This window comes from Protopterus annectens, chromosome 2.part2 (genome assembly GCF_019279795.1).
Source record: "Protopterus annectens isolate FY-2018-M chromosome 2.part2, PAN1.0, whole genome shotgun sequence".
NCBI classification, from domain to species: domain Eukaryota; kingdom Metazoa; phylum Chordata; order Ceratodontiformes; family Protopteridae; genus Protopterus; species Protopterus annectens.
The window spans coordinates 36,621,373-36,693,461 of NC_056730.1; positions in this window are offsets into that span (position 1 = coordinate 36,621,373).

Consider the following 72,089-nt stretch of genomic DNA (forward strand, 5'->3'; position numbering starts at 1 on the left):
TATTTGCAAGAAATTGGCATATTGTCACAACAGACAAATGGATCCTGGACGTTATAAACAGAGGCTACAAATTTCAATTCCACACTCTTCCAAAAATGAGAGGCATGCCAAACCTGCCACACAATCAAAGGGCAGAGGCACAACTACAAATTTCAAAGCTCATAGGCATGAGAGCTATTCAAGAGGTACCTACTCACGAACAAGGTCAAGGTTTTTTTCCAGACTTTTTCTGGTACCAAGGAAAGGAACCGACTGGAGACCCATTTTGGACTTATCCATCCTAAACACATTTTTACTGCACAAAATTCAAGATGCTCACATTACACCAGCTTCTTCCCATGCTGGGCAAGGAGTTTTGGCTGGTAACATTGGACCTCAAGGAGGCATACCTGCATGTCCCAATCAGACAAAGCTGCAGAAGATACCTCAGATTTCTTGCAGGTTCATTCCACTATCAATTCTCTGCATTGCCCTTTGGCTTATCTACTGCGCCCAGAGTATTCACAAAATGCCTGGCATCAGTGATTGCCTACTGCAGACTTCAAGGGATACAAATTTACCCTTATTTGGACGACTGCCTGATCCAAGCGGACAGCAAGCACATACTTCTGGAGCATCTGGCCTATGTAACACGGTTACTGCATTCTCTGGGATACACAATCAACAAAGAGAAATCCAGGCTAACACCATCTCAGAAAATAACTTTCCTGGGTGCCAACTTGGACACAAACACCCAGATGGCCTATCTTACGCCAGAAAAACAGGGGCAACTAACTCAGTACTTCAAAATACTAGCAAAATGTACCAGGCTTACTGCAAGGAAAATCCTGCAGGCTCTGGGCTTCATGGCATCTTGCATTCTTTTAATCCCATGTGCAAAGTTGCATATGAGGAAACTTCAATGGTACCTAAAAAACCTATGGTCTCAACACAGTCACAGTTTGGAAACAATAATACCAATAATTCCATGCTTGCAAAAGGAATTTCTATGGTGGGCCCAAGCATGTCAAGCAAACACAGGTCTCCCATTCTGCAAGCCTCAAGCAAATCAAGTCATCACAAAAGACGCCTCAGATTACGCCTGGGGGGCGCACATGACAGACAAGTGCATTCAGGGCAAATGGTCTCAAAAGGAAAAAGCACCTTCACATCAATCAAAAAGAAATGCTAGCAGTAATAAATGCAATTACAGCTTTCAAGGACCTCCTGCATCCAGGACAATTACTGATAAGAACAGACAACACCACAGTAATGTGGTACATAAACAAACAAGGAGGAACACATTCATACCACTTGTGCAGACTAGCCATGACTCTTTGGAACTTGGCTCTGGAATGGCAAATCGAACTTCAAGCACAGTACTTGCCAGGATTGGAAAACACGCTGGCAGACAATCTAAGCAGAAATATGACAGATCCACACGAATGGAAGTTGCATCCTCAAGTGTTTACAGAGATAATACAAGCGTGGGGGAGGCCAGACATAGATCTTTTTGCCTCCCACAGGAATCATCAATTGGAAAAGTTTTGTTCGAGGACCTTTCATCCAAAGGCCTGGAGAGTGGACGCCCTTTCATTCAGTTGGACAGCATGGGCAGTTTACGCTTTCCCACCTCTGCCTCTTCTGCCCAAGGTGCTCTTGAAAGCAAGAGCGGACAGACCGAAGATGATACTGATTGCTCCAGATTGGCCAAGGCAACACTGGTACCCGCTCCTGAGGAGTCTAAAACATACTCCTCCCTGGTCCATACCTCTAATGCCTCTTCTGCTGACTCAGCACAGCTACAAAACTCTTCACAGTCAGCTGAAAACGCTCAGTCTCGCTGCATGGAAAATTCCTTAACACCACAACAGACCCTACTCTCCAAGGAGGTGCAGGATGTCATTTTGGAGGCCAGAAGGCCATCTACTAGAAAGGCTTACACCGCAAAATGGAAACGGTTTTGCTCTTGGAATGAGAAAAAAGGCCAGGACCCTAGAAAACTGAATTTGCCTCAGGTATTACAGTATCTAGCTGAGCTGCTGAACAGTGGACTTTCATTTTCTTCCATAAAAATCCATGCCTCAGCCATTTCTGCAGAATTCAATACGGATCCACCTTTATTTTCTCACCCACTCTTACGACAGTTCCTCAGAGGGGCTAAGAATATAAGACCACCAAGGAAACAACCAATACCAGCCTGGGATCTTAATTACATTTTAGAAAAATTAACATTGCCAACTTTTGAACCAGCTGCCTCAACAGATTTGCAATATTTGTCCTGGAAAACAGCCTTCCTTCTGGCCATCACTTCAGCCCGTAGGGTTTCGGAACTACAGGCCCTCATGGCGGTGCAGCCCTTCCTCATCTTCCATCAGGACAGGGTTTCCCTTCGTACCAACCTGTCTTTTATGCCTAAAGTGGTATCCAGGGTAGCTTTAAACCAAGCCATACACTTACCTACCTTTTACCCCAATCCTCAAAACAAAGGGGAAAGGCTGCTACACTCTTTAGACATCCATAGGCAGCTACGTTATTATTTGGACAGAACAAAGTCCTTCAGGAAATCAGAACAACTTTTTGTGTCCTATGCTGTAGGGGCTCAAGGGAAGCCAGTGACCAAGCAGACAATTTCAAAGTGGATAGGCCACTGCATACGGTTTTGTTATTCATATCATGGAAAATCTGTTCCCACAGGCATCAGATCCCACTCCACCAGGGCCACAGCTACCTCCACAGCCTTCCTCAGAGGAGTTCCTACCAAAGATATTTTGGAGGCAGCCACTTGGAGTTCTGTACATACCTTCACAAAACACTACCACCTGCCTTTATATTCCAAAACTAGAGCAGGCTTTGCCACTGCTGTGTTGCAGGGCATTCTGGCTCATCCTAGTTCCACCTAGTACCTACCACCCTGTGTGTAGCTTTGGGACTCTACCCATCTGTGATTACTGCAGCTGTATGCACGATGAACATAGTACAGTTTTGTACCTACCATAAATGTAGATGTTCAAGTGCTTATACAGCTGCAGTACAGGTTACCCTCCCGCCTTCCCCACTTGGTAAAGGCATGGGGCCTAACCCCCTCTTCATTCAACCTGACTGGGTTATCCTTCTATGGTTTATTTGCTTGCAACTACTGATTTTGGATTATATTGCATTGCATGTATATATATATATATATATATATATATATATATATATATATATATATAATTTATGTATTGCCTTCCTTCTGGGGGCACCTGACATCTGGGGCAAGAAAGACTGAAGAACATGGCGTCGGCTGTGTCTTATATACTCCGGCCTCACTGACGTCAGGAGAGAGAGCGACACCAACCGACGCCGGACCTAGACTTTGGAATTCGGCCGACCGAGGACCCGCCTGACGGCAGAGAACCCAACTGTGATTACTGCAGCTGTATAAGCACTCGAACATCTACATTTATGGTAGGTACAAAACTGTACTTTCCTTCATTCCCCATCACATGGTTGGTTGCTTGCTTGCTTCCATAAGTTGAGAGCATACCCACAGGCTCTCCAGTGCTCGTCTTTTGGCCTTCCTGTCTGCACTTATTAGTTGCTCATTTTTTTAATGCATAGAGAAATAAGGCTACATAAGTGCAAAAGAACATGATTTCGAAGTTGGATGCCATGCTAGCATGACGACTTGTGCTGTTTCACTTCCACATGCTACTCTTGGCATTCATCTTCCAACTGTTTTTTGAGATGGTCTTTTAACCAGTTTAGTCTAGCAGGTGGTCTTTAGTCACTTTACCACAGGAGTGCATAGTTTGCCCAAAGGCACTGGAAAATATTTACTTTACAAAATCTACATAAATGGATGGGATGCCCCTATGCTGGAGACTGACAAAGACTTTGAGTCCTTCTGTTGCTGTAGCTCTCCTGAAGACCTGTTTTTGAGAAACCCTCTGGTTTAATGGAATCCACTTGCACGGGTGGCCTGTCCCATGCCTTCCTCAAGACTCGTCTTAATCCTTCTCTTGGGGAAGGAATGAAGATGTCTGGCTTACTGTTCTTTTGGAGCCTTTAATTAGGGATGCCACATTTGCTATTTGGAAACAAGATAATTTATCATCAGGCATCCCATAGCTGATTTCTCTGAAATTCTCTTCTGCCCAGTTTAGGCAAATCACCACTTGCGGAGTCTGTTCGTAGCCCGATATGGACATGTCCAGCAAATGTTACTGCACTTCTGCCACATTTACCTTTTGGGACTTAATTACTTGTCTTGTATAAGTAATTTTTGGATTTTGTTTGACAAAGTCATGGAAAACTGACCACCATTCATGAATTAGAGCATCAGGAATCTGTTGAAAGAGCTGTTGATATGACATCCTTGTTAGGGTTTCTCATGATTTACAATGCATTTGATGGTACAGATACAGTGACCAGGACTGTAACAGGTGCTTGTATCTGTAGGCTAACATGGTATTGGTTCTTCTGTTTTCATAAACATCTGCACCAGCTTATCCCAAATCCTCCTTTTATCAGCAGGGTACATTTTGGCAAGCTGTCACAGCTTAAGGATGTGTAAAGATGAATAATGAGCTCCCCTCTTTAGAGGCTATGTACAATTTTCTCCTTTGTCCTCTTCTAAACCTACTGTGTCACTGAAGAAAAAGTAAACAGAGAGATAGTAGTGATCTGGCAATCATTAGCACTTTGCTCCAATTCAGTATCCTCAGTTAAAGTATCCATGCTATAACGTTGTCACTGTAAAGAGATTGTTGTCTAGGATAACTGTAGTGCGAAGAACCATCCAAGCAGGGCATTTGTATTGTGGTCATCTTGGAGGCCATGTTTTTACACTGCTGTGGCTGCTATTGAATTTATCTAAGCTGCTGGCATCCCTGCTTTACTAGAGGAGCTATGGAGACTGTTCAGGAAGTTGCTTCCATTTGTTCTCAATGCCATTGAAATCAGGTAGAAGATTCTTTCTGATTGAGGATTCAGAGACATCAGCCTTTGCATGAATTATGCGGATTCAGAGACATCAGCCTTTACATGAATTATGCAAAGTTTTTGCATGATCACTGTTGAGTGGCATTAGTAGATGTGATGCATTCCATCTGGCACAATTATCTTTGAGCTGTACAGGAAGTTGCTTTGCTTTGGTCTTGATTTACTACATTTTCAATATAAGGTACTTCCTCCTTGCTCTTCTGTAGCTCCTAGTGCTTTTACCAAATTAACTTTGGTAGCAAATGTCTTCCAGCAGTACATCCTTTGTGTTTCCCTGCTTAAGATTCTTTTGTCATGGCCTGAGTCTTTCTTTGGCTGCAGTTTTTTTTATCAATACCCAGGAAAGTCCTCTCTGCTTCTGATGCAGTGAATTCCTGTTATAGAGGTGTTCTGGCTAATAGTCCACTGTTGAGTTTTCCATTCTTCAGAAAGTAGTCCAGAAGCTTTGGGATCTGATGTCTTGAGGTGTGTCACCTGTGTATTTTTGTGACTTTTGCCAATTACATTGTTAACATTACCCCCATCCCAGTAGGGTGAATGTTTTGCTGTTATTGCTTTCCATATCATCTTTCTTTTCCAGCTGTCTTGATTGTAACTTATTCTTGCCACTACTTTTTGGATTGGTAGGCTTCGACTCCAAAGCCTGGAGATGGATTTCACCTTTGTGGAGCTTTTCTCCTCGGGCCTCCGCTGAAAATGGACCTACGTCCAGTCGGACACTCCCAGTCAACAAATATAAATAAATAAATAATAAGTTCCTCCCACACTGATTTACTTTCTGACTTGTGTTGCAGAAAGGGTGGGGAGTCAACTTAAGAGCTAGACCCTTGTTAAGGGTCTTTGAGTCCATTGAAAACTTTGTCAGTTTTTGAGCTGTGTTCATAGCACTGGAGGCACTTCTGATGTTTGAGCCTCTGTTCTTGAGACCCAGAATTAGACAGAAGTATTGTACGTAAAGTAGAAGACCCACTCAGACATACCACTGCTTGGATAAATAGTCGAAATGTGAGACTGTGATATCATTTGGGGTATTGTCTTGTTGCAAGTCCATGTTCTGAAGTATTCCTTGTATTGCAACTTAAGCCAACTATTTCAGCTTCATTGTGACATGAAGGCCACATTGCAGAAACTGGGAAATGTAGAATTCAGCTTTTGTCATCTCGGCCTCTCAGGTTCTCTAATCTTCAGCAGGGCAGGGAGGAATAATAAGTTGTAAATGTTTGTGGAATAAAACACAGTATTCTCTGCATTCCCATGAGGTCCTTGTCCTCGTTTGTTGGTGTCTCAGCAAAATCTAGTTGCAGTTCCATTAAATCTTAGCTTACTAGAGGTTATTCTGGTATGAGTGCCAGTGTAACAAGATGGCTGCCTCCACCAGAAAACATGTTTGTTGCCCTAGTTAATGTTCAGCTGCCAGGTATCAATAGAGAGATCTAGGAGTTTTGTATGCTGCCAGGAAGCCTTCCACTCAGGCAAGTCATTTGAAAAGGGGTTCCATCTGGGCTGAAAGATAACATCTTGCTACTCAAGCCATGAATTTCCAAATATTTGCCTATATTTAGACCTGTCTCATCATTGGAGGTTGATGTTTTGACTGTATTCGCATATCCTGATTTGGTGGGAGGCAAGAGAGTGGACCAGCACAGATTACTAAAATGATTTCTGATGAGAACATTTCACTACCTGCAAGTAGTGAAAAATTTGTCTCAACCTCTCCTTTGGGACCTGAATTTCACTGTCAACATGCTGTTATGTATATCCGCTAAAATGCCCCCCCCCCCTAAACATTTTTAAAGGGATCACAGCTAGAGTAGATTTTCTTATTGGTGAGATTTGTAAAAAGTGAGCATCTCACCTTCGATCTGAATTCCAGTGGTTTTGTGGACATCCCTTGTTAGTGTAGCTCCTGTTATCTGATGTCAGACCAATGTACAGAGGGTAAGAGGAAAACATTCACACCAACATTTAATTATTTTTTGCTGCAGAGGACTGTATCATTAAGCTGTTCTTCATTGGTCCATTTCAGGTGACTTTCTTAGAATGGTAAGTACTGTTCTTCATTGGTCCATTTCAGGTGACTTTCCTAGAATGGTAAGTACCCAGTTTGGTGACTTCTAATTGGCTTTATAATGGCTGTTGCTGTTGTAATTGCCTAGTGTGACTATAATTACTGGTACCGCGGTGGTGGTGCTGTGGTAGCATTGTCGCCTCACAGTAAGACGCTGTCCGGTTCAATTCTCAGCTAGAGCGTCTTCTACATGGAGACATGCGTAAATGGGCATACCTTCGTTGAAGGTTGTGCATCAGGCCTGGCAAGCCGGTATGTAAAAATCAACTGCCAATCATTAGCGGACCGGAGTTCCGCTGTGGCTACCCCTAACCGGGAAAAGCCGAAAGACACAAACAATCTGTTATTGATTCTATGACTTGACTTTTCAAAATTTTCTGAGATCCATGACATCCCCAGGAAAATATTCTCATAAGGGTGCATGTGTGAGGCAACTTTTGCAAAAAGACTTCATACAGCCCTTTTTGTTTAAGGGATCAGACAAAGCTCAGTGCCTTGATTCAGGACAGCTGTTCCCGAGGTGAGCCTTTAACTCCTGGTCTCCTGCCAAGACAAGCAAGGAGACTAGAACAGCCTCAAAATTTGCAGCATTTGGTAGAGTGAGAGTGAAATTTTAGAGAGCCATCAGTCTCACGAAGATCTGCTTGACTGTTCTGAAGTGTACTTGCCTTATGCTTCCCCAGTCCAGCAGCTCTCTACTGTGGGTTTCCTGCTTCTCTTGTCCCCACTGGCAGCAAACGGTGGAATTCAAACCTTGGCTGCTGCTGTTGTATAAACCTCAAAGGTGGTTCGAAGATGCCCAGACCAGACATCAGATTTTAGGTGCTTGTGAAGGATGCCCACCCCTTTAATGCTATAGCAACTCTTTCTGAGACTGTGTTGGTTTTTATTCTGATGAGAAATGGAAGATTTACCCCAGTGCTGTCCCCATACTACTAATGGACAAAGACAGCTCCTAAATGCTTTATCCCTTGCATGGGTCCTCTCAAATTATCTACGGTATGAACCCAATTATTTTCTTTAGGGGGTAGTGTATAATTATTGACCATTGGATGGGTAAGGCCATTCTCTAACCGTACAGGAAAGGGAAATTGGCTAGGCTTAAAACTGCTCACAAGGGCAGCTAGCTTAGTTCTTGCCTATGAAACTTGTCATACTGATAATAGCCTGGAATGCCCGTTTGAAAAAGTTTTCTAGGCACCATTTTGAGACTTTGTCCCCTGTTAGTAGGGTAAGTTCAACATCAGAGGCTTAGACATCTGTATCTCTGCTGGTGCCCTTCACAACTTTGGAACAGTAGAAATCTGACAGAGGAGTTTTGTCTGTTTAAGTTTGTTTACCAGGGTACTACACTGATCTGGACCATTTGCATGCATAGTCCAGATGAAGAAATTCACAAAAATAAAAAAAACAACTGATTCACAAACATGGAGATGGCTTGGCATAGGATTAATGCCTAGACAGCACAATCGTTTGTACCGCACCTCCAAACAAATAAGAGAAATAAAGAAAATGGGGCATTTGAAAAAAAATAGGCATAGTGTAAGGGTTAGAGGAAGAGGTAACAAGGCAAGGAAAGCATTAAAAGATCCCCTCGGATCCAAGAACCCTCCCTGGCAAGCACTGACTAAGCCCCCAACCCCACCCACGTCTCCCCTTCTTCCTTCCCTCGCTGCTACCTCTTGGATGGCAGGCTGGACAACTACAAAGAACCAGTTCTGCTTGATGTCTCACAGGTGGGTGAGTAGTGTCCAGGGTTACATACTAGATTTCTGGGCCATCCATCCTTTTGTTTGCATGCACCTGGTCCATGCAGACCAAGCCTTCTTAGTTCTGTTAGCCTTCTAGCAGTTGATTGTATGTGGAGCAGTGGAACGCCCTCTTCTCAAAAGAAGAGGGGCAGTTTTTTTTCCAGATGCTTTCTTATCCCAAAGATAGGCAATTCCTTCAAGACCCATCCATGACCTGCCCAAACTGAAACATTCGTGTTGATCACCAAGGTGTTAATGGTAAGATCGCTGTTACAGTAGAATTCATAATGTATGAGAATCGGGCACAGGTTGCTGCCACCCAAATGGTCTGACTCCCAGAGCTCTGTATACATTAGGGCTCTGACATGTGTCCACTACATGCAGAGATGTACTCCTGCATCCTAGATAAAATAAGATACCGGCCTTTTCAAGTTTCTTTTCTTTGCTGTAGGTATGTGCATATCTCTTTATTTTAAGTCTCTGGTCTGTTGAAAATGTGTGAAAAAAATTACCTCTTTAGGATACGTTTCTCTTGCCTTTGTTGTTAATGACGTTTCCTAAAATCGTGTAGTACTTCATCAGTAATGATGGTCTGGATGGCTGTTACCATTCCCAGGGTTGCCTTATACTGGCCTAAAAAGCCATCAAGCCCTGTGTAAGATTATCATTCTGTTTGTCTTTTTTTGTTTGGGGGAGGTCCCAGCTGTTAGTGAATTTGCCACATTTATTTTGTTTACTTTAAAAGCCCATAGAAGTAGAAAAGCCACACTCCATGCCATGACTGATGAGAAGAAATTAGATGTTGCAGGCATTCAAACACTCTTCTACGTCTTCAGAAGAAGCTCTTCTCTTCAACAAGTAACGTAAGAAGCACCATTATAAAGAAACTGAAGGACAGAGGACCCAAACAAAGCTAGTGAGAAGGAAAGTATCCCATCTAGTCACACACCTCAATCAATAAGTTTTTTTCCAGTATTTGATAAGACTTTTGGCTCCTGTCTGACCCTTTGGAGGTGGACACAGAGATGGTTGCTAGCATATTCTTCTAGGCCAAGTACCAAGAAGAAGAGGGTACATCACATGTAATTTTTGTTAAAATAACGAACCTTTCACTATGGACTAAACATTTTTTCAAGGGGAAGAACTCTTCCTTCTGTCACTGACTCAACAGGAGCATGAAAGGAGCAGGCAGAAGGATCTCAAGGTGGTAGATTTCTCTGGGCTGTAGGAGGATTTTCTCAGCTCTATAGAAATCGTCCTCCCTTGGCAAACTGGGCCAAGAAGGTGGACCTTCCGTACCCCAGCAGGAGGACATGCCTGCACTACATTTGTCAGGCTTTAAAGTGGTTACCTGAGAAGCTGTTCCAGCATTGGCAAATGGTGGCTAAGTTCCCCATACCAACTCCCTGAAGCATGTTAGGAAGTGGAACAATCCATAGAAGAGGACAAAGAGGGCAACGTAGCTTTTATGACCCATTTTTGATGCCACTGCTTGGGTATGAATGAGACTGCATTTCTTCTGGTCCTGCATAAGATGTGTCCTTTGGACACACCCTTATGAGAATGAAGAATTTTAAACTGGAGATGAGGGGAATGATGTATTGTAAGGAAAGTTACTTTAATCTCCTGGGCTTGGAAGAACCTAACACCAAAGTGGTTTTTCCAGTATTTAAAGTCTTTAAGAATGCTGTCCTTGCACCCTCCATCTAGCAATATTCACATCCTACTCTAGCGCCCAGGAGACACAACTGGTTCTGTAGAGTACAACAAGATGTAACAATAACTTAGCAAAAAACATTGCTCATATCCAGCAATCATTTCCCTGAAGGCATGTAAGGGTAATAAGCTTGTACTAGATACATATATATTACCAAATGAAAGAGGAAGAAGGATCTTTAATAGATTCAGTACTAATCAGGAATGCCCAGCAATCAGATGTACTAAGTCACCAAAACAACCAGGATGACCAAAAATACACATATAAAGTTTTATTCATTGAGCATGTTCATCTCCACTGATAATCCCTCTTAAATAAAAGTAAAACCAACCCTATTGGTAGTAAAAAAAAAAAAAAAATTGTCATAACTCACCAATCCAGTTGTAAAGGGACAACAAGATAAATACACAGTAAGACAAGGTAGGTTACACAGGGTAACAGCAAAATAAACCGAGTTAAAATAATGTAAAATATAACATATAAAAATTTGGGTTAAATATATTACCTACAAATAAATACATTTGAAAAACTGTATGTGTAACTCTGCTGAAAAGTAAAACTTGTAAAACAAATGTTTAATACTCTAATGCTTTCAACTTGAGAGCTGGGATAATGGACAAATAATCATTTAAACCTGATGGTGCTCCTGCATGTAAATGCGGTTGCCACCTCAACTCACAGTATTCCAATTTTAACCTCCCTCTTTCATGGGGTGTGACCTGTTCCAACACAGAAAATCTAAAATCAGCCACCTTTACATGCCTGGCTTTGTTTGTATAAAGCATTGGATTCTTTTCTACAGTTAATTTCTTGTAGAGGTTCATAAATTCTCTGCTTTAAACTACATTCTGTCTTATCCACATAATATGAGGGGCAAGAAACACAGTATGCTAAATAAACCACTCTCCTGGAAAAAAACAGATGTAGTATCCAGCTGGAGTCAGTTTAATATTAAACCCAAGAATGGACAATAAAATGACATTGTGGTATCTCCCACATTTAAATGTACCATATTTTGATCTAGTAATAGCCCTTCCAGAGAGGTTTGTGCCTTTTCAAATATGTTCTTTAAATTGGGACCTCACCTATAACTAAATTTTAATGATTTCTCAAACACTTTTAAACTGTTAGGCATGGATGTAAACATGTCTCAGTACTTAAAAAAATATTTCTAATTTCCTGCGTGTCCTAATTGTGCCTTAGTACTATGTAGGGTCCCAGTTTGCAAGGTTCCTTCTGGGTCGCAATCCCCCCCCACCACCACCATCCTGAGAAATGGGATTGTTTATGTGGGGTACTGGTTTGGGTGAACTAATCAGGGGTACAAATTTGCTCCCCATCCATCAATAATTTCATCTTTTAATGACTTGAGGAGAGTTTTGGGGTAAACTCCTTGCCAGAAATAAGGATTCAGTAAAATTTACCTATTCCATTAAATCTTCCTTGACAGAAGTCATTGTTGCAGCCCTCACAATCTGCCCCTGCACTATACTTTTCTTCTGATGAAAAGGGTGATTGCTTTTAAAATGTAAATAAGAATTAGAAAAATGATCCTTTCTATATAATTTGGATACAAACCTACCATTTTGCACACCCTTAAAAATTCTAACATCCAAAAAATGTGTGTGCAGGCTCTCCACTTTGCACGTGAAAGTAAAGAACTCAGTGGTGCTGTTAATAAATGTCATAAAGGCCTTGATTTCCTCCACACACCCTCTCCAAACGATAAATGTATCATCCAAAAACCACCACCAGGTTTAAATATCAGAGTATTGTTTCTTTTATCATTCCTTATTTGCCTTTTTGCTTTATTTCTTAGTTCAAGAAATAATTGTCTATTTGAGTTAGTTTTATTATTACACCAGATGTCCCAGGCCTTCTGTTTAGAAGTAGACTAGTTGTTTTGATGAGCCAGGGGGCGTGGTTGGAATTGGTTCTAATTGTTATGTTTGAGAGGTTAGGGGAGTTATTTAAGGATGATTTGCGTAGGCTATACAATGTTATACAGAGCAGAAACAACTCAACATAGATGAGTAACGCACTTGTTTTGAGTCTGACAAGGAGGGTAATGTATGGCGACTGTTATGTAACGGCAGCGTGCTACAGAGAGGAGCTGTTTCAGTACGCATCATTGGAGGAGTAAATGCCTGTTAGAGTAAAGCAATACAGCTAGATACAGTGTTTTTAATGCTAAAACTAAAGGAGGGAAAAAGCAAGAGGAGATGAGGCGTTAAACAGCGACCGGAAAGATAGACAACATCTCGGAAGTGTGCAGCTGAGGAAGGGGTCACGAAATGTACTTAATTATCAAGGTTTTGATAAGCAGAACATGCATTTAGGTCAGAGTGGCAGAAAAGCATAAGCTGCTTTAAATATATTCAAGGGAGACAGTCATTTAGGACCACACCACAGGTGTTCAGGCAAGGAACTTTATAATTGCTGTTAGCTGTGTGGGAGTTACAGGGTATATTTCTCCTTCTCTCAACTCTGAATTGGACCTAGGCGTGAGTGTGTGTGCCTTCTGTGGAAAGTTGGGTGCCCGGCTGGCAACTTGGCACCATAAAACTCCACTGCCAATCATGAGCGGACAGGTGATCTGCTGTGGCAACCCCTAACTGGGAAAAGCCGGAAGAAGAAGATGCCTCCTTGTTTGGTTGTTCCTGGTGATAAGAAGTCACTTCTGTAAAGCTTACTACGTTTTCAGCAATAGCTCCTTCAGCTACAGGGAATATGTGTCCTCCTTTGAACTATCGATGGCTTTCCACACTGGATTTTTCCTGTTGTAGATGTGTCCACATTTGGTTGTTGCCGGGGATAAGAAGTCACTTCTACAAAAGTCATCCCCGGTTTCAGCACGAGCACCTTCTCTAGAAGATGGGGAAAACCATCCTCTACTCTTCTGGAAGTTTTGATAACCTTCCATTTCTTGTTTGGCTTTCTTTCCTTTCACGTATTTTGTATTGTGCATTTTTTATATATAATTTTCCTTTCACCAGTTTTGTTGGCTGCTTTCTCCATGGGTTTTCTTTTTCTGACTTTCTGTATCCATACGATGATGGCACGAACCTCAGTAGTTGTGTTGTCGCCAATGCCAGCTCCACTCGAGTACTGTGTGTGTGGCCAAAAAAACAGTAATACTGCTGACAAATGCCAAAGAACTAAATTTTGATGCTATATTATGGTATGTACATTTTATTATTTATCTCTGCAATTTTCTCAACAACCCCCTTTGATAATGCCTTTGTATTATTTTTCCATGTCTAGCCCCTTTGTGAGGTGTGTCAGCCTAAAATACAATAGATAAAAGCAAAATGATTAGGTAAAAAGCATACACGATTGGGTAATTATGCAAGAGGATGTTCATGCATATATGTTATGAAGGTTGAGTATGTCTTAAGTTATTAGTTTTGATGAAGTCAAACAAGTTGTTGATGAAAGCACTTAACTAGTAAAATAGACAGGTGTTTAGGCAAGGAACTTTATAATTGCTGTTGGCTTGTGTGGGAGTTACAGGGTGTATTTGCCCTTCTGTCAAGTACCAATGGCTTTCCACACTGGATTTCTCCTGTTGTAGATGTCTCCTCCTTTGTTTATTGCTGGTGATAAGAAGTCAGTTCTGTAAAACTGTCCATGTGTTTGGCAAGAGCTCCTTCTGTAGAAGATTCACATCTGTTATCTACAGCATTCCTTCCTGGCGAAAACCCTCCACCACTCTCCTGGAGGTTTTGATAACCTTCTACGTAATGTTTTGATTTCTTTCCTTTCAGGTATTCTGTTTAAGAATTGTGCATTTTTATCTAGAATTTTCCTTTCAGCAGTTTTGTTAGCTGATGCTATCTCTGTCGATTTCCTTTTTCTGACTTTCAATATCCACACGATGGTTGTACCAGCCTCTGTAGCTGTGCTGTCTCCCACGCCAACTCCACTCAGTGTACTGTGTGTGTGTGGCCAAAAAGGAAAGGCAAGGAACTTTATAGTTGCTGTTGGCTTGTGTGGGGGTTACAGGGGGTATTTGTCCTTCTCTAAACTGCTGATGGCTTTCCACACTGGATTTCTGCTGTTGTAGATGTCTCCACCGTTGGTTGTTGCTGGTGATAAGTCACTTCTGTAAAATTCGCTATGTTTTCGGCAAGAGCTTCTTGAATTACATGGAGTATTTGCCCTTCTCTCAACTCTCGATGGCTTTCCATACTGGATTTCTGTTGTTGTAAGTGTCTCTTCATTGGGTTGTTGCTGGTGATAAGTCAGTTCTGTAAAACTCTCTACATTTTCGGCAAGAGCTGCTTGAGTTGCAGGTGTATTTGTCCCTATCTCAACGGCTTTCCACATTAGATTTCTCCTGTTGTAGATCTCTCCTCGTTTGTTTGTTGCTGGTTATAAGAAGTCACTTCTGCAAAACTCTACGTTTTCGGCAAGAGCTGCTTTGGTTACAGGTGTATTTGTCCTTCTCTCAACTCTCGATGGCTTTCCATGCTAGATTTCTCCTGTTGTAAATCTCTCCTCGTTTGTTTGTTGCTAGTGATAAGAAGTCACTTCTGCAAAACTCTCCACGTTTTCGGCAAGAGCTCCTCCTCTAGAAGATTTGCATCTATTACCTACAGCATTCCTTCCTGGAGAAACCCGCCACCACTCTCCTGGAAGTTTTGATAACATCCCACTTCTTGTTTTGTTTTCTTTCCTTTCAGGTATTCTGTATACGACTTGTGTGGTTTTATCTATAATTTTCCTTTCATCAGTTTTGTTGGCTGTTTTCTCTGTGGATTTCCTTTTTCTGACTTTCAATATGCACACGATGGTGCCACGAGCCTCAATAGCTGTGCTGTCTCCCACGCTGGCTCCACTCAGAGTACTGCATGTATGCCCAAAAAAACAGTAGTACTGCTGGTGAATGCCAAAGCATTAAGTTTTGATGCCATATTATGCTGTGTTCATTTTATTATTTAAATCCGCATTGCTCACAACTATGCCCTTTGTTAGCACCTTCATCTTATTCTTCCATGACTTGCCCCTTTGATAGGTGCCAGCCTAAAGAACAGTACATAAAAACAAAGTGATTAGGTAAAAAGCTTACACGAGTGGGTAATTATGCAAGAGGATGTTCACGCATTTGTTATGAATGTTCAGTATGTCTTAAGTTATTGGACTTGATGAAGTCAAACAACTTGTTTACGAAAGCACTTGACTAGTAAAATAGACATGGTGATTCTGCTATCTGAGTTTTGGAAGTGGTTTAGCCACTCCTTCTACACAGTTCAGATGTTGTTTTTTTTTTCTCTTGTCTCTTCCCTACAAGTGGCCTACTTGGAATTGTGTTGAACCACTGCACAGAGGCAGGGCCTATTTCACCATCAGATAGCTGGGTGCAGAGCATAGTAACGAAGGGCTACAGGATATATTCCACCTTTCATGGGGCTGCTCCCAGTGCCAGAACAGCCGTTCTATCTAGCCTTGCTGCTCTTTCAGCACTTTTTAAAACGGGTACCAAGGAGAAAAGAAGGGTAGGTATTTTCCATTTCACAAATAGAACAGTAATGACCCTGTGGAAGTGGATGTACACTTTTTTTTAATTTGCCTTATCAGTGTAGAGCAGAACTGTTTTATTCATCAAAAACTGCATGTTTCAGCCATATGTGCTTGCCTCGCATTACCTTCAACCTTGATGGGGCAGACTAGTGCTTAATGATTCACTGATGGTCAGGTAAAACAGCTGTGTCTTCCCCTTGAGGCCTAAACTGCATCCTTGAGTAGCTGAGCTTTAAGGGGCCTAAACTGCATCCTTGAGTAGCTGAGCTTTAAGGGGCCTAAACTGCATTCTTGAGTAGCTGTGCTTTTACCCATTCAAGTTGGCAGCGTTGGTACCACTTAAGTTGTCCTGGAAGACCATCTCAGTGACAGTTACATTCCAAGAAGAATCTCAGAGGTGGATGTCCTAATTGCAAAGCATCTGTTCTGTCTTCCACAGTGACTGAATCAGCCTCAGGATGAGTTGTTCCTTTATGCTTGAAATAGATTCAAAGATGTCCCTTAACAAGTAGTCAGTCCAACTGCTGGCATTCTTCCTGAAACTCCAGAACAGAAGTGAAAGGATTTCCATATGTTGGATAGCTAAACCTAGTTGCTGTTTTAGTTGGACAGCATCAATTTTTTTTTTGGCAAACTGACCTATTATTTTAATATTTTTGTATGGAAAAGGATGTCAGACTAGTTACAAACCAGATGCTGTCCAGTTGGTGCTAAACTGCATTGTGTTTTGCTATGAACAAGAATGCAGGCCTGTTCAGGAACACACAAACCCACATTTTTCCAGGCAGCCTCCACCTTTGTGACCTTTATTTAGACAGGTTTCAGCCTTGGGCATGTGCAAGGTAGTCAACTAATTACCCTTTCGTACTGCCTGCAGATGCTGTGAGCTGGATATCCTGTACAATGGTAGAGTGGGATTCAGAGAAGTGGTCCTTAAGAGTATATTTTAAGAGCATACCCCAGTAACAGGAAAGAATCTGCTGCATGTTTGATTAGCTGTGGGAGTCTTTCCAATATGTTATGAAGTGGTATTCTGCAGCAGTGTCCTTATAATGAACATAGCACCATTATGAGAGCACTCACCTTAACTTTATGTGAATGTGGGAGTACATAGTTCCACCCACCTTCCACCTCAGGATATCCCTCCTTTTTTATGCTGCACAAAAGCTTAAGACTGCAGGGCAGGATGCCAGAAGTTGGATATTCATCCTAGAATTTCACATGAGATCTGCTCTTCTGTACATGGAACATAACTTCAGTGAAATTTTCTTGCAAAAAAAGAAAAAACAGATTATGAAGGCCAGAACTAATTTTATCTGGCTTGCTTGAGTGCATCTGTACTTGAGGGGGCTTTCATCCTCCATCCTGACATATGGTGAGCTCTGAGTCAGGACAGTCAAGCTGATGTCATCCTACAGCTTCTTTCTGTATGCTTCAAGTACTACTACAACCATGACCTTACTTGTGCATCTGCTGTTCTTATCATGAGCTGCCCCTTCACTCATCCTGCAGGCCGTACTGTCATTAATTTGTCCAAAGGCCCTCCTGGTGGTAAAGAATGTCTGTCCTCATGTCCATATTCAGAAGTACCACAGGCAGTTCTTGAAATCTGAATGGGCAACAGGCACTTCAGTTCACCTTCCTCTCGCTCAGGTTTTCGTATGCCTAATATTTTTTGAGAACTCTGGGTGTCCATGTGTACACCTTTTTAGATGACTAGCGTATTCATGCCCCTTTAGTGAAAGAACTAGACTGATCATTGATCTTGACCAGCCTACCACTAGAGTTATCCAGCATTTTTTTGGGAGTGAACTTATAAGCAGAAAGGGACCACTTATTGTTGATGGAAAGAGCTTAACAGTTGGAACTTCCATGCTTAGCTCTGACTCAGTAGGTGCAGATTGTGGCCAGTGAGGCTGCCTGAGCCATGCCCTACATTTCAGCATAATTGTTTCTGTTGCCTCTGGTGATGCTATCCGTGATGAAATCCTGTGATGATTAAGCTTGTGCACCAGCTTTATCATGGTCTCCACCAAGTACCTTTTATTGCAGCCTTCAAGAGAATTTTTCTGGTGGGCCAGTCAGGTGGAACTGTGCCCAAGCAGACCAGTGAGCCAATCTCAGGAGTAGCAGACTGTGGTCACCGATGCATCAAGGAGCATATGTTGTGCACCTAAAGGTGTGCAGAACCTGCAACAAGATTATTTTTTTATTTTATTTGTCATTTGTTGACTGGGAAAGTCTGACTAGGAAAGAGCCTGTTTTCAGCGGAGGCCTGGGGAGAAATGCTGTAGACGCATGTCTTTGGAATGTGGGAGGAAACTGGATTACCCGGAGGAAATTTATACGAGTACAGGGAGGACATGCAGACTCTGCACAGAAGGCACCCCAGCAGAGAATCAAACCGGAGAACCTCTTCCTGCTCGGTGACTACGTTAACCGCTGCATCACTGTGCCACCCAGTATATGCTTAGGAAATGTATCCCCATGATAATGTATGCTGGCACAGCTTCTAGTACTGAGCTGAAACTAGGAGCTCTGAATACGAGTACAAAAAACACCATAGTGTTATGGTACACAAGCAAAGGGTGCACATTCTTATCAACTATGTCAGCTCCTCTAATTGTCTTAGACTTTGTAGTACAGTTGGGGTTGCATCTGTAGGAAATATGCATGCCATTAGCAGTGTTTCAAATGATTTCTTACAGGTGGTGTCTTAACCCAGTTGAACCTTTTTACTTTGGGTGAGAATCACCAGTGATGAATGTTTTGTTTGACTCCCAAGTCCCAACCCCCTGGGTGATGGACACATTCATAATACCATGTCAGGGGTGCCTCATGTAAGTAAGATGTGTTGATATGGCAGATTCATATCCCAATGTAGCCCCCAGCTCTGGAACAAACTTCCACTACATGCCAGGCAGAGTAGCATCCTTGCCACGTTCATTGCAGTCCTGGATAATTGCATGAGCAGCATCATATTCTCTCCTGGTCTGTCTTATGGTTCATTCCTTGAGGCTGAAGGGAACTTCTGAATATGATTTATTGGCTAGGCTTGTAGTGGTCTATAAACTGATTACCTACTACTTACGTATAGAACTGTCCTTGCTTTTTCACCTTTACTTCTTCTAAAGGTGTAGTAAAAATAAAACAGGTAGGGTCAGGTTCAGATGTTGACTACCCTCTGTCTCAGGCAGACATGTTTTTCTCTGTAGACTCGGGTGGCAGAAGAGTCTCTCTCTTTCCGACATGATTGCACATTACTGATTTAGGATAGGCACAAACTGCTGTACTGAAACCTGAAGGTTGACCAAGTGGATTCTCGTGGCTTTATACCTTCCCAGGATAGACTGCCTAATATAATAAATGTTATACAGTAAAATTATCTTTGGCCAAATAGAGTTTTTTTTCCGTGTGATGCATATCAAAAAGTGTGAACTTAAAGGAGATCTTAGAACCGCAAGGTTTGTAATGCATGTCAGAGCACCTGTCAAATGGTCTTTTTTTTCTTGTCCAACAAAATATCTGCCACAGCAGTGTTCCTCCCCATGTGCCCATTTTTGTCAACTCAGTATTCAGTAAAACAATTTCTGCTAAGGATGCTATGCCTGAAAGCATGTAGGAAACCAGTAGCACCTCTGTAGGACCTGAATATTGTTATTCAAAGAAACACTTCATCTCTTAACCCAGTGAGTCTGTGCCCTTGAGTTTTGCTTTTCTGGAGTACTGTTTTCATGGTGGGTTATACTTCAGCCACCAGGATGTTGGAGTTACAAGCCTTCTTGTGCAAAGAACATTGCACAGTCTTCCATAAAGATTGAGTGAGCATTCTCATTAGTCCCTTGTTTATAATGAATAGCAGATGGACCAGTAGTATCTCCTTTGTCAGGCATAGTGGTTATACCAGTCTCCAAGAAGACCTTTTTCAAATGGTTGGCTAATTGTATTTTAAAGTCTAGAACAAGTCATTAGGGACGTCACTTAGATACACTCTTTGAGGCTGGCAGCCACGACCTCTGCATTTTTGAAAAATGTATGGTCTCATGGCATTTGTGAGGCAGTTACTTGGATCCCTGTCCAAACTTTTTCTAAGCACTGTATGCAGAACAAGAGTGGAAGTTCAGTGGTGCCAAGGCCAAATTTCCCCTAGTCAGTATGAATACCAGCTTGGGTCTCCCCTAAAAACAGGATGTTGGCTTTGTGGGATTAACATGATCAGGAAAGTGTAAGTAAATATATGCATATATATCCAGTTTAAGAACAGGGCAAGGTTCACCTTTGTCATTCTGTAGGATGTGTTGTAGCCTCAACCTGAGCAGCAGCTTTTACTATTTTAGTGCCCTACCCTGGGTAGAGAATACTGCAGACATATAATACAGCTGCTTGAGCAGTTCACAGTCATAACAGTAGAATTATTGCACAATTGATCAGTAAGGATCAGTGCGGAAGTGTAAGCTCTGTCCCTCTTACCCTTAGGTCTTCTCACATTCTTAGCCTGAAGGACAGGGGGTCTAAAATTAAAAGCCAGCAGTTTGTCTGCCTTTGTAAGCTTAGTTAATACCATAGAAGAACAATTGAAAGTGAGCTAGTATTTCAAATGATGATGGTAGGAGTTAAAATTGATTTGGAGTAATAAGAGTATTTTTTTTCTTGAGTTATGTTAGAGGGAAGGGAAATAGGAAGATATTAGAGGAAAAGAATCAGGTAATGAATGGGGAGTGTTTGGAAGTGTAATAATGTGCAGTTTGGTATAGTTAAAAATGTATTAAATGCAACTCCTGGAATGAATTTACATCCATCTAATTGAAGTTTGAATGTTACTAGAGTTTTACAGTATCTAACATGTAGGAGAAGTTTGTTCCATAGGCAAGGGTGGTTCCTGTTGATGAATTTATCATTGAATCTAAGCTTGTTGATATTTTGGTATTAAATGGTATTAACTAAGTTTTTCTCTTCAAGGAAAGAAGTTGTATAGTGCAGGGTTTGACATAGATCAGAAGATAAGGCACAAATCACCTTGCGGGCAACAGAAAATAAGTAAAGATTTTTAGATTATCCAAATAACATTAGTACTTGGATTTCTTTGATTAAAAAATATTTTTTTTTTTTTTTTTCTAATTTGAGAGAGTTGTTCAGCACTGTATATGGCAAATGGTAGTCTTTGATGGGAAAAAAAGAGTAAACTGGAATTGGGGCAGATTGGGATCTGAGCAAGAACCCATGATAGATGAAATGAGAGAGGTAAAAGGACTCTCTGACAATATTGGAGAAATGCTAATTTAAGCACAGTTTATCTATATATGTTCCTAAAATTAAAATTTTGGTTTCATTTTTAAGATGAGTTCCATTTGTGTGATACCTGGTTTTACCAAAGGTGACTATATTACATTTCTTTGCATTTAGTTTCATGCCATATTTAAAGCACCAGTTATTAGTGTGATCATGACCTTATGAGAGTATTTGTGAATCTGAGGGGGAGCTTAGGATGAAGTCTTAACTTGCAGGCATCTGTATATTTACTTAGACATATGTTACCATTCACCATTGATTTCTGAAAAAGCTGTTCTCTCCATGGTGGTTTGTAGAGCAAAGGGTCCTTATTTTTCTTTAATTTACTTACACAATCCAGAATGTGTGTTAAATTTGTGTGAGGGTCACTCTGCATATGCTGAGACTTAATGTTTCATTTATGGAATACAGGTCTTTGCTGGTTGCATGTAGCAGTAGGTAACTTAGTTTAGTTTCCTGCATGGGTCATTACATAGTGTGCTGGCGTTTTCCTTTTCGTAAATAGTTGGGTCCAGTAAATCCACTTTTTTTTTAGACTGTGGTGGGTCGTGCAATTAAGGAGGTCCATAGAGCCGCTGATTTATGAAACAAAAAAATTCAGGTTTTGAAAAGACTCTTCACATGAGAAATAAATGTAGTCTGTAAACCTAGCATAGCATTTCAAAAAACTCAGAACTGTAAACAGTCTCTTATTTGACCATATGAGTATTAACAAGTTTGGGTGCCATTGTAATGCCCCTGGTTCATTTGTACTACTTTCCATTAAAAATGAAAAAGTTGTTGGAGAGTAACATATTGAGCAGTACTGTAGTTTCAACCTGGTTGATGCAAGACTATATTCAAGTAATGGACAGGCTTTGCTTTGAAGGAGAACTGCCATAATTGCTAAGTTTAGGTGTTTCATCAGCAGGCATTTAAGATGTCAAAGGGAAAGAAGACCACAGAAAAGTACTGGGGAAGTTCTCATTTCATTGCTTCCAGATGTCAAAGTAGTGTAGTTATATATACTCCATAGATTAGAATTAAGATGTTATTCACTTCTCAAGTATGTTACAGTACAGTGCAGAGAATTCTACCATTTTCAGTCCCCTCTCTGATGCTGGAATGCTATAATGTCTTTTCAGCTTTGTAATGTTGTGGCCTTCTGTTCCCTCCATTAACTTTCATATAATCAGCCATAATGATTTGTACCAAACTAGAACCGTAGTGCCTACCCTGTTCTTTATCTGTCTGATGGGACAAGAGACTAGTCGACTCCTGCTACTTCTCCCATCACTTCTCATTTTCTTCTTTTTTTTAATCTCATGCTGTTGACTGCAGGTGCCTTTTAATCTCATGCTGTTGACTGCAGGTGCCTTGGGTATGATCTGTAAGGAGCTCACCTTGCATACACTGTAGCAGGGTTGTGGGTGGGTGTACTTGCAGGCAAACTGAAGGACAGACTGACCAAGTGAATGTCACATTGGAGCCTGTCAATAATTTTTTTATGGCTAATATCCCACCCCTTATGCTAAAGTTACTTGTGCGGACCATGTGGCAATGGGATGTTGCATGAGCACGTGCCTTCCCAAGTCACAGGATGGTCACATCTTTTCAGTTCAAGACCCCCCCCACACACCTCCTGTATTCCAATCTCCTCCAGGTCTCATAGGACCAAGCTCAGGGCAGTCCACTCCTCCATGATAGGCACACCCATCTTTTGTTATTTGACACTTACCTGCTAATTGAACTTATGTCACCTAGGCTGTGATCAGGGCTTTATCCCTCAGTGCCACTGCAGCAACATCACTTCTCATTTTCTGATGCTGTCCTTCACCTTTAAGTGCTAACATTTTGGGGCTTGGTGGAATTTTACAGATTATTCCCCTCTGACTGGACTTTGTGGTTGTCTCAAGAATATTCCTCCTCATTTGTCATTACACACCATGTACAGGTCCTGCGTATGGCCGCTCCTGTTTTAACCCTTAGTATGGGTTGGCAGAAGGCTGCAGTCTTGAACCAGCCATCCTGGCAGTTGCTGGCCAGTCAGTAAGCTGTTTTTCAGTATTGTCAATCAAGTTTCAGATTTGCTGGTATTATGAGGTAGACAGGCTTTCCAGATCTGATTCCACTGTGATTCATTTGATTTTACATAATGTTATCTTTGCAAACTACAGAACAGTTAATGTTCATATTAATAAACATCAGTAAAACCACATGTCCATTACAAGACAAAAGTATCATTACAAAGCAGTTAGTTGTTGCTGTTTAGTTATTTAGTCAAATCTGATTTTGTGACCTCAGGTACTTTTTAGCATTGCACTTCCATCTGTCAAAAACTAAAAATTCTTGCAAATTCAGTCATTACATCACTAATGCGGTCCATCCACCTTATCCTTTGTGGCACCCTTTTTCTTTTGTCACTTACCTTTACAAATTCATAGGTAAACAGTAACTGTGGTTGCAGTTTTCTTTATCATTTCTAAGCCATCTAAAGTGTTGGCAAAGTTTATCAATCTGAACGTACTTGTTAACAAGAGTGGTAGTTCTACCTACAGTAAACTTCTGTGCTACTTATTTGAAGTAAAGGATAACTCTTATTACATGCTTTGATCTAGTATTGGTTATTAGTGTTAATTAAACTTATCAGACATTTTATCCAAAAAAGTGACATTTTTAATAATTTATATGTACCTCTCAACTGTCCAGATTCTTGCTTCACATTTTTGGTCTATTTTTATAAAATTTGTGTTTTTTGGCAAATCACGGAGGATTGGAATCACTAAATAATGACATACATTTGAAGTTTAGACTTCATATCCTTTATAAAATGCATGCTAACACAAGTCCTATTATTCTAGAGTCTTTTGAGTTTATAAAAACAATATTTAAATCTGTCCTGTTTTTGGGCCCTTGTCCCCCTCATTACTTTAAGCTTTGTCCAGATTTCTTGCACTAAGAGGTTTAGAGGTATGGCTATCAGCGTTGCATTTCAAGTTTTTTTCATGACAAACCCTAATTATCTTAAATATTAGCTTACCTTTTATATCCAATAAATATAAGCAACATTTATTTTATTTATTTATTTTATTTTACATTTGTTAACAGAGACAGTCCGACTGGACCAGGTCCATTTACAGCAGAGGCCCAGGGAGAAAAGCTCCACATATATTAACAGAAATACTAGAATTTAATACATAGTAAAAAACTGATACTAACACATTATAACAGCAAAAGTCCAGCTAGAAAAACAGAAATATAAAACAGGATAAACTCAGCAGTTGAACAGACTAAATGCATTTAACATTGAGAGTCATGACATATATCATGTTAAAATGAAGTACCTATATTACATTAGTCAAGTAATAAGTCTTTCAACTTTCCACAGATTTTAAGCAGTGTTTTTAGTTTATGCATGGGCAAAGCCAGGTGCTTATGAGATGTGATTTTAGAGTTTTTGAAGTGTGACGTAGTGGGGATAGAGGCCAGTAATGGGAGGAGTTTGCTCCAATTTTTAGCAACAGTGTGGGAGAATAGCACTTTTCCAGCAGTGTTATTAGCCCTAGACATGCATAGAAGTAATTTGGCACTAGAACGGAGTGTGCAATTTGTTGCATAGTAGGTAAGTAATTGACTTAGTGATGGGGTTTTATCAGGATACTTCAGAATGTTATAGGGAGTAGCTATTTGGTGGTAATTTAGTAGTTGAGGAAATTCTAACCATTTTAAGTCCCTTAGAGCTAGACAATGATGGGATCTGAAGGTGGCTTTGTTAGCAAATTTGTCAATATTATTATAGCAAGACACAAGTTTGGCACGGTCAAGTTTTCTGATTTAGGTAAGAATTGGTGCTGCATACATTAGTGTGGACAAAAAGTGAGTTTGGGCTATGGTGATATCCATGCTTGATCTGATAAGAAGTTTTTGTGTCTGTATAATGAGCCCATTTTTTGTGAACCTTTTTGATGGTTTGAGAGATATGGGCATCAGAGTGAAGGTTTTTGTTCGATCACAACTCCGAGGAGTTTGGTATGGGCAGAAGGAGAAATGATAGTACCATTTTTGGAAGTAATAGAAAAGGAAATAGGAGCAGACTTTGATTTGTTGGGGGTAAATAAAAGTTTAGTTTTATTAGGGTTAAAGATGAGTTAGATATTTGTGATTCAACTTTCCACAGAGCTGAAGGATTCCTGGGTCTGTTGGAGAATAAAAAGAGAGGGGGCTGAGCAGATTAAAGTTGAATCATCTGCATTACTATATGAGTGTGGCATACTGGGTGGAGGTATGTAGATTGTTAGTGTAGATAAAAAAGAGAAGTGGGCCCAGTACTGAGCCTTGTCGGTACACCTATGAAAGTTGGAAGTAGAGGAGATAGTGTCCCTTGATTGGACAGATTGTTGCCTATCAGCTAGATGGTTCTTGAACCAGGCAATAGTAGAAGGGGCAAAGGATAGGGACGCTAGTGCATCTAATAGTAGGGAGTGAGACCATATCAAATGCTTCGGATAGATCTGCTTTGGATACATGCTGGTAAATGAATAGTCTGAAATGCTTGGAAAGGAATGTGTCGAAAATGGGAAGCCTTTTGCAGATTTCTGCAGCCGTATTTATTTGCTGTAAAGTTTACATAATACATTTTGTATTAATTCAAAAAATAATTCTGAGGTACAAGATTCTTTCTATCCATTCTGTATTCTGTTTTTGTACACTTGCAATGTTTTAACATGAGAAGCCAAATAACATGTATTTACTTTTATTTGTATCCAATTTTATTTTTAATTCTATTACCATATCTGTATTTCATAAAAAAATGCTGTTAAAACTAAGTTGCTGTTTCTATTGTAACGGATTAGTTGAGGGTGCCATTAAACAGTCTTCCTTGCAAAAGTTTATGCCCAGGTTTTAGATGCATTCTGAAAGGCTGTTTGAAAACTCAGCACTCTTGTTTTGTGCTCTTATTTGCTGTATATGGCAGCCACCGCCAAAATAAGTCTCTTGTGTGGCTCTTCAGTTGAACCTGTATCATGCAGGCTCCAGCTCTTTTTTGTGCCACCCATTGTCCATCTGCAGCCAATCAGAAGTGATTTCCTCACCTGTTTTCTGACTTCATTCGCAGCAGGTGATTGGATGAAAAGTCTTTCCTATTTAAAAAAAAAAACAAAGGTAAATGTTTTGGCTAAATCATGCCATGAATCTGAGAGAGCAGCATGCTTCTGAATTTGAAGCATGGACATTTAATGTCCTGCTTGTAAATGATGCAGGGTATGGGTCCAAATGACAGTTGGGACTGTCCTGTACTACACGAGACGGGTACCAACTGTAAAGCTAAACTTTAAATATTCATATGGTAGCTTGTAGCTCTAAGTATTCACTAGGATTGCCACCTTTTCAAATGCCCGAAGTGGGACATTTTTGGTACAAACGTCAGATTTTGCAGGCCAAAACATAATCATGGCCAGTACAAAGGACAGACCTTCCCTTTTTTGTCTAAATAAAAGCTTATTCTTGCAGCATTTTAGCTGCTTATTCTGTTTCTTATAGCTTGTATGTGGTTTAGATACAGAAAAACTGTTTTATGTAACTATTACATAAAATACAGGAAATAATTTTGCCCTAAAATCTCAGGACATTTGCCATTTTTACAGTGTTTTTTTGCAGGAGACAACTGCCCAAAGAGGGACTGTCCCTCTCAAAGTGGGACAGGTAGTAATCCTAGTATTCACCCTTCACAGAGCAGGGCAGTTGAAGGCCTTCTGGGAAAATGCATAACATTTTAAGCTAATAAATCAGCCACAATCATCCAAGGTTAAGTAGTAACATTATTTGCTTGAGTAAATTAAAGCATTTCCTTTCCAAGCAAATATGCAGACAGTAAAAAAAAAAAAAAAAAGACTTGCACAAGGAATTGAAAATAAAACGACCAAATATACAGATAATATTCAGAAAAAAATCCATTTAAACACAACAGGTGTTTCTGGTTAAAATGTATAACGTGCTCTAACTCCATCTTTTAAGACCAAAATAGAATCCTTAGAGATTGTATAGTACAACTTGAGCTCTGTTTCCAAGGGTAGCCTCCAGTAGGCAAAGTCCTATAATGTTGATTTACTATTCAATAGACACTTTTAAGTCCCAAACAGGACTTCTTATTTTGGTTTTAACTTTAGAAGGTTCTTTGTTGTTTATGCACTTACATACATCTGTGGAGGAGGAGTAGAACTATAGCTAGTTTATCTGTCTCCATGTGCTAAAAGCTGAGAAGCAAAAAAAAAAATCTGCAGTCCTGTGACTGTAGCAAACTGCTTACCACAGTTACTGCACATTGAGCACTTCCCAGCTTTGACCACAAATGCAGTATTGACATTCATTTATAATGCCTGTGCTGCGCTCATGCAGCATTGGCAACCTACCCGACATGCCCCCTGAGAGCCTGTACACAGGGAAGCCACCCTCTGCCCCACCCTTACCACAGTTATGACTTGGGGGGGGGGGGTCAGAATAGCTGCTCTCGATATAAAGCATCATTATTTATATAACCTAGTGCAACAATGTTGATTTGCACAGTCAAGAAGCAGTGATGAGATGATTTTTAATTCACATTACATTTCCATAGCAGTAAATGCACATTTTTTTGTAAATGCACTTTACACATTCCTTTTAAATGTTACACAGTTGCTTACCAGTTTTCATAATTTAGTGCAGTGTACTTCGTGTCCTCCATTTTTCTTTGAAAGAATAGTACCATTTTCTCAGTTTATTGCAGCTTTCCTCACTCAGATACTTGACATACCCTTAAAGGGCACACTGTATTTGGGTATATTATATTATATTATATCCCCTTCATTCCCATTTCTTGGAATACGCTAGTAGATGCATCACAGGAAGCGGGGCTCCTGAAGGTAGACTCCCAGTTTCATAATTCTATAAACATTTGTAAATGCCGACATCCTGGTTTTGGGTTGCTGTATCTGACCGAAAGGTGACATGTGCCCCATGTCTAGGAGGTTAAGAACAAGCATTTGAGAAGACACTTGAAGGATATACTTGCGTATCCCTCCCACTACAAGGTCCTCAAAGCTCAGGTGATATGATGAGTATGTGTGTATTTATTTGAATTTTCCCTGTGCAGGAGTCTTATGTGCATTTATAAAAATAAAATAAGGACATATTTGTCCTTTTAATTGCCATTTAAGTTGTGAAGTTGGCAATATGAAGGATTTGAAATTGTTTCACTGTTATTTATATAGGTAAATCTGCGTGTGTGTTTTCTACAATTGGCACTGCAAACTCATGCTGTCATGGTTACAGTCTGGCTGAAACAACATGAATTTGAGGATGTGTAAACAATGAAGTTATGACATAGTTATTTAGTAATTGGTGGTGCTGCGGTAGCGTTGTCGCCTCACAATAAAACGTTGCCCTGCTTGATTCTCAGCTAAAGCGTCTTCTGTGTGGAGACATGCATGAATGGGCATACCTTCGTTGAAGGTTGTACGTCAGGGCTGGCAACTCGGTACGTAAAAATCTGCTGCCAGTCATTAGCGGCCCGGAGTTCTGCTGTGGTGACCCCTAACTGGGAAAAGTCGAAAGATACAACAAGAGATATCGCCACTTGGACTGGGAAGTCTACAGGAATATTAGTTTAAAACCATACTCTTTGACTTGTGGAGTTATTTGTAGAAATAAAGACCCAAATTATTTTGACTTTTTCTATTGTCATTGCATTACGTAGCACCTGTCTTTGCAAAATCTTCTGTTATCAAATAGGCTAGCTGCATTTTGTAAGCTGTTCTAAAAATAACTGTTATTTTGTTACAAGCTTTTCTGAATCTGTTGCCAGTTTTGTTTTTACCTGCTATATATTGTGCTTGTGGTCTTCGATATTTCATCTTTATAGTAGCAAGCCTAACTGAACATTTTTATACAACTGTTATTGGGTAGTTAGTACTTTCAGTAGACATTACGATTAACATACAGACTAGTCAGTAGGGATATTTTTCTTTGTATACATTTACACTGAAATAGTATTTCCATGGATAAGCCATATGTGAAAATCATTTGTAAAAGCCAATAACTTGTAACTGCATATTGATTCATTTGTTGAACACAGGCTCTTTTAATTATCATTAACTTATTTACGTCTTCCAATTGTAAGCCAGGTTTGTGCACACAGTGCACTTTGCTGAAGTAACTTATTTGCTGAGTGCACTGTGTAAGAGTTTATTAATGCCTGATCTTGTGAGACCATAAAATTAAGCTTGTTTGTAAGTCACCAGTGACTAAAGATTATGGAAGGATATGCAAAAATGGTAGACTGCTTTCAGAATGTAAAAGAATAGGTCTGTTTATTGTAAAGAATGAATGTTGTATAGTTAAATATGTATTTGTGTAAAGTGTTTTGTCTGACTCGAAAAAGGTCTCTGAAGAAAATTGAATATGATAGAATCTGCAAGCAAATTGATAGTGGATTTACCTTAGATTTGGGGGAATAGATTAAATATCTTTCATGTAAATGAAGACATAATACATGTACAGATGCTGAAGAAAAGTTAAATATCCTCTTTGCCAACATCATTCAATAAGTATTGTATAACTCTTCTGGAATCAGGGTTCTTTTTCTGGTAATTTTAAAGTACTTTATTGAAAAATGTAATAAAGTGTAAGTTTTAAACTAAAGTTCAACTGCATTTCAACATTTATTTATTTTCTGAATTTGCCAAAATGTTTACATTGCAGCTAGTAACATGGCATTGCTTATGAATGTTGAAAGTTCCAAGCATAAGTAAGTGTTGGCTTTGTGTAGTAGTTACACCCGGACAAGTTTTGGATTTTTGTAGAACCACCAAGCTTTAGCTCTGCCAGTAATCTGGTTTGGCTGCTTGCCACATTTATAGGAAGAATTAAAAGAAATATATGTATTGTGTTCACTCCTGTTTTTAGGTGTGCTTGTGTATGAGGTGTAGGGTAGTTTATTTATTGACATTTGATTACTGGGAAAATCCAACTGGGTAGGTGCTCATTTTCAGCAGAAGCCTGTGAAGAAAAGCTCCAAAGTATTACAAAAATATTTAAAGAAGAATAATTTCACAGTCTTCAAAAATAATACAAAAACATCTACATTTAAACAATTGTACCAGATTAGACAATTTAACAGTGTCAGTGGTATAACAGATATCACACACACATTTGGTGCAGAAGGCTGTGGGATCTATTCTCACACCAAGTAGATCAAGTACAGACACTGCAGTCCAACCTTGGAGGCCCCCCCCCCCCTGCTGCTGCACTCCTGAACATGCTGTCCAGATGAGATGTTAAACCAAGGACCCATCTGTTTGAGTTGATGGTAGTTCAGATAGATGTAAAATATCCCATGGCACCAAATAAAAACAGTAGGAGTCCTTTATATACAAAAAAAAGAACTCTTATTTACAGCATATTTACAGATATTTGCAAATGTACAGATATATGGATATACAAATATATTTACATGTATTCCTAATTTCCTTAGTCATACTACAGTTTTAGCCCTATTAGACTCCTTGTTCCATAACCATCTGATTTTACTTAATATTGTTTCTAAAAATCCGTTTACCACTAAACATAGTTTCCCTTCGCTGAAGGTTGGGCGTCAGGCTGGCAACTCTGCACCATAAAAATCTACTGTCAGTCATTAGTGGACCAGAGTTCTGCTGTGGCGACCCCTAACTGGGAAAAGCCGAAAAGACAAACAAAAAAACTAAACATAGTTTTATTTATTCTTTTATTCCATATAAACCATATGATATAAAGTAACTTTTATCTGTTCTTATAACATTCTTTACTTCTGTTCTTATAATATCCATATTTAATCATATTCATGTTTGTTATCCACTTACTTTATATCTTCAAAAACAAATCTTTCTTACTTAGGTTTCCCTGTAACTTTTTTATGCTTACATTTCAAAAACATTGTAAATCTTGACATTCTCCTTTCTTATTACACCATTTGCTTATTTTTATAGCTTTAATTTTTTTATCTGTGCAAATCATTACTACTTTTATCTAACATTTGTTTCCAATTATCATAATGTCCTCTGCATATGTTAGCACAACTGGAATTCTTAATCCTTCAGGTGTTGTATACCCTGCCTCCTTCATTCTGTGCTTTATTTTAATATTGCTATTAGGTTCATAGGTAGCTACTAGGCTATCGGCCCAAGGGCCTATGCAAGCCTAGCCAGCAAGGTTCCCTGGCTTACGCCACCCAAGCAAGTCTTTTTCCTGTGCCACTGATGATCAGACACACAGAAGTGATCCCCGGGGTGTATTTCCTATTTTCCATCCACTCATCAAGATTTTTCTTGAAGAGTGCTAATGAAGAACTTTGCTTGACATAGATGAGTAGCCTGTTCCAGAGTATGGGAAGTCTCTGGGATAGGAATCTATCCCTCCAGCATGTCCTGTTTATTGTGGTGACAAGGTTTAGGTCCCTAGAGCATGTAGCTCTGAGGGATTGGGATTTCTTTAGGTGTAGCATGTCCAACAGCTCTGATTTTGACATAGCTTTATATGTTAGGCAGAGATCACCTCTGAGTAGGCGATATGCTATGGAGTAAAGCTGGAGTTTTTTGAGGTGGTCAGTGTAGGGCATTTGTTTGAGTCCAGTAATCCTCTTTGTGAGGCACTTCTGTGGCCTTTCCAGCTGCTGCAGATGTCTTGTGAGGTACATTCCAAAAGGGGCGTTGTACTCTGTAATCATTGGGTCTGAGTGATGAGTAGAGGGTAACGATGACCTCTTTTTTTCCTGGATAAAGAACCCTTTTATGATGAGGTGTGCCACGTAGAAGGACTTCCTGACTACTGTGGCGATGTGACTATCAAAGGAGAGACTACTGTCCACCTGGGTCCCAAGGTCTCTTATCACGCATTTGGTGTTAAGTAGATTGCTGCCTATGTGGTAGTTCATGGGTACAGAGTTTTTAAAAAAGGGGATGACACTGCACTTTTTGGCATTGAGCTTTAGGCCATGGCTCTGACACCAGGCATCTGTCTCAGAGAGGCCCTTCTGTAGGATGTTCACATCATTTGGGGACTTGACTATGGCTCCTAGTTTGCAGTCATCTGCGAACTTAGCCAGAGGCCTTCTGTGTTAGCCTGTACTTCAGAGAAGTAGATACCAAACAGGAGCGGTCCTAGGACAAACCCTGTGATACTCCACTTGTCACTGGTTTGAGGTCAGATTTGGAGTCTGCAACTTTTACAGTGAGGGTTCTGTCAGTGAGCCAGTATGGCAACCCATCTTGTGACATAGGGATTTATGCCTAGTTTATTGAGTTTAGCTATAATTCCAGAATGGGGGATGGTGTCGAAAGCCTTGGCGAGGTCAAGATAGGCTGTGTGAACCACTTTACAATCATCTACGGCTTTGGTGACTGCCTCAAAGAAGTCGATCAGGTTCAGGAGGCATGATCTGCCTTTCACAAATCTGAACTGGGTGGGATCCAGAGTTTGGAGGTTACCAATGTTTTTGTTTATGAGTTCCCATGGCTTTGCAGACCAGGCTTGTCAGGCTAATAGGTCTATAGTTACCGGGATCAGTGGTGGCTCCCCTTTTGTGGAGTGGGATAACTGTTGCTGTGCACTATTCAGTGGGCACAAAGCCTGATGCGAGGCTATTATTGAACATGGTGCTTAAGTGGGGAGCCAGTTCATTCTGAAGTTCTGTTGTTCTGGTCCCATGGATGCTGTGTTTTTTTTTAGAGAGTGCAGCTTTTACAGGGACTCTGCATTCTTCCTGTATAGATATTATCTGCCAGGATGTTGGCAATATCAGTTGGTTCTGTAATTTTGTGCTGTAACGTGTTGCCATTGAGATTCTTGACATAGCTATAGAATGCTTTGTGATTGTCCTTGGAATTAGTGGCAAGTTTATTTTTGTAGCTAGCTTTGGAGGGTCTTATAAGGGATCTTTACTGAGGCTGACCAGGCATGGGATTTTACTCTCTTTGCAACAGTTTCTTCCTTCTGTTGTACAGTTTGTTTATGGCATTTGGAGGATACTTGGTTCTGTTTGGGATAGCACAATCCATGCACTCATGTAGGTGCTTATAGTTGTGTAAGATTCAGCAGTTGTAACTGTATTGTCCATTTGCATGGGTGTCATGAAGTTCACTACTTCTGTCTTAAACATGAAGTTGGCTTTGGAAATTTCTTACTGTGGTTTCCTTTGTCACTCATGTTGGTAATGACTGATATTGCCCTGGTGGGTGTGTGGATAAGTTGATCTAGGCATTGAGTTTATGAATTCCAGAAGCGTTGCACTAAGGAGTTAGTACATGAGTAGTTTTCCCAGTTAATGGTGGGGTAGTTGAAGGGTGTTTGGATGAACCCTAATATTTTCCAGTACATCAAGGGAATCCTGGGGCATGGGATCTGCAGCAAGCTACAATTTGGATTGCAGTTTTGTCAAGAGTTAGTTGCACTTGGATAACCTCAGATGCATTATGCTGAGCAATTAGCCTGCATTGAGTAGCATTACCCCAGTATCCGGAATAAGCTTAGCCAGTTCCCATCCACTCATCAAAATTTTTTTTGAAGAGTGCTAATGAAGAACTTTGCTTGACATAGATAGGTAGCCTGTTCCAGAGTATGGGAAGTCTCTAGGACAGAAATCTGTCCCGCCAGCATGTCCTGTTTATTGTGCTGACAAGGTTTAGGTCCCTAGAGCGTGTAGCTCTGAGGGATTGGGATTTCTTTAGGTGTAGCATGTCCAATAGCTCTGGGTTTGACATAGCTTTATATGTTAGGCAGAGATCACCTCTGAGTAGGCGGAGATCACCTCTGAGTAGGCGATATGCTATGGAGTAAAGCTGGAGTTTTTTGAGGGGGTCAGTGTAGGGCATTTGTTTGAGTCCAGTAATCCTCTTTGTGAGGTACTTCTGTGGCCTTTCCAGCTGCTGCAGATGACTTGTGAGGTACATTCCATAAGGGGCATTGTACTCTGTAATGGGTCTAATGAGTGTCGAGTAGAGGGGAACAATGACCTCTTTTTTCCTGGATGAGAACCCTTTTATGATGATGATTGCCATGTAGAAGGACTTCCTGACTACTGTGGTGATGTGACTATCAAATGAGGAGAGGCTACTGTCCACGTGGGTCCCAAGTTCTGTTATCACACACTCTGTGTTAAGTAGATTGCTGCCTATGTGGTAGTTCATGGGTACAGAGTTTTTACCAAAGGGGATGAAACTGCATTTTTTGGCATTGAGCTTGAGTCCATGGCTCTGACACCAGGCATCAGTCTCAGCAAGGCCCTTCTGTAGGATGTCCACATCATTTGGGGACTTGACTATGGCTCCTAGTTTGCAGCCATCTGCGAACTTCATTAGCCAGAGGCTTTCTGTGTTAGCCTGTACTTCAGAGAAGTAGATACCAAATAGGAGAGGTCCCAGGATGGAACTCTATGGTACTCCACTTGTCAGTGCTTTGAGGTCAGATTTGGAGTTTGCAACTTTTACAGTGTGGGTTCTGTCAGTGAGCCAGTATGGCAACCCATCTTGTGATGTAGGGATTTATACCTAGTTTAGTGAGTTTAGCTATAATTCCAGAATGGGGGATGGTGTCGAAAGCCTTGGTGAGGTCAAGATACGCTGTGTGAACCACCTTACCCTCATCTACGGCTTTGGTGACTGCCTCAAAGAAGTTGATCAGGTTCAGGAGGCATGATCTGCCTTTCACAAACCCGAAGTGGGTGGGATTCAGAGTTTGGAGGTTACCAATGTGTTTGTTTATGCGTTCCATGGCCTTGCAGACCAGGCTTGTCAGACTAATAGTTCAATAGTTCCCAGGATCAGTGGTGGCTCCCCCTTTGTGGATTGGAATAACTGTTGCTGTGTGCCATTCAGTGGACCCAGAGCCTGATGCGAGGCTATTATTGAACGTGGTGCTTATGTGGGGAGCCAGTTTGTTCTGAAGTTCATGTAAAATGCAGCCTGGGATGTTGTCTGGTCCCATGGATGCTCTGTTTTTGGCTTTAGAGAGTGCAGCTTTTACCTGCGTAGTTATGATTACCTGGACTCTGCATTCTTCCTGTATAGATATGGGCCCTTTAGGGGGTGAGGGGGGGGGGTAAAGTTAGCACTGAACCTATCTGCCAGGATGTTGGCAATATCAGTTGGTTCTGTAATTTTCGTGCCGTTGTGCTGTAACCGAGAGCAGGTCTGGATGTTGCCATTCAGATTCTTGACATAGCTATAGAATGTTTTGTGGTTGTCCTTTGAATTAGTGACGATTTTGTTTTCGTAGCTAGCTTTGGAGGATCTTATAAGGGATCTCACCTTCTTACTGAGGCTGACCAGGAAGCTTCTCCACTCATGGGATTTTACTCTCTTTTGCAACAGTTTCTTCCTTCTGTTGTACAGTTTGTTTATGGCAGGGGACCACCAGATTGGCTTCCTTTTTTTGGAGGATAGTGTCTTGGTTCTGTTTGGGATAGCACGATGCAAGTGCTTATAGAGTGTATTTGTGTAGGATTCAGCAGTTGTAACTGTATTGTCCATCTGCATGGGTGTCATGAAGTTTACCACTTCTGTCTTAAGAAGCATGAAGTTGGCTTTGGAGAAATTATTTACCATGGTTTCCTTAATGGGGGGTGGGGGAGGGATGTGGATGTCAAGGGTGATTAGCTTATGGTCGGATCGGACCAACAAGGATTTGACTTCAGGTGTGGAACACCGGTCATTCATGTTGATAATGACTAGGTCTGGGATATTGTTGCCCCTGGTGAGGGTGTGGATAAGTTGATCCAGGGCATTGAAGTTTTTGAATTCCAGAAAGCATTGAGCTAAGGAGTTGGTACACAAGTAGTTTTCCCAGTTAATGGTGGAGTAGTTGAAGTCACCCATTATTAGGGTGTGTGGTTGAACCCTAATATTTTCCAGTACATCATGAAAAGAGGAGTGGGAATCCTGCGGCATGGTGGGAGATCTGTAGCAAGCTACAATTTGGATTGCAGTTTTGCCCACAGTTAGTTGCACTTGGATAACCTCGGATGCATTATGCTGAGCAACTAACCTGCATATTTTTTGCATCGTGTCCCATTTCCCCACAAATGTAACCTTTTCTTTTTATCACAGATATTTATCAAGTGCAAATGTCCTTTTCCATACACACACACACACACATATACACACAAGACATGTTTTGGGTTATCCCTAGTATTTTACGACATCCCTATTCCCCTCCCCATTTGTCATGCTTGGTATATGTATAATTTTTTTTCTCTTTCTGTTTTTAACACAATGTTTCAATCCCATCTGCCTGTCTATAACCCCCCTTAGCATAAACCTTTGTAGAGTCCAGTACTTCTGAAGTTTTCAAATGCTCTTTCAGAGTCTCTGTTTCCACCTCTGTTCAAAATTGTACATGAACTTTCTTTTTTGTTTCCCTGTTAAAAGCTTTCATCACATAAAAATTCCATGGGTTACAGTCTCTCTTTTTTTTCATATTCTCCAAGAAAATTTTCTATTGGAAAAAAAATTGTCTGAAATATGTCACAAAATGTCTCTGTCAGTAAGAATAAATGCTCTTACTTCATGTGGTTTTGCACCCAAAGAAGCTATTAAATTGTCACACTTCATATTTGTCCATTTCTTTGTCTCCTTTACTTTGAATTCTTACCATGTACTTCTGTTTTTCATTTTCTTCTGCCTTTTTCATTTCTGCTGCTACTGTTTTTGCCTTCTTTTACTTTCTCTGCATATGTTTTCTTTTCCTTCTCACCACTGTTCTTTAGGTTTGTCTCTGCATCCTCTTTTTGTATTTTCTCCATAATGTCCCACAGAAAAGGTCTCCTTCATTATCTGTCTCACTCTGCATCACCATTTCAAGTAAAGCATCCTGCAAAATACTGAGTGACACTTCTTGTCCAGTGTATGCTTGGTTCACTAAACTTGCTTCTGGTAGAAGGTTACATAGTATCCGCTGTGTGACTTCCAGATCCATGAACAGTTTTTATCAACTTCAGTAAGACTCATTAATGCAGACATAAATCTGGATGTATCAAAACTATAATAGATTGTTATGCTCTCATTCTTTTTTCCATACAGTAATTCTGTTTATTTATTGCATACTAAAATTAATGTATTCTCATTTAAGTGCAATTCCAATCACCTTATGTGCAATGTCACCCAATCTCACCTGTGTATAGTGTACTTTTCTTTTCATGTGTTAATTATCTAGTAGTCAGTGTTGTCCAATGTAATAGTGTACAAGCATGTGCAACAGCTACTTAGATATTTAGTTTTGTACTGTAGTTACTGTTTATTCCTTAATACCTGTCAAGTCTGTCATTTTGTGTCTCTTTTCTCCTGTAAAAGAGCTGACTCTCCAAATTTCATTTAGGTAGTACTTGTGTTTCCTAAATGACAAAGTTTATTTGAATATTTGCAACCCTCCTGACTGGAGGGTTGTAAGTATATATCCGTCATTTGCCACCTCCTCTCCATCAAACAGAAAACATCTCTTCAGAATCCTGCAGACATTCTCTGGTCTCAGTATTGGCTTTGTCCTCCATTTCTCTCACCCCTCCATTATCTCCTTTTCTCTCCATATACCTTCCTGTTTCTCCAGGCTGCCTATGTGCCTGGAACGGAAACAGGAAGTGCTAGTGCAAAATGGTTCCCACTCACAATGATGATGAGTAGGGAAAGTTCCTCAGTGCCCTGGCCAAATTTCTCCTAGTACCACCTCAGGTCTGTCCTGAAAAGGGGGTACTAGCCTAGTGAGATTAACCTGGTCAACAAAGGATAAATAAATAAAAATAAAATAGACATAATGTGAAATCATTGGTTATGAACAGATGTAACATATATGACAATGATTTAACATTTAGAGAAATTTTAAGCTGGTAGTATAATATAAACAGAAATTGCAATATGAAGTGGGGGTAAAACAGGGTTATGGCATATTTAGACAGAGCAAGGGGAGAGAAATTGATTGAAGTAAGGAAGTGAATGAAGAAGAGGATGTAAGGAGATGTAAATTATGAATAGGTACATGTTTGTGTGTAGGGGTATACTTTATCCTATAGTTGAGCTGGAACAGTGACAGATTTTTGGCTAGGAAGTCTTTCAGAATGGTTTTAAAGACTGGAGGAGGGTATTGACTTGATTGATACAGGTAAGCCGTTCCAGGCATTAGCACCATAGTATGAGTATAGACTGTGCCCAGCAGATTTGATAGGTTTGTGGACAGAGAGGAGTTTTTGGTCATTGGATCATAATGACCGAGTGGGAACATAATTGTGTAGGGTGGTATTTATTGCTGGACAAGCAGATGGATGCTGTATATTTTATGAGTGGTGAAAAGCAGTGTATATATTAATTGATGGAGTAGTACTAATCAGTTTAGGCTTTTTAGTGATATGTAGCAGTGTGTTCTGAAAGGGGTATTTGCTGTAAATGTAGCCATGTTATTATAGCAATGTTCAAGTTTTATTTATTTATTTTTTTTGTTTATTTTGTGGTGCATGGAGATTAGCGAGGAGAGCAGATCCGCAAAGTACTAAGGGGAGGAGAGAAGTGTGGACAGGTGTATGCATCCCCACTTCACCTGAAGACTGTCAGTTTGAAAACTGAGCAAAAAGCAATTGCATGCACAGTCAAGGTAGCTATACAAGATGTATTCACAATACATACCCGCATGAACCATGTGTGAGAACCTAATCACATCCAGCAGGAATAATGTAACCAGTATAGTTCATATTCGCATAATGCAAGAACGTAGAACACCACTGTGTCCTACAAAATGTCCATTAGTGTCTTATGTATGTATGTGTATAGGTTGTACTCTGGGTCATACCAGAATCCTGCTACTTCAGGAACAAGAAAGAACTAAAAATGTCACAAGTCGGTATACCTTTTATGCCTTGGGTATAATGTCCAGATGGGAGGGTATCCACCTGGCTGAGACAAGGAAATTTGTAAACCTCTGGAAGTTGAAACAGGCATTAAGCTTTCTGTAGCATCCCCAAGAGTTATTACTGGGAACTGGCCTCTCTGATTCTTATAGCCTTATAGTAGCTGAAAAACAGTTTGTGGATATCCTTATGGCATTGGTGCAGCCTTCATTAAGACTGTCCATCTGATCAATCTCCTTAAGCACAACTCATGGGCACAGCACCCCTCCCTGCCCCATTCCCTATTTTTATTAAAGCTGGCAACCCAGCTTCTTTATGTCCACTAGTTGCTTGTGATGCCCTTCCTTATCACTATTGCAATATTCATTGCATGTGGGTTCTCCTGACTAGGATAGCGCAATGTCCAGCCAGTATACCAAAGCCCTTACATCCTCCCAGTAGCTTATGACATACATATGCTCCCCTTGCAGGTGTAGGGCGTAAAGGTGACATATGCATGCCAGTTCTCTGAACTTCCTTGCTGCTAGTCCAAACACCACGGGTGAACATCAGTCTGAACTTTTGTTGAGCTGGTTTCTAATAAGCCATTTACAGATAGGTGCCCCATTGGGGTCCATTCATTTCCTTTTTTCTGTGTGTTTACTGGGAATTTGTATAATCCAGGAAGGGAAAATGTCAGTGTTGGAAGCAGATTCACATAAAGTTATGCACGAGAAGTGCCTGTTCTGCTTAGGTGCACTGCATTATCATACCCATTGTACCATGTCAGGCTTTTGTTCTGAAAGCCCTTCACATCCTTCTGTGTTCATTATCCATTTACCTGGACAACCAACATCTTAACCATTTGACTCGAGGGCACCATGGCTGAATCCATCCTCCCCAACATACAGCTGCTTCTTAAAAAGAAGACTAAAAAGTCATGGTCTGGTTCTGCTGCCACCCAGCTTCTAACATATGTCTCTCTCAAGGTGGATGAAGACCCCAAAGAATATGCAGTGCTGGCACTGGTTTCCTGTGCTGTGACCCTGCTGGATGGTGCCACAGAACGAACTTATCACACATCCTCTAAAGCTCTGCTAACATCTGCCACAAATGTTGAGGGAAATCATAGCTGATCATTTCTGAAGGCCCAAGTGGGATCCACAAATTCTAGTTAGAGAAGAGGTTTCTGGTACCCTTATAGAGTCTAGGAATGGCTCTGACTAATCTAGGTTTGTCAGAGCTGATGTCCTATTGAAAAAGAAGAAGAAAACTATCCTTATACCTCATTGCTAAAGATATTCATAAAGAATGGCAGAATTTTACCAGGGGTTGTTCAATACCTTGATGGTCTTAAAGCTGCCTCAGGGATTGTCTTTTCACTTTCTCCTTGGTCTTCTACACCAGCCAAAATAACTAAGGATTCTGATTTCTCAGTTGAGGAGTTAAGAGTCTGGAGATGAATCCTTGTCCTCTTACTCCCAAATCAATTCACCCTTAGACTGTGAGTCAGAGAAAGAGGATTTCTTGAGCCCTGAATTTCCCTTTTAGTTGCCCTTTGGAGACACAGTAGTTCACTTGATGGAGCATTTTAAATGAGATTGCTCCCAGGTGTCTGACATCCCAAAGAGGTATTATGAGTTGTTACAAATAGAACTCCTAAACCTTCCTCTCTTCCCCGTTCTGCTACCTTGCTAGATATGTTTGCAGTTGCTTCTTTTGCTCCTGATTCCCAACCTCCAGCCACCAAAAAGCCTGACTTCTTTTATAAAGTGTCTGAGGCCTTTAAGTAACTTTACAAGTGTCCTCCTTCAGACCATGTTGTGGTCTGTTTCTGTTGACAAGCTGTCCAAGCTTTTATCCTATTTAAAACATCTCCTTTCTGACAGACAGCTGGGTTAGGGCGAAGCTGAGGAAAAGTATATTTTTGCTACTCTTCCCTTTAGGGCAGTAAATTATCAGACCCATATGACCAGGTATGTTTTGGCTCTTCTCAACTTGGGAGGTTGGTCTTGTCAGACCTTCCTGACTCAAAGTTAGATTTCTGCCATTTTCTTATTGAGTTCCACTTTGCAGGTAGCTCGTCATTCTATCAAATGTAGTTATGATGCAGCAGATGCATCCTGTACAGCTGCTGCTTCAGTTAAAATTATGAAAAGGTACTCTTGGCTTCAACTACAGGGTTTACCATTTGCATTATGGCCAAGGTCCTAGATGGTCCTTCGGACAACCAAAATCTTTCTGGTACTCCTACTGCTGACCTGTTTAAGATTCTACAAGACAAAGGTAAAATTATGAAGAACCTTAAACTTTTGTTTCTCCAATCCCGAAATTTCAGAGAAACTATCCTTGCAAGTCTGCTTTTGTTTATATGCAGCCTTATCAGCCTGTTAAAGGAAAAGAGATTTCTAAGTACATATTTCCTGATAAACCCACACAGACTTCTAATAATTAGAAACCCCTTATTCAGGACAATTCTGCCTGTATCTGATATATTTTCTTTCCCTCCTGTCTCAGACTCATGGGTACATTTTCTTATCAGTCACAGTTATTTTATGGTATGAAAATCCCCCCCCCCCAGGTCTTCTTGAACTTTCTCTAAACCAACGTCCTCACTTTTCAGTGATACTACAAAATCTATTACATCAGGGAACCATACAGCCATTTCCATAATCCAAACAAGGAACAGGATTTTATTCCAGGATGTTTCTGTCTCCCAGAAAAAGAGAGTCACAGAGACCTATCCTATTTCTCAAGACCTTTCTAACAGTTCCTTCTTTCAGGATACTTCCATCCAGACTCTCTCCCCTCTTGCTTCCCCAGGCATTTCTGGTCTGTCTAGACCTAAAGGACACCAATATTTATATCTCCATTCACCCTCTTTTCAGGAAGTTTTTATATTTCTGTTCATTCTCATTTTCATTGTTCTGCTTTGCCCTCTGGTCTTTCTACAGCCACAAGGTTATTCACCAAATGTGTGGTCCTTGTGATAGCTTTTTGCAGGCTTTGGGGAAACCTGCTTTTTCAAGCTCCCTCCCTGTCCTTGCTGCTTCAGGAAAGGCTCTGAGAAATTCCCTTGTAGGAAGTAGAGAAAGGGGAAAACTTCAGTGGTACCTCAGAATGGTTTGGCTCTAGCATTGCCATCGTCTAGTAACCCTGTCTCAAACTCAAGTTTCACTGGTGGTTGGGCAGATCTCCCTGAATACTGGCCTGCCTTTTCAGACTCTTACCCCTACTCTAGAGCTTTTCACAGATGATTCCATTCAGGGGTTGGGAGCCTCTCAACAGTCTGATAGTTTCAGGGTCTCTGGCCCCTTCATCAGTGGTCAGACTACATCAGTGTAGAAGATATTAGGGCACCTATTCTTCCTCTTTCCTTTGTTGTCTCACAGGGTAAGTTAATGTAGAAGAGATTTTCCCTTTCTGTAAGAAGTATATAGCTCTAATGCCCCTCTGGGCATCATTTCTGATTGTATTCTCTCCTTCAGTCTCGAGTCAAGTCTAAGCTGATGTTCTTTAGTAGCCTTAGCTACATGGGTTCTGTCCTGCTAAGGATATGACAGCCAGTCAGTTTCCAAATGCACAATCCATTATTCATCTGATGCTGAGCTTAAGAAAAAGAGTGGATCCTATTCCTTAGCTCTGATTCGAAATATGGGTCATCTGAGCCACGTCGGATTTGATCTGGCGACATCAGTGCTTCAAACTTTTTTCCTCCCAAATTCTCTTTTCTGCTTCCTACCAACCCAAACATTGTGACAGCATAGGTCCCACAAGCATCCACAAAAAAAGCTCCTCCACACACACTCCCACACATACATATACACACACACATATCTCTGCAATAAATTGTGTATGAGCCACTAGCAATCCATTTGGAGTGACTGGGTGAATGCTGTTAAAAGATGACATTCACTTTTTCCTCCGTGCAAATAAAAATTAACTCAGTAAATTGATTATCTCTACTGCATTAATTCCCAGCCAGTGCCAATTCCAAGGGAGAGCACAAGGCTAAGTTGCATTAGCCGCTCCCTCCAACTGACGCATGTACATTCAGCTTTAACAGTGAGACAGATGTCAGTGCTATGGCTACAGCCAATGAGTAACCAGCAGGAAAGCAGTCTCTGAATCAGGCTTACCACAATTTAGCAACCTATGGAGTTTGATTCCAGATTGTGGTAAGGATTTCTGAATCCCAGTATGTGTTTTAATTCATTTCTATATTCAAGAGTTTAGTTTAACTCTGTGTGTGTGTGTGTGTGTCTTTCTCTCTGTCTAGCTGTCTGTCTTTTTTGACTGGATTTGATGGTAGGTCAATAATCTGCTCACTAGTCCAGATGATATCAAGGGCAGATGGATGTAATATTTCAAAGAAGAAAACCACATAGATGCTGCACTGCTGCATGCACAGCCTACAACAAAAGATGGAGAACCCACTCAAAGTACAAAGTGCACTAAGGAACAAAGTTGGGGAAAGAGGCATGTTCAGATGAAATCACATCAGATATGATCAAGATGCTGGATGTGTTGGGGGAGAATGGTGAGAATCCTCAGGAACCATTGTGCAGAGAGAGAGGCATATCCCCAGATGACTGGAGAATAAGAATTCTACTGCCAATCTACAAGAACAAATGGAACATTTACAACTGTGTGCGTGATTTTTCTTTGAATCCCTTCTTCACCTTCCAAGTTTTCAGCCTAGTCTCTGACCTGAGAGCCTTCACTGACCACTGCCTACCACCGATTGCAGTTGACTGTTGCCTCCAGTGGTTTATACTGAGGGACAGCTGCTTCACTAAGGATGAATTTGCAATCTGTAATTTGATCCCAGTGTCCCTTCCTTACTTAGAATAAGCCTGAGTTGCATGCTGAACATTTGATCTTGTGACTGGCTTTCAACTAATTCCTGGATGCCTTATTTTCCTCATCATGACAATCCTGTTGCAAAGCATCGACTGAGACCATGGAGACTGCTTTGTCTTTACACTGTAGTATGATTGCCATGAGTCTTTCACTGAAGTATATCCATCTCTGTCTTCAGAAGGCTCTCTTACCATAATTGCCATACCTTTTGTAGTCTGTCATTCCCCTAAGTAGTAGAGCAAGCCAAGAGTTTTTGTTGTGCTGCCCTTTCATATTGTCTCCTAGAGAAGTGGAATGCCAGTTTCCTCCTTAACATCATTTCATCTGCTTTTAAGCTGCAAGCTGTCAGTGAATCTATTGTAGTAATCCTTATTTCGTTATTGGCAGGTTGATTGGTTCTACTTTCAGGTTTCAATCAAGAGAGCTAGACAGCTGGACACTGGCCAGCCAGTAGTATACCAACCCAGGGTTTCTGGGGCAGGTGTGCATTGTGCCATAGGAGAGAGTAGACCCCTTTTCACAATAGCATGGGTCCCTGGAGCAAGTTGGGTTCTCAAGCTTAGTGCCAACAAATACCCATACCCCTTTTAGCTAACCAAAATCACCTAGAGATAGTTTTACACTGCCGTGTGGTTAACCCTAACACAGCACAGTTTGACATTTCTTATCTACAGAAGAGTGCCCACCAAGCCTAAAGTGGTTGATTTACACTATTCTTCCTCAGATTGACAACACCTGGAGTCTGTGCTGCTACCCATTACTCCCATTCATTTGTGGGTTGGTTGACCTCTCAGATTCAAAGGAGAGGGCTAGGTTTGAACCCAGCACCTTCCATCCTTGAGGCAGGAGCACCTGGAATACTTTTCTTTTTTTCTAGAGGAACCCCACACAGTTACTAGGAAGAACATGCAAACTCGAGATGGACAGTGACCAGAGCTCAGGATTGAGACTCGGACCTTCCATCTGTGAGACAAAGATCTTAAACATTATACCACTGTGTCTTTCATTCATTATCTGTACTGTTTGCTACACTCAGCCAGACCAGAGTTCATTTATTTGGATTTGGTTACCTCAAGTAGACTGTGTTTGAATATGCAATGTTGTCTTTTTTTGTCTGATTCAATGTGTGGGTTTTCGGATCTGACCTTTGGTGCCTTTTCTTTTGACTCTCAGAGCTCTGACTCCTTCCCTACCCACAGTTCCCCTCTCCTGTCTGAATTATGTCAGATTTCATTTGCTACCTGTGTAAACCAAACATCCTCAGCTGTGCAAGGCTACAATGCCTAACACACATTCAGACCCCAAAACAAGTGTGAAAGACCAAAAGGTGGAGGTGTGTATCCATCTTTATTAAACCCAAATACACCTCAAGACTGGTTAAACAATGTGACTCTCTTGAGCTACTCTAGGTGCAACTAACTATAGGTAAAACACAGTACCACATCATAGCTAGCTACAGGTCCCCCACCAAAACCAAAAGAAACACACCACCTACCTGAACCTGCCAGAGCATTCACTATACAATCAAATGTGTCGGTCAGGAGAGATTTCAACTATCCTTCTATCAACTGGGCAACATACACAAGCATGCGTGCCTTCAGGTTCCTGGATTTTTTTGAATGCAAATGCCCTGGAACAGTTAGTTTACACCCCCCACAAGGTCTCAAGTGTTCTGGACTCAATACTCACCAACATGGGGGGAGGTCACTGCACTTACCCCTGTGTGTTGCCCTCCCTGGTAAGGTCAGACCATAAATCTGTCTCATTCAAAATAATGATCAGAACTGATACCCACACAAGAGCAAAAAAACTGAAAAATTTCTCCAAAGGAAACTGCATCCTACTAAGCAATGGTGTTAAAAGTTTAAAAATCCCCTGCTAACACAGCCAGCAATGACTCTTATGCACAGGAGTACACAGATGTTCTGTATAACCACTTAAACTGTATAGACTCTGCAGTACTTGACCAAATCAAAACCAGGTCCTGCCAGAAAAACAAGCCACTCTGGTGGACCTGAAATATAAATAGTTTAAGGAAAAAAAACTGTTGTCTAAGAACAAGTGGGAAATTACTCAGCAGAGGAAGAGTACCCTTTGCAGCTTGAACAAGTAAATTGGATATCATGTAAAGTCCTCTAAAGCCAGTTACAAGGCTAAATTAGCATCCCTAGCCAAGGATAATCATAAGGTATTCTTTAGCTATGCCCGAAATCTAAAAGGGAATGCCCAGCAATGTGCCAAACTTACAGTGAACAATACCACTCATACTGAACCTGAGGAAATTGCCAACCTGCTAGCTGACAAATTTAGCACAAACTTCACCACCCCCCGTCCCCACCAGCCATACCCCAAAGCATACCTGACACCAGTTCTCTACCTAGCAGCTCCAAAGAGCAAGTCATATCCACACTCTCCAAGGCCAAAAACACTCTCTATGGGACAAGATAATATCCCAGGCTGCTTACTAACAGACCTAGTGGAACCAGTTGGTACACTCTTTAACCACAGACTGAGCACTGGCTTTGCTCCAGCAGAGTGAGAAACTAACAGTAATCCCCTTGCACAAAGGGGGTCTATCAAATGACCCTGGGAACTATAGATGCATAAGCCTGACCACCCTTATCTGCAAGGCCATGGCAAGAATCCTCATGGACCTTGTCAACAAGGACATAGGCGACTTTCAATCTCTTGACCTGACCTGGTATGGTTTTGTTAAGGGTAGACTATGCTTATTTAACTTGGTGGACTTCTTTGAGAATGTCACCAAAGCCCTGGATAAAGACAAAACAGGACATAGTGTCTATCTTGACTTGTCCAAGTCTTTCAACACAATCCCCCATTGAGGTATCATTGAGAAACTCTTCCAGCTGGGAGCGTTTCTCAAAATTCAACCTATAAATCAATTTGCTTTTCCTGTCCTAACAAAATTTTGGAGTGACTGACTGGACCCAGAAGGTATTGGATAGATCAGACAGGAAAACAAGAAGGATGGTTCATGCTCATCAAATGATTTACAAAAATCAGTGCACACCAAGATTATATATTCCCCATTCTGAAGGAGGTATGGGCCTCCTTGAAATTGATTAGATGTATAGATGCAATCATGGGACTGCATACATATCTGCTGACCTCACAAGACCCAAACATAGTGAAAGTTTTGAAGCATGAGAAGAGTAAATCTAGGATGACTTCCCTTCTTAGTCTAGCAGAAGCATATCGGCATCAAGTGGGAATGGAAACAAAACCAGAAGTAGTTAAAAATCAGGTAGCAACTGAATGTGCCAAAAAAACAAAAAGAATATAAGGTGAAGGATCAGATGAGAAGGCAAGAAATGTGGAAAATGCATACAGTAAATATAGTTGCAAGTATAGAAAGCTCTTGCAAGAACCTCATGTTGATCAGGATCGAACGCAAGAATGGTTAAGGAGAGGCGAATTTAAACCAAAAAATGAAAGATTAATATTGGCCCAAGATAGTGGGCTACATACATGTTGGTTTACAAAGTCCATCAAACATGTGGGAGAAACAGACAAATGTAGGTTTTGGAAAAAAGAATTGGAAACAGTTGCACACCTTGTTGCTGGCTGTGATATTAGTGGCAGAAGGACTGTATACTGAAAGGCCTAATAATGTGGCAAGATGGTTGCACTGGGGATTGTGCAAACATTACAATATTGAAGTAGCTGAAATTCACTGGAAACATAAGCCACAAGCCTTCATAGAAAATGATCAAATCTACATCACATGGGATCACCCATTACCAGCAGTTCAAAAGATAGATGTAAGAAAACCAGATGTAGTGGTCCATGAAAAGAAGCATTGATCATTGAAATCACTACACCCAGTGACTACAGTGTCTTGTGTACACAGAGAGAGAGAGAGAGAGAGACAAAGTCTTAAAATATCAGGATTTGCAGGCAGAAATGAGAGCAATGTGGAAGAAAGATACCCAGACATTTCCAATAGCAGTAGGAGCAAAGAGGTCTTATAGAAAAGAATCTACAATTGTAGTTGCACATACATTACCAGTACATGTAACTCCATATGAATTGCAGGAGTCATTGCTGGGCACATTGTGGGTGCTGGAAGAGCACTTCTGATTGACATCAAAGATTGAAATAATACTAATTTCATGAACCTTAATCTTACTTTGACTTAGGAATGGGTTCCATTCCCATCATGGTATTAGAAACTCAAAAGATTTGGAGAAATTAAAAAAAAAAAACTAGTGGTTAACCCATACATCACTAGATGGGTAGCCAACTGGCTTACTGAAAGAACTCATACTGTCGAAGGTGGGAAGTCCACCTCTAACAGTAGACCAGTTAGCAGTGGTTTACCATAGGGATTTGTGCTGCGCCCTCTACTGTTTGGAATTTATTTCTCAGAAGTCCAGGAAGAAGAAGACAGCCTGTGGCTTACCAGGTCTGCTGATGATTGCAAACTGGGAAAAATCATGAGTCCCACAATGATGTTAACATATTGCAAAAAGAGCTAAAACAGAAAAATTACTGGCGCCAATGTCACAGACTAAAACTAAACTAAAAAAAGTGCATTATTTTCCAATTTGGCAAAGAGGAAGTCACTGTAAATCACAATATTGTCAGCACCCCCTAAGCTCAAACCCAGTGGTGCGAGATTTGGAAACACAGGTTGACAGCAATCTAAACTTCAATCACCATGTGTCCACAGTGGTAAGGAAAGCCTTCTATGCTGTGCATCTCATAAGTAAATGCATCACATCTAGGACTAAGGATGTTACAGCTCCTCGGTACGTGACCCTCATCAGCCCACTAATAGAGTCCAATGTTTCTTTTTGCTTATACACCAGACACCTGCAGTAGCTGGGGAGACCACAGAGATTTCTCACCAAGAAAATTCAGGGCCTCCAAAAGATGACCTACATGGAAAGACTCAAATCCCTGTCACTGTACTATGTATCTTACAGGCCGCCGAGAGGCAACTTGTGCCAGCCTACAGAGCAGTCTCTGACCCTGCCCTAATGGAAATCATATGGAACAAGTCACTTGCTCCAGGGATCTCAACCTAGCCTGTGGCATCAGCAGAACATGCTGGAGAGACAGATATGTCTCCCAGAGATTGACACGCCTCTGGAATAAACTCTCAATTCAGATGAAACAGAGCTCCTCAATGACCCTATTTAAGATCAACCTAGACAACTGGATAGGAGACTGTAAATTCACCCGGGGGGGGTGTCACTTTTGTCCTTCATGGACCGGGGTAGTCGGTATTGATCATAGACTCTCCCTGTAAATAAAGACCATATAAACATAGTTAAAGAACATGGGCATAACATGGCTAAGCTTGTAAAGGCCCTAGGGCTATTAGCCTAGTAACTTCCTATGAGAGCTTTATAATTGTTCGCAATAAGTGAATGCTTTTCTTCCTTCTTTAAATCTTTTGAAAGTTCAGTAGTAGTTAGGGTTAGGATTTTGTTTACATATATAGATTAGTGTGTTCACTGAGAACAAAACCTTTCCTCCAAAAATGGCTTCTGAATCAAATTGAATCAACAAATTGATTTGCTAGTTTTCTTTCCCAATTTTCCCAATAAAGGCGAACCTATACTGTGTACATTAGATGCAAGAGCTACAGCCACCTCCACAGCCTTTTTAAGAGGAGTGGCAACAAAGGACATTTTAGAAGCTGCTACATGGAGCTCTGTGCATACATTTTCCAAGCATTACAACCTGCCTTTATATTCCAGATCCAGAGCAGGGTTTGCTTCTGCAGTCCTGCAGGGCATTTTAGCTACACCATCTTTATCTTGTGCCTACCACCCCCAGGTTGGCTATGGTATTCAACCCATATGTCAGGACTGCAGTTGCATCCTTGAAGGGCATAGTACATTTTTGTACCTACCATAAATGTAGATGTCCGGTAGGTATGCAACTGCAGTCAGGTTTTCCCTCCCTCCTACCCCTCTGTGGTATTCTTTTGGGTTACTACCCCTCATTTTAGTTACCTGGGGTAATCTTTTATGGTGTATTTGTTTTTTATGTTGTTGTACTTGTCTGGAATTTTTTCTCTATTTTTAAAATTTAGCCTTCCTTAGAGGGCACCTGGCATCTGGGGCAAGAAACACTGAAGAAGATGGCGTCGGCTGACGCTTTTATACCCCAGGCGCTCTGACGTCGGGGAAGGGGCGACATCAGCCGACGACGCACCCAGACTTTGGAATCCGGCCGACCGAAGGGCTGCCTGAGGCAGGACAACCCATATGTCAGGACTGCAGTTGCATACCTATCGGACATCTACATTTATGGTAGGTACAAAACTGTACTGTCATGTTGTACTTCCAAACAGGTTCTGTGAATGTGTAATGAAACAGCATGTTCCATCACATGGAAGGTAACAGGGAGACTTCAAACAGTGCACTTATTTCTTTTGACTCCTCACCCCTCCAGCCCATTTACTGTGCCCTCCAGCAGACCATCATTTCTAAACTGCAGCACACTGCTGTAGAGGAACAGCTGGCAAGAATGGAGCGAAATAATAATTAAATATAGTGTCGCGTGATATTGCACTTTAACGGAGAGTATATTACTGAACATAATGAGATAGGAATGTTATAAGTCATTAGTACTTCAGTATTTTCCTTTGTGTTTTGCGTAATATTACATGAATTTTACAGTGGAGACCATACCAGCATACATAGTACAAACTCTTCAGAATTCTGTTTATTGTGAATATAAGATAAATAGAATAATGAAGTTTTAAAAGTTGGTATAAATGGATCACAATGTAGCAGTTGTGTGCAAAATATAACTGTTTCCATGTGAAATTTTGAAAATAAATTATTTTGTAATTAATTAAAAAAGAACATCCACTGTCTATTGATAAATAACATGGGATGGTTAACATGCATGTGAAATATCACCAGAAGAGATCTCTGTTTAATATCTCATCTGACATGGTATGTCAGGACTGCCACACCACACCCTCTTTTATTTTGCACAGCAATGTTAAACTGGAAAGTAATCCAAATGCCTAATACTCACAGCCTTTTTAACTTCTCGCATACTTTGGAAGAACGTTGCTATTTTCAGACCTAACTTACCCCTTCGCACAATATTCTGGATCCCACTCATCACATATGATTTTTGAAGCTGTGTAGTACACAGAAAACCACACTACATGCTGAATTTACTAATAGCAACAGTAACATAAAGAAACAGTGCACATCTTACATTTCTTTTTTTCAGAAGCAAAAATAAATTATTTTTTTGTGGTAGAATTTTGCAGGTTTGTTTAAAGTCTACAGAGTTTATACTCTGTCTTTAATAATGTGCTTATATTCTTTCATCATTTTTTCACTTTGATTTTTAATCTTATGTTTGAGTAGTCTCATTCCTACTGGAAATGGGAAGAGTTCTGTGGTATTTGGTATTCAAATATTATGCTAATTAGATGTCCACATTTGTAGATGGATGTTTGTTTTCAGTGTCTGCAGGTTTAGAGGCATGGTGAGTCTTAAACTCACATTGCCACAAATTCTGAATATTGCAAATACAGTTTCTCTCTTATTTAATGTAGCTTCCTGAGCAACGATGACATGTAATGTACTTTGTGATTTTCCATGAGCGGAAGCATCATTGTGAAGGATGGTCACAGTGTACATGACAGTGAGGCAATCCAGCTGTGTATTACCATGGTCAGCCACGAAATTTAACTTGGTGGTCACCCTTTGAAGTCAATGTATGATGCTAGATTGCAGGTAAATTCAGTGAAGTTTAGCAAAAACATAGGGACCACAGATGTTTGTGTGTTTGTTGGAGTGTGCGTGTGGGTGAATGGGTGAGTGTGTTTTTGAGTGTAACTGTGTGTGCTGGAGGGGGTCTGATGTTGAATGTGCGTGTGAACAGGTGAGTGTTTCTGAGTCTGAATGTGTTGTAGGGGGTCTGATGTTGAGTGTGTGTGTGTGTGTGGGGATGCCTGTCATACCTCCCAATGTCATTGCTCAAGAATTCTGGCCATTGCCAAAAATAATGGTGAGATAAATGGCCACAATCAGGGTAATTTTAAATATTACTTCTAATTTATTAAAAAGGTTAACAGAGTGGCAGTTTTTTATCAGTATGCATTTTCTAAACAATAAGAAGTATAAAACTCAACAGTTGGCATTCTTGATTGACTGTAATCTTCAGTGATTTACCAGAACATCTGTTTAGAACAAATATATGAGACAACATCAGGGGCATTCTGCATATTTCTACATGGCTGAGATTTAGTGTCTGTGCCAATGCAATGCATGTGCCACTGGAGGACACTGCTGCCACAATGTACTTTTAGCATGAGCTGTCAAAACATGCCATTATGTGGGGTATATTTACTTAAACAGTTTTGCTCACAGCACATACCACAGGAATGGTATCTATCGAGGGAAGGAGAATACATTCAAACAAACAGACTTTGTGCAGGCAGTGGAATGTACAAGGTAAACACAACTTGGTATGAAAACAAAACTATTTCTGCTATACCCACCATAATGAATAGAGAAATTCAACACATTCTTTCAGTTCACAAAATATAGTTTTATTAGGGTACACAGGAAACCAGAGGTTTGGCTACACTGGGGTGATGAGGATGGCTGCCTCAGGCGCTTGCTGTCAGGGGGCATAAGTGGTAGGTGCGGATCCTGTGGAAATGCAATACAGCATTGATCTCCGAAAATATGAGGACATCATTGTCAACATTGTATTCCTGGTCAGACTGACATGTTCTGTGACATTGTTACTGCATTCATGGTCAGACTGAAGTACTCCATCTGTGTTAATTTAACTGCAACAAGCAGCTTTTTATGACTGCAGGCAGAAGAGTTTTTTTGTGGATAATCAGGTTTGAGAAGAACTTTTTTTTTCTTTTGCTCTTCAACTCAGAGTTCAGAGGGGCACAACTGTACAGAGAACCAGATGAATCCGCTACAGCTCTACACTAAATAGTGATATAGACTGTTGTCAAATAAGCAGGTGAAGGAAAAAGAAATAAAACAAAATACCTTTTCTACTACAGACCAATAAAAAGGTAGACGGTCTCTCATATCAAGTTGGGAAGTGCTCTCTCTTTCTGGATTCCCTAGATTAGAAAAAATATCCAGGTTCCTTCAGGCATCTTCCACAGACTTTTCTTTCTTCAGCACTTCCACCAAAATTGCTGTCCCAGGCCCATGCTCTATTTATTTATTGCATTTTAATAACCAGGTAGGTGGACTGATTAACATGACCCAGGTTAGTTAAGGCAACAGTTTGCATTACATAATAAATTCAATCAAAAACAACATTAATCATTTATTATGTAAGTGGTGATGACTGAGCACAAGCTTACAAGCCTAACAAGACTGTGCAGGTGTACAGCAAATATGTTAAGTGAGCACAAAGCATCCACATAAAGGATGAGTTTACAGTGAAGATTACAGTTTAAAGTATATAATAAACATATACATTGAGATTTAGTCTGAGCCCATGATGACAATAACCATGCTAAATTAAGTTGGCAGAAACAGTAAGGATGTTGAAAGTGAATGCAGCAGAAACATTGTGCATCTCATATATGTTTTTGGTGAATATTTGAAATTGACTCTCCTTATTTATCAAAGAGATTCCTCTTCAACAGAGGTCAATGGTTCTAAACTCAGAGGGTTAAAGCCTTTCTCCTTGTATATCACTGTATTGAATAACTGCCTTCATTAACAAAATTCTGCAGAATTCTTCCTTACAGCATGTAGCTGACTGCCTTAAAGTGGCAACTTTATAATCATTGTGGTTTAATAGTTCTGTTTATAGAATTTACAGGAACAATTTTATTTAAAACACTATTTTATGCCACCTGTGCAACAACCTTGAGGTTTCTTTCTGATAAGAACCACCATACTATTACTATACATCTGTATATCTATCTCTATAGTCTACGCACACACACACACACACACACATATATATATATATATATATAGAGAGAGAGAGAGAGAGAAAAGTTGTGTAACTAAATTTACTGTAGCAGTAGATGTTTCAGTGATCAGTGCTGCAGTAACCTTAGCTATATGGGTTATATCCTGCAACGGATATAACAGCAGGCCACCTTCCAAAGCCTCAGAGCAACTTTCACATGCCCAAACTGTCATGCACCTTGAGCTGAGCTGATTAAAAGAAAGGTTTGGGTGCCAAGCCCTTCTAAGCTGCTTTCCTGCCAACAGAGAGAGGGAGACTGAGCCCTGAAAGAGCAATGCTAGGAAGAACAACAAATAAATAATCAGAACCTGATGTAAATAACACACCATTAAACAAGGAGAATGGAGGGAGGGAGTGAGTGGTTACTGCAGCTGTGATCATTTGAACATCTACTGTTAAGGTGAGTTCAACTTGTACAACTGTACTATGTTCATCTTACTGATCAGTACTGCAGTAGCCCCAACTATATGGGTAGATTATCCTAGCTTACTACATTTGGGAGGTGGAAGAAGAGTCCAGGATCCCCAGTAGAATGCTCATTGCAAAGCCTGATCTGCACCAAGAGAAGAAATCAAGCGCTTTTTAAAAGTATGTACAGAGGATCCAGATGAAGCTTCTAGAATCCAACCCTTTCCAAAAAGCCACAGTAATAGCCTTAAATAACCATACAGAAGTGGTCTGTTTTGACACAGGCTGCCTTTCTTGCCTTCACAAAAAATGAGCAATTGATCTGAAGATGTGAAAGATTCAGTTCTGTCAAGATAGTACCCGAGTTGTCTGTGGATATTCAAAGTATGGAATATCCTTTCTCCTTCATTAATTAAGGATAGTTGGACTTAAAGTAATGTCAGATACCTCTTTAGGCATAAAAGAAGGATTAGTTCTCAAAGAAAATTTGTCCCTGTGAAAAACTGAGTAGGATTGGCTCACCGTAATAACTTGCAACTCAGATGCCCTTCTTGCAGAAGGCAGAGCAATGAGTAAAACTGTTTTCCATGTTAAGAACCTTAAGTCAGCCAGGTTAGCTGGTTCAAATGGAGTGAGTGTTAGCTTCCCGAATGCAAAATTAAGATCCTGGGGGGGCCACTGGTTTTCTTGGAGGTCCCTAATGCAACCCCCCTTTCAAAACATTCTGTCATGAGAATGCATTGAAAGAGGAGGATCATCGGACATGTCCGATAAATGAATCTTGACAGAAGGGTAAGACAGGCCATAGGATAATAAGCCACACAAATATTGTAAAACCAGAGAACAAGTAGTCCTGAATGGGTGCTGATTATTTTGCTTGCTAACTTCTTCTTTCGGATGCTCCCATTAGGGGTCGCCACAGTGGATCATCTGCTTCCATTTCTTCCTGGCCTCTGCATCTTGCTCTGTCGCACCAACAACCTGCATGTTCTCTCTCACCACATCCATAAACCTTATCTTAGGCCTTCCTCTTTTCCTCTTACCTGGCAGCTTCATCCTTAGCATCTTTTTCCCAATATACTCTGCATCCCTCCTCAGCACATGTAAAAAACAACATAATTTTGCCTGTCTGGCTTTGTCTGCAAACCTTCCAACCTGGGGTGACCCTCTAATATACTTTTTCCTAATCCTCTCCACCCTCATCACATCCAGTGCAGATCTTAACATCTTTAACTCTGCCATGTCCAGCTCTGACTCCTGCCTTTTTGTCAATGCCACTGTCTCCAACCCATGTAACATAGCTGGTCTCACTACCCTCTTGTAGACCTTCCCTTTCACTCTTACTGGTACTGATTGGCCACAAATCACTCCTGACACACTTCTCTATCCACTCCATCCTGCCTGTACTCTCTTCTTCACCTCTCTTTCACACTCACCATTACTCTGAACTGTTGATCCCAAGTATTTAAACTCATCCACCTTCACCACCTCTACTCCCTGCATCCTCACCATTCCTCTATTCTCCCTCTCATTCACACATATATTCTGTCTTAGTCCTGCTGACCTTCATTCCTCTTCTCTCTAGAGCACATCTCCACCTCTCCAGGGTCATCTCCACCTGTTCCCTACACAATTTTGCTAGCATCAGCTAGAAATCCTTTTCCTTTTGCTAATATATGATTTTCTAGTTGTAGACTTTCTTGTCCTTATTAGTACCTGCTGTACATGCTCAGTAGACATGAGCCTAAAAAGAATTAAGATGCTACTATCCAGGATGTCATTTGAAGTTAATTAGTGTTGGAGTATATGAAGCACCCTTGTTCTTATGTGAGTCAATACAGTTTGTGAGGGAGCCATCATCAAATATAGAGAGAACTTCAGTTGTTTGGAGCAGGAGAGTCACCATAATGATCTTGGGGGGGGGGTTCCATTTGAATCTTCAATAGTAGTATCCTGGATATTAGTGGAAAGGGTGGAGAAGCATGCAGGCCCATTCCTGTCCAAGGAAAAGAAAAGGCACCTGTCTTCCAGGCCTTCTTGCATGGAGTCTTGGAGCAGAATTTTGCAAGTTGATTGTTCAGAGAGGATGCAACGTAGTCTACTTGAGGAATTCCCCAGAGATGGATCAAATCTTGGACCTCTCCTCTCCCCCCAATTGAGTTTCCATTCATGAGGGTCTGCCCTTGTCCTGCTCAATTTGTTTGCCACATAATTTTGCTCTGACAGATAGTAGGGTGCCTGTAGAGTGAGGCTGTGCTCTGAAGCTATATCCCAAGCTAAAATGGCTAGTCTGCAGAAGAAGTACAGTCTGGTTACCCCTTGTTTGTTGATGTACCACATGACTGTGGTATTGCCTGTAACAACTTGAAGAGGTCTCTGGAACCAAAGATGAGTCAGAGAGTTCAATGCCTTGATCAGACCAAAGACCTCTTTTATATTTATGTGCGTGTGCCTGCCCTTGATGTGCCACACAACCAGGCACTTTTATCCATCCTGAAACTGCTCCCCAAGCAAAGTCTGAGCCATCTATGGTGACTGATTTGTAACAGGGAGGTAGAAGGGAAGACCTGGATTTAGGGATATCTGTTGTCTCCGTCAAGTGATTTTTCTTCCGATATACCCCAGCACTGGAATCTGAAGAGACAAGTGATGCTGGTGCTGGGACCAAAGATACATAAGACACCACTATATATTTTTCATGTGGAGTCTTGACACAGGCATCATGTAAATCATAGATGCCATGAGACCCAAAATCCTGAAGTATTCCATCACAGTGACCAACTCTGTGTGGAAAACCCTAGAAATAGATCTATTTTCTCCTGTGTAAGAAAAGCTCTTTGAACTAAGGTGTCTAGTTGACATCTCAGTAACACAGACATGTGAGAAAGAGTCATGAAAGACTTTTGACTGTTCTCTTGGAATCCCAACTTGTGTAAGAGATCTTTCAACCAAGAGAGAGATTCCTGACACTTTAAAAAAGACTCTGCAAAAGTAAGCAGGTTGTCTAAATATGGAAAATGTGGACACCCTGCAGCCTGCAATGAGCTATAATTGGAGCTAGACACTTTGTGAACACTTGGTGCAGTGGATAGTCCAAATGGTAAGGCAGAAAACTGGTAATGTGATCCAAACACCCAAAAAAGTTAAGAAATGTGTGTAGTCTGGATGAATAAGAATGTGATGATAAGCATCTTTTAAAATGAAACTTAATTGAGGAGGAAGAAGAGGTAACAAGTTATGAAGTGACATCCTTTTCAATTTGGGCAGTATCACAAACAGGTTTAGGAAAGAAAGATCCAGGACTGGTCTCCAAGCATTTTCTTTCTTTGACACTAAAAACATCCTTGAATAAAACCCCTCTCCCACCTGGGAAGGGGAACTGTTTCTATCACTCCTTGGGAGAGTATTTGCTGAAGGACAGTAGGACAGTAGAAAATAAAAGACTGTGGTCTGGAGAATGAGGAATTACCCCCTGAAAATGAGGAATTTCCTCATATTATAATTTGTAACCTTCATGCATAATCTTCAAAACCCCCTTTGTCTGAAACTAGCTGTTGCCAAAGAGAAAAGTGGAGATTCAGACTTCCTGAAAAAAAAAAAATGGATATCAGGGTGGGAGGAGGAAACGTCTCTTAAATATTCTTTCTGATTTATTGGACTGTCCTTGGTTTTGGGAGGTTCCAGAGATGATCTTTGAACCCCTTGCAATTTCTTTTTAAATGTCCATTTTCCTGCATTTTGTTGAGAGTATTTATTTTATTTCTTTCCAAAACTGGATGAGGAATTAAAGAATCCCTTGGAAAATTTAAAAAAGGCGGGCTGAAAAATCTTGAGATTTCCGTATTACCCCTTTCAACACACTTTTTGATCCTATTTGCAGCAGGGGGGCAAAAACGAAATATCTATCCAAAGGAGAATTTCAAATATTTTTAACAACATCTATGAGGTTCTGAGAAAGTAACCATGCAAACTTCCTCAAAAGAGTTCCAGTGGCCATACCCCTTGAAGTATCAACAGAATTATACACACCCACTATACAATATGTAGTGACTTTAAAGCAGATTCTTCCTTACAAGTGGAAAATGCAGACAAAATATTCCTCATGTTCAGTTAGTCAGGACAAACCTTAGCACATGTGCCTGACAGTTAAGATTCTGAAAGTCAAAAAGTTGCAGAAGGATACTTATATCTTCCCATCCTTATCATAATAGTACAATTAGAATTAACAAAGTGTTGGGCAGCAGAAGGAGTAACTAAAGCTATAGTTAATTGTTGGATCAGGTTTGGGAAGAGTGTATAAAAACTTAAAAGACTGAGGAACTTTATACATCCTATCTGAAATTTTTGATAGCAGCTGGCTGATTGTCAGGAAAATTGCAGGCAGTAACACACAAGTTCTCCAAAGCTGACAGAACTGAAGAAGTCGGTACAGATTCTGAAAATTCCTTCTCTAGCAGTTCATAGTGTTTTCTTAGCAATTAAGAACACTGGCAGATTCTAGAAACAGTATCAAAGAAAGACAACCCCCACAGGGAGAGTCAGAAACTGAGAGCTCCTTCGAGGCTGAATCAGAGGTCTTAGGAGAAAACCCTGTATCTGTCCCTTCATCCTCTTGTCCATATTCAGAAAGTAGAATCCCTTCAGTAAAGGAGGTATCCCTCTTTCTTTACCAGAAACTACTTTACAAGATGGATCAATAGCCTGAATTAAAACATAAACCAGACCCAGTAAACTACTCCTATTTAAGGAAATTTGAGGAGTAGATACATGTTAGGTTTTTTGTTTCTTTTTGACAAGAAAAGTGAGACAAACAGTGCTATTACGGCAACAGCAGCTTTCCCAGGGATGATCACAATCTGACAAAACAGAGAAGCCTTCTCTTTTCCCTCTCTGAGGACTGACTAAAGTGGATCTCCCTTGCCAACTATGAGGGCTATAACAGCCACAGAGGACTTGGCTAATCCCAGTCCATAGTGGCTGTAGGTGCTACACCAGAGGGATTCAGGGTAAAATAATGAGTGATTTAAGGTACAACTAATGGTCACAGCAGAGTCACCCACCTGCAGCTGAGGCAAATTACTAGCCTGCTGTGATTCATAGGTGTGTAATAGACTGAAGAGCACTAGCACCTTTATAAACTTAGCTGTGCAACCAAAATGTGACCGACAACTTTGATGTTTTAGACATTTTTAAAGGGGGTGATTTTTGGCTTTGACATAAATTACTGACTATCTTTGTCAAGAAGATAGATGGCAGACACGGGGTGAATTTATGATTTCCCAGCCACTGGAAGGGACTTTGCTTCACATAGATGGGGAGCATGTTCCAGACAATGGGAATTCTCTGAGCTACACATCTTTCTGTCAAACATGTCCTATTTGTCACAATCAAAATTCAAGTATTTGGATCTAGTAGGTCTAATGCTGCTTGTTTTGTGGATGTGCAAAAGGGTCATCAGAGCTGGGTCCAAAGATGCTTTGTATGTCAGGCATAGGGCTTCTGTCAGTAGTCTGTATGAGACCAAGTATAGAGATAGGGCTCTGAGGCAATGGCCCCAAGATGCTATGCCCTTGCTTATAAGCTGAGCAACATAGAATTTCTTACTACCTGGGATGAATGTTGGTCAAAGGCTAGGTTACTACATGAATTCTCTGATCTCTAACTAGTGAGTCAACTCTTAGGGTTGTTTTATCGATGGTGTATTTCTTGGGATGGTTGCCTTCCATAAAGGTACTACAGTGCAATTTCTTGGAATTGAATTTTAAGCCGTGACTTTAGCACTAGTCATTTGCCTGTGTTAGACCTCCCTGTAGGGGGTTTTCATCTTGGTGACATTCTGTGACTGCTCCCAACTTGCAATCATCTGCAAACTTGGTCAACCTGAGGCCTTTGACATTGACTTTGACCTTCACCTTTGAAAAGTAGATGTCAAAGAGAAGTGGACCCAGCGTGGAGCCCTGAGGGACCTTACTGGTGACCAGCCTCTTTGTGGAGGTGGCCCCACTGATTGTAACCACTGATTGTAACCTCCTGGGTTCTATCTGTGAGCCAATTGGCTAGCCAGCACATTATAAAGGGGTGTATGTCTAGTTCCATGAGTTTTTTAACAATGCCTGCTTCGGGTATTGTATCAAATGCCTTAGCCAGATTAAAGTAGGCAGTATGTACCACTTTATCCTGATTCATTGCCTTGGTGACCTTTTCAAAGAAGTTCACAGGTTCATTAAGCATGACCTTCCTTTGTCAGATCCAAATTGGGATGGATCCAGTGTCTGGAGGTCTCCTATATCTTTGTTGATTATTTCCATGGCTTTGCAAATAAGACTAGTCAGACTAATGGGTCAGTATTTTATGGATCTGCTAATGGTCCTCCCTTATGAAGGGGGGTGACACTTGCAGTCATCCATTTTTGTGGCACAAAGCTACGTTTGAGGCTATAGTGACTCCTGTAACTTCAATAAGTCATTTTTTAGACTATTCAGGAGGCATCTCGGGATGTTATCAGGCCCATTGAGGTTATGTTCTTGACTTTCGCAAGCATAGCCAGGACATGCTCTTGCAATTTAGTTGGAGGGATTATGTTTGAGGGTATTTCTTGGGGGTAGTGGCTGGGAGTGAATGGGTATAAAGTTGGAACTGAATTTGTCAGCCAACAATTTTACTGTGTCACCAGGCTCAGTAAACGTGGCAACATTAGCCATCAATTCAGCACAATGCTGTGTGCTGTCCTGAGGTGTCTGATATAGCTGAAGATGGCGGCGTTATTGTCTTTTGCCTGGGAGGCTATCTTAACCTCAAAGTTGGCTTTATTTATCTTAATAGCTTGTTTAGTTTGAGTGAATTCTTCTGTTTATGGTAGTTAAGCTTCCTGATTTTTTTCTTTTGTTGTGTATCCTGTTTAATTTAGGATGCCATCAGTGCCATTAGTTTTTGAAGTTATGGGCTTCTGGTAGATACAGCAACCTCTGTGCAGCCATTGACATGGTTGTTCAGAGTTTCTATGATTAATTCTGCATAGGCTCCTGTGTTCTCTGGGTTCAGGGGGGCATTGAATTTTAATAAATTATCACTTAATATATGGTAGTTTACCTTGGAATAGTTCTTGACAATTACTAAGTTTACTGAGTTGATTTTGATTTCAAAGTAGACGGCTTTATGGTCAGACCTTTCCAGTGGTGGGCATGACACTGTGGACGGGATACAGAGTAGGGAGACATATAGCTAGTTAAGATGTGGTATGGAATTTTATCTACAGGTATCTGCACATGGAGAAATTCCTGCGCATCATCCTGTTTAACCAACCTAGATGTATGCTTGTTATTGCTGTATATTGAGACACCTCCATCTTTAGCCCTGTTTGTGCAGCTACTGGTCTAAAAGTATGAAAGGTGTTGAAACCTTGTACTTCCGTGGTACTCTCTGTAGCTTTAAACCATGTCTTGGTGACTGCATAGATGTCTCTGTTCTGGAGGGTTAGATGGTCTTGGAGAGTGTATATTTTTGTCGAGGCTGCTGGCATTGGGTAACACCTTGAGGTTCATTTGATCTGATTTTCCTATGTGTGTAGGTTTTGCAATTTGGCATTACCTAAAAAAAAGGCACTATGGGAATGGATAAAGATTTAGGCAGTATTCAAAAGCTTTGAGTGGACAGGTGCAGACCATCCTTGGCAAAGCAGTGTGGTCTATTAACCATGTTCTCCCATGCTGACCAGCATTGGATCCCCTTAGAATAACACCAGAAACTCAGCAAATTGTTAAAATCCATCATCTTTTGTTCGTATAGTCACATTATCCTCAGTAATGGTAATGTGCTGCTCCATGCATTGTGACATCATCCTCAGTAAAGGTAATATGCCGCTCAATGCTAGGCTCATACCAGCCTGAGACACGTAGTCTGAGAGCTCCTTAATGTCTCTCTTCATATAGCTCAGTGAAGATATGTCTCAGGTCATTTATACCTGCATGGACTATGATTGGATCATACTGGTACCTGTGATGTAATGGTTTGGGTGTGCATAATTTGGCGGTTCATGAGTCCAGGTAGGCAACTAACTGTTATCTTCTTTTCGTTCAGCCTGGTTAGAGGGGCCTCAGTAAGTCTTGCAATGGAATCACTATGACTAAAGTTCTGGGAAGTGTGTTTGCTTGCCTTAAGGGCTTTATTTTTGAATCTTCATTTAGTATGACTGTATATGTTCTGTTAGCTGATGTTTTTGCTAAATGCTTTTGTGTTTACTGAGGAATAGCTTTGCCAAGAGGCAATTTAGATATTCGTTCTTAGGAGCATTGTATTTAAGTGCCTCATCATACATTGGTCTGTGTGTGTGTTAGACATTATTTATGTTTTGACAACCTGATGTGTGCTTTTACAGTATCTGTTACTTTAAGGATTAAGTGGTTGTCGATAAACATGAGACAATTTCTACATTGTCTCAAGATACCCACATCCACCTACCCACAACCACCAGGCTGACTACAGATAGGTTAGGAAATTGAATATCCATGCTGTGCAGTCCTTTAATTGATTAGCTACATGGGGATGGTGTACTGTGGGTTTACAAAAGGCTATTGAGGGTGTTTGAATGGGGCAAACTAATACTGGTACTTTACTGGGTCAGAATAGACTAAAAAAAATCCTAACTTTTACTAGATTTGGTGGCTATAAAATACTAAGTTATACAAAATCTTATGGTATTGCTAGTGGCGGCTGGTGACTTCAAATCAAAGGGGGGCTGCAGGAGATAGCTGAATGGGTGGGGTCAATGGGAAGGGGTGTGACCAACTAGAAAGGGAAGAAGCTATGCTCAAAACTACAAAAAAACTAACTTTAATTAGATATGCTGCCCTGGGTGCCAAACCCTCATTATGAGAGTCCAATCAAGACTAATGAAGTGTAAAAGAATAAAAATATTTCAATGCATTGGCTGCATGACAGCTTACTTAATATCTAGATGGAAACAAAAAGGTTGTGAGGCATGAAAAAATAAATTACTTTTTAAATACATTACTGAAATGCCAGTCAAAATCAAGTATAAGAAAAACAAGCAGCACTCAACTCAAACCGCTTCTCCTTGCACTGCAGTTCTAATTATAATTTATATTCAGCTTTATTAAAGTACTAAGTAACATGCTGAAAGTAGCAATCTTTGTGATGTCTCCACTTGTAAAAATGTTTCTTATCCAAAAAAGACCTGCTGCCCGACAACTATCTACTTGTTTCATGGGGAAAATATGATCAAAGTAAAAATGAAAAGCAAACAAGAAACAAGCTCAAAATACATTGCTTAAAGGATTACTGTACAGGTTATGGACCACACATGGCATTCTGTTTAGTTTACGGGTAAAGCCCTCAGAGATCACTGGAAGTCTCCAACAAGTGTAATGATCTTCTTAAAATAATGGAATCCTGTCCTTTATTACAAATGCTGTCATATGCATTTCAATACCCAACGCTTATACATTATCTAGTTAAGTATTCTCTGCATGGCAACAACAGAAAGGCTTCAATGTTGGCAATTCTTTAACAGTATGCTTATTAAAGCTTACTTACATGTTATGATCTCAGACAAGCTTACCTGATAGTCATTAAAGCATTGCTACTTAAAACACAGAGCAACAGGCACTTTGAGTAATAAGCATAAATCAACAGTACAAAAATATGACAGAAACCAGACCATTCTGCAAAATCAAGAACAGATGAAAAGCCACTGTAGTACTTGTGTCTACCTTGAATGGGGGGGATACTCTGCACATTTACACTGCATAACTGCTCCTTGCTTTGCTTGGACACATCTAGAGTCACTACATGGGGGAGTGGGGTGCAACAAGTATGTCACAATTTGAAATGTCTCTGGCCGACGGTGATGGTCCTGACACATTTCTCATACCTCTCACCCTCATAGCAAGAAATCTGGGCAAAGCCATACATAGAAGTGGGACAAAGGCCCAAAAATAAGGACAATTTTTAAATATTGCTCTTATAAAGATAATAGAATAGTAGGTCTTGCATTAGTATGTATTTTCTGAAGGATATGAAATCTGAAACTCAAATGTCTGTCATAGATTCATAGAATTCATAGATTAGTACTAGGCTAAGTGCCCTTGCGAGCCATTGTAAGCCTAGCCAATTAGTCCTTGTGAGACTCAAACCCTGCACCTTGTGTTTGTAAGGCAAACACCTTAACCATTAGGCCATCCTCCCAACCCAATAATGTCATTATTTTCTAACTTCAGTCTTTAATGATTTGTCACTAATTTGCCAAAAAAACACAATTTTATGAAAAATGGACCAAAAATGTGATGCAAAAATATAAAATAGCCACACAATACAGCTGGGAACCTGTCAAAGAAGAGACACTTTTTTAATATTAGTACTGCTAACTTGTGCAGCTGACAAAATAAAAGATTTTACATGCATTTCTGAAATAAAAGTAATCTATAACTCTGATTATTACAGTTATTTCTTACTTGTAAACCCTCCATGTTTTCTTCCAAAATTGCTATTTTGCGGAGGGATTATTAGGGGAAGAGCAACATTTTGAGCCAAATTCGGGGATAGTTGAGAGGTTTGGCTATGCCTAATTCTATAAAGCAATTTATTTGCATGTACCTCTCAACCTGTTAATGCAATAAATCTGGACAAGGCCAAATATATTGGGGGAACATATAAACAGTACTAAAAATTGCTCTTGTATAAACTGAGACAGTTGATAGAATAACAGGTCTTACTTTAGCATGCATTTTTCTGAAGGTTATGAAGTCTGAAACTCAGTGTGTCATTATTTAGTGACTTAATTCCTATATGATTTTCCAGAAACCTACAAATGTTATGAGGAACACAGCAAAAATCTATTCATTATGTGAAAATCTGGACAGTTGGGAGGTATAGTTCAGCTGGGGCTGTCTAAGTTTGCCGCCCTTCCCCCTCACAAAACCATGGTCGAATGGAGCCTCCCTGCAGCCATTCCAATGATCCATTACTTGGCTATTTCACTCCATTTACCATAAACACTAATGTGCATACTGCTTTACTTCTATGATGATTTGGATTTCATTTGAAAGTTTTATTTTGCATTTTACAGCACAAACACTAAGACATCTGCTAAACAAAGCAATGCAGTCTCACAATGAAAACAGGCTTAGCATTAAAAACGCCTCTGCCCTTGAAACTCACTTTCAATGAAACAGCATTGAAACCCACATTTAAAGAAAATACATTTTGCCAGTGGCAGATAAAGATTAACTTTGGGCTGTTTTTAAATCATAGGCCCCTTGCACATGAAACATACATGTGCTCTTTGATACACCTTCCTGATTGTACTAAATTATATTCCTTGTACAATACAATACAATACAATACAGTTGTTAGACGGCATTTTAAATTTGTTTTGAACATTTTTCCAGTAAACAATGAAACAAAATACATGCACCAATGACAAAACTACCCAATTCAGAACATTTCCATCATAAAAGTGTACTCAACCTTCTACAGTCCACCAGTATCAGTAAATATGCACAATCTCTGAAGTAGTAAAAGTCATCTAAATAATTCCACATTAAAGAAATCTGTAACAATGAAGTGGTTGCTGCCAGCAAACAACTTTATATGTCATTGTTTATTCATCTACAAATAAAGTGCCTGTTGCCCTTGAGGAATAAATTGCCTATATTGCATGCATTAAACAAAATGATAAGCTAGTAATATCGCAATAGGGACTGTATGGCAAACTGATAACAGGTTCATAGTTACTAGTCTAGGTATCTTTGCCAAAAAGGACTGCAGCCTCCACCCACTTTACAGTATCAGCAATGCATCTATTTACTGTGGGAGTAGAACCCACAGCCTTCTGCATCAAAAGCAAGTACACTACCTGTTGTGCTATTAACAATGCAAGCAGCACTAAAGTTTTGTTCCCCTGCAGCTCTCAGCTCCTTGTAAAATCTACTTGACACGCAGTTGTATCTCTGAACTTTGCAACACAAGAAATCTGGAAAAAGCCGAAATTTATTGGGGGGGGGGGACAAAAGCCCAAAAACCAGGGACACATTTTAAACATTGCTTGTATAATGTTGGAAAGTTGCTAGAATAAAATGCTGTGTTACCACCATACATTTCACTGCCACGTCTTTAACCCAGGGGACCCTGTGCAAAACAGTCAGAGAAACATACCACTATGCCAAATCAGCTGTTTTGTGAAAGAGAGGAAGACAAACTTAAATGGCTGCTATTTAGTGAATTCAGTTCTCACCATAGCTGTCAACCTCTTGGCACAAAACACCTGAACAAAGCCAATAATGGGGGAATACAGCCCCCAAACATATTCAGTGAATTCAGTTCTCACTATAGCTCTCAACCTCTTAGCAAAAAACACGTGGACACAGCCAGTAATGGGGGGGGGGATACAGCCCCTAAACATTCAATGAATTCAGTTCTCACCATAGAAAACTCTCAAACTTAGCACAAAATACCTGGACAAAGCCAATAATGGGGGGAATACAGTCCCAAAAATAGGGACACATTTCAAATATCCATGTTATAAACTTAGACGACTGCTAGAACAGTTTTGTCTTACCATGTACTTTCTGAAGAATATGAAGTCTGAAATTCAAATGCCTGTTATTTTTAAACATTTAACCAGGAAACTAGTCTAACGCTAGAACAGTTTTGTGTTACCATGTACTTTCTGAAGAATACGAAGTCTGAAATTCAAATCCCTGTTATTTTTAAACATTTAACCAGGAAACTAGTCTGACTTGGAACAAAAGACAATTTTCAGCAGAGCAGGGAGAAATGCCAGACACATCTTTGTAAGATGGGAGGACATGCAGACACCACACAGAAGGCACCCCAGCCAAGAATCAAACCAGAGAACCTGTAGCTGTTAGGCAGCAATGCTACCAGTGCACCACTGCACTACAGACTTTGCAAGGAAAAATGTAGACACAAAAACCACAGATTTTATGAGGAACAGAACAAATTTGAGGGAAAAATCTGAAAATTGTTTTAGAAATGGTGGTGGATAGGGAATTCAGGTCCTTGCCACCTGCATCCAAGGTACAGGGTTCAAGCCTGAGTATCTCTACCCAACACCATTTTTTCTCTCTAGCCACCAGTATATAGTAACTGGGGCATTTCACACACACACACGCTGTAAATAAATGTCCTAGTTATGAAGCCTTCATCTACCCGTTTCATGAATGAAACAAAGCACACAATCCAGAGAGCGACCAAACACCTACCTGAAGCAGTAATCCAGGAATGAAGCCAAGCCCGCGCAATGAATGTCCCATGAGAGCAGCAGCAGCAGCTCACCCCTCATTGGTTCTGCCTGCAGCCGAAGCAGTCTGGAGCTCCTCTTCTGTGCAGTCTTCACCGCACAGATTCCTGGGTATCTCACAGCAATGATTGCTGGGTACCTCTCTGTCTCTATCTGGACTGCTGATAAAGGCAGTTTGAGTTCTTCTAATGCCGGGGCTCGTGAATTTTTTTTTTCCATTTTTGTTTTCCAGTTTTAAAGATTTTTCTTTTGTATTTTGTAGGTGGGAGGGCTGCAGTCCAATAGCACGAGCCGCCCCTGGGTATTGCCACTCGACGGATGAATTAGCTGCTCTAAGCTTGTTGGCACACAAGATACTTGCTCTATACTTACTGTTTTACAGGGTACACTTTTATGGACTGTTATATAGGGAAAGTTTGCTTTCTACGTGTTTGTTTCTTTACAGGGTACTGCTAACTACAAGACAACTGGTTATAAATTCCTTACAGAGGTGTTTTCAAGGCAAATAGTCTTAACAGTCCAACAGTGAGAGAAAAAACACTTTTTCAGTTCAAAAAATCATAATAAATGCATACATAAATCAAGTTGTCAGCAGTGATTAATTAATATGTTAACTGTTATTTATCAAAGTAAAGTGCATATCTTTGCCTGGATGTGGAAATGAGCACAGAGCTACGCACACATGCCAAATTTATACTAGCAATGAATGCAGAAAACTGATTACAGAGCTCTCTGGCCAATAAAATGACTACACTAGGAGTCCTTTAGAGCAGTGGTTTTCAGTCTTTTTACACTTGGGGACAGGTGAAAATAGGAGAATTATTTCGGAGACTGCTAAGCAAGCAATGTCCAACAGGGTGAGTATTACTGTGGAAATAACGTCTGCCCAAGGGTATTCTGAGGCCTGACGCCATAGGTGGGGGGGCCTGTACTCCTCTGGGAAGGGGTTATTTCCACAATAACACACACTGGAGGGCATTATTGTGCTTAGAGAATGGGCTGTCTGTAAAACTATTGTGCATTAATTACTTATTTTTTTATTATTGTTTTTTTATATATATTTTTCATGTAAAATAGTTCCTCTACCTAAGTAGGGTTGCCAACTTTTCATTTCAAAAATGCTTGTAATTTTGGTACCCAATATGCAAAATACATAACCTCCATGACTATCTGTATTGTCTTTTCTAAAGTTAGGTTAACTTCAAGCTCTAACTTTTGAGACACTTTATCATCCAGCCCAATCCTGTCCCTTAGTTGTTCACCTTGTGCTGTTAGAACCCATAATTTTTCTGTGAGTACATACAGTCATCTGTCAAACACTTCACAATCATCTGTAATTTACTCAAGCAATAATGCCCAACATAATGGTGTGTGTTATTGTGTAAATAACGCCCACCAAGGGGTGTTCTTGTACTAACTCTCTTTAAAATGGTTGTCTCAGTGTATTGCTTCACAAGTTGCATTCAGACTACTATTCTTAACTTATGGGCTTTCTCACCTGAGGACCGTGGTCCATCATACCCTGATTTTCTAGCAGTCATTCTCACTATTTGTATAAGTGCACACTATGCTGGAAAAGCATATATACTAACAGGGATCTGAATGAGTTTTCCATAAAACCTGGGTTGTAGGCTAAAGATCGTAGGTAGCTGGGAAAGTAAGATGATCTTGGAAATTAATCTATTAGGACTTGCCTTTTTTCAGAAATCCGTCTATTAATGGACTTTTTTTTCCTTAGAAATTGATCTGTTGAAATGCCAACTTGAGCAGAATGATTTCTGAATAACACCACTGATGTGTAAATAGATGTGCACTTTTTTACAGGATCACAGGAGGTTACTAGGCTATTGGCCATGAGGCCTTTATAAGCCTAGCCAAGAGTTTAACCCATGTTTAGATGTCAGCACCCAGAGCCTCTGTCCAGCAGGGCCACAGGTTGAATCCCACGAGTCTATTTACTGTTTTCAATCCAGTTATCCAGGTTGTGCTTAAAAAGGGATAATGAAGTACTCTACTTGATGTGGAGAGGGAGTCTATTCCCCAGATGGGGGGAGTCTCTGGGTCACTAATCTGTCCTGCCAACAAATCCTATTGATATCACAGACCAGGTTGAGGTTGCGCATACGGGTTGCTCAAGTGGAGCTTGACTTGCGGATATGCAGCAGTCCCATCAAGGTGGGGTCTGAGATTGCTTTGTATGCCAGACAGAGGTCAACTCTGAGAAGTCTGTATGAAACTGAGCAGAAGGACAGGGCTTCTAGCCTACCTGTGTAGGGTAGGTGTTTGAGGCCCTGGATTCTGCTGATGATGAACCTCTGTGGTCTCTCCAACTGTTGCATGCGCTTTGCGAGGTACATGCCAAAGGGGACATTGTACTCAATAATTGGCCATATAAGGGAAGAATGCAGGGATATTATGACCTCCTTGTCCCTGGATGAGATACCCTTACTTATGAGATGGGCCATGTAAAAAGCTTTCCGTGCAATGGAAGCAACATGGTGGTCAAAACTCAGGTTGCTATCAAAGCGGGTGCCCAAATCCCTCACTACTGATTCTGTACTTAGGATGTTATTAGTGTGATACTATGTGGGTACGTCACTCTCCCCAAATGGGATAATGATGCATTTTTTTGGCATTCAGCTTGAGTCCATGTTTCTGGCACCAGTCATTTGTTTGGGTGAGACCCACTTGGGGAATTGATGACTGTGCCCAGCTTGCAGTCATCTGCAAACTTGGTCAGCCATAGCCCACTGGTTTTGGCCTGCACCTCAGAGAAGTATATCCTGAATAACAGAAGGCCCCAAGACCAATCCTTGGGGAATGCCACTCATTACGGGTCTACTGCTTGAGGTGGCTTCCCCTATTTTGATTAGGTGTGTTCTGTCAGTGAGCCAGTTTGGCACCCATCTGGTAACATATGGATTGATGCCTAGATGAGAGAGTTCATCTACTATGCCTGAGTGGGGAATAGTGTCGGAAGGTTTTGGCCAGGTCAAGGTAGGTGGTGTGCCTTCCTCTCATCCTTGGCTTTGGTGACTGTCTCAAAGAAGTTGACCAGATTTAACAGACATGGCCTCTCCTTGACAAAGCCAAATTGTGTGGGGTTGAGTGTTTGGAGGTTGCCAATGTCCCTGTTAATGAGGTCCATGATAATCCATTCCATGGTCTTGCAGATCAGGCTGGTTAGGCTGATGGGTCAATAATTTCCTGGATCAGTGGATGCTCCACCTTTGTGTAAAGGGATGACAGTGGCTGTCCTCCACTCAGCTTGGACAAAGTTGGTACTCAGGCTTTGGTTGAATAGAGTGCCTAATGGTGCTGCAAGTTCATGCCTGAGTTCATGTAGGATGCAACCTGGGATTATCTGGTCTCATGGAGGCTGTATTTTTTGCCTTTGAGAGGGCAGTGATGACCTGTTCCCTAGAGATAAGGGGTAAGGAGGTAGGTACTGGGGATGTCCTGATTTACTGATGGGGGGCAGAGGGGAGAAGTTTTTACTGAATCTGTCAGCCAGTAGATTGGCTATATCTACAGCATTTTTGTATGTAGTGTCCTTGACCACCAGTTCTGAACAGATCTGAGTGCTTCCTTTGAGATGGTGGACATATGTGAAGACTTTATGATTGCCTCTAGTAGATGTGGCCAATTTGGGCTCAAAGTTGGCTTTAGAGGTTTTTACTAAGGAGAGATTGCTTCCAATTGGGCACCTGTTCCTTCTTGGTCCTGGACAGCATTTTTTCCTTTTGTTATATAGTTTATTTATTGCAGATGTCCACCAGACAGCTTTACTTTTCCTTGCAGAGAATGATTTTGTGCTCAAGTATTCCTGATTCCATGCATCTATATAACTGGTTGTATAGTACTTCAGTATAGATTTGGACATTGGTGCCAGTTCCTACAGTGGGGAAGGGGGACTGTGAAGCTGTTTATACCATCCCTCAGGAGATTGTAATCAGCTTTGGAGAAGTTTTTTTGTTTGACCCTAGCTGGGGGGGTCAGGGGGTCAGGGGAGATGGTGTCTTTGAAAGTGACTACTTTATGGTTGGATTTTATCAGGGAGGATGATACTGTAGGGGGTGCTGCAGTGGTTACTCATGTTGGTTAATACCAAGTCCAAGATATTATCACCTCTTGTGGGGGTATTGACTAGCTGTTCCAAGGCATTTGCATTTATAAAATCAAGGAATCTTTGGGCAGTTGTGTTCTGACATGAGTAGTTTTTCCAATCTATGGTGGGGTAATTAAAGTCACCCAGGATTAGGGTAAAGGGTTGAATCCTGATAGATTTGAAGAGGTCCAGATAGGATAAAAGTGACAATAAAAAAGACATCTCTTATTTATGATGTAGGTAATTTCTGCCATGTCTATAAACTGTTCAGGTTCCAGTCTTTTGACCTATTATA